This window comes from Populus alba, chromosome 19, assembly GCF_005239225.2.
Source record: "Populus alba chromosome 19, ASM523922v2, whole genome shotgun sequence".
Classification (NCBI taxonomy): Eukaryota; Viridiplantae; Streptophyta; class Magnoliopsida; order Malpighiales; family Salicaceae; genus Populus; species Populus alba.
The window spans coordinates 368547-440635 of NC_133302.1; the positions used below are offsets into that span (position 1 = coordinate 368547).

The window sequence follows — 72089 nt, forward strand, 5'->3', positions numbered from 1 at the left end:
TCAAAGTTAAATGATATGCATGCATCTTTACCTGATTTGAAATATAGGCCCCCATTTCTTCATAGTCTTCTTATTGATTGATTGGTGAGATCTTGCTAACTGATTTGAGTCATCTTTGTCGTTTAGCTTTCTAGCCCACTCGAGTTGGCCCATGTAAGTCTATTTCCAAATTTGTTTGCACAACTTAGCATTTGTGGTGCCCATCGTGACCCACTTGCTTGCTAGAGATTTTCTGATTCGTCAAATAATTTGAGAGGATTAATCATTACCCCTCGTCTCACTGCTAAAAAACATTCGGTATCACTTGCTGAAAGGATCGAGCTGTCTTTTGTAAAGCAAAATGCCCCCTTGTCTTGTTGTAAGGGATGATAGATTTTCCTTAAACACAATGTTGTCCCCTTGTACTGGTCATTGCCCCCAAGTGTGCTATGTCACTGACTTAGATGAATAATGATTTTAAGAGGTCATTCTCTCATTTGGTGAAGGAATACGAGTCTAGAATGAATCTTGAAATCTTGATCTTGCATTTTGAAAACAAAATTTATTTCGATGTGAGTCTAAAATAATTTGCTTTTGAAATCTTGCAACTCCTTGGTTATTTTCTTTCTTGGAAAAGAGATTATTTGCTCTTGTGTTTGGTAATGAGGTCTTCGGTGAAAATATATCATGAGATGACCTTTTGTTTCGAAGTGAAGGGCTTGAGAAAAAGCTCGAGGTTTTGTAAGAGAAAAACTTGTCTCTTTTTTAACATTTATTTTTATCAGCATGAATAATAATGAGTAGTTTATTCTTGATGTCATGAATCTTATGAAAAAGTATCTTTGCATTTTGAGAGCATTGTTTATTGTTCTAGATTGCTTGCTTGCTTGATTAGAAAGGACTTCTACAGGCACGTAACGTAGGCTGTGGTTTTTGGCTATGAAAGAAAAGGATTCATAAGGCTCAAAGAGTGTTTCAGGGTTCCAAAGACTGAAGATCACTATCAATAGTTTGACTCTTGACGTCATTCATAGTTCTTTTGCCGCTCTTCTTTGATTTGCCCCTTTTTTCCTTTTTCATTGCTTTGCTAGAGCATACTCACTTTTTCTTGTGATTTAGGCATGCCCCTAGCATTTGAGTTTCTTGGGCTCTTTTTCCTTTCGGCTTTCTCACGGCTTTATCCTCTTTCTTGATCATTGAAATTTCACTTGCCTGTTTTTTTTTAATGTAGGCCTGATCCTTAGCATTTGAGTTGCTTGGGCTCTTTTGCCTTTTGGCTTTCTCACGACTTTATCATCATTCTTGATCATTGAAATTTCATTTGCCCCTAGTGTAGGGTGTGATCTTAGTCGGGATTTTTTTATGAAAGAAAAATTATTCAGGCTCAAAAAGGGTTTACAAGGGATGTACTTATTTTAGAACGTGAAAGGAATAACAAAGATGGCCTTTCCTCATTTCAAGCGCAAGCAGCTATGATCAATAAACTTTGACCTCATATAGTGTGATGATTTATTCTTTGCAAAGGTGCATTTCATGAGTTATGAGCAACAAGTTCACTACATACCATTATTCATACATTTAAAAACACATGATTCAAGAGTAATGGGGTAAGGGTGTTTATTCTTTTTTTTCACAATTGTTTTTATAATTTAGTCACCTCAATGATGGAGTTGCTTGATTCACTTGTCATTCTACAAAGTAGAATGTCAAAAATATTGTTTTTGAATAAACATCAAATTATTTTTTGAAATCAAAATGCCAGATCAATTTTTTTTTTTCAAAACTCTAATAGGGAAACTGATTTTTTTGGTAAAAAGAGATGAATTGCATTTATGAGATCGCATAAGGCTTCAAAGATGTGTTTGTGAATCTTTATAAGAAAAATCTTTTAGAAAAAAAATGAATAACGCTAATCGTAAACACGATTGAATGACAAACTCATTATTTTCATTGAAACTTTAGAAAATAAGTTCAACAAGAAAGAACTTATGACAACATCTTGGGCTATGAATGATAACATATAAATGGGCTAAACATTTAGCGGTCATTGATTGGAATTTCTGGAATCTTTCAATTATTCATTCTCCTCGACAAAGGCATCTTTTCAATAGTCAATTGAAATCAAATGTAGATAATTCTTGACCTAATATCACCATAGCTTTATCTTCAAGATAGTTGATTTATAGGGGTCGATGTGAAGCAATTAGCTATAGAAATGATAAGTGTCTTGGCAACCACCTTCAGTGAAACCGTTCTTCTCAGTCGGGTAAACAATCTTACCTAACCCAATGGCTTGTTCAATCCTCTCAACTATAACAACCAGGTCAGTGAAATGTTGTGCAGAGCTTCTAACCAAGTATTCAAAGTACGGAGCTTTAAAGGTGTTGGAAAATAAAGTGATCATCTCTTTTTCCAACATGGGAGGGTTAACTTGTGCAGCTAACTCACTCCATCTCCGGGCGTATTCACTTATGGACTCCTTGTTGTCCTTCTCTATAGCTTGCAAGCTTAAACGATCAGGTCCCACGTCGATATTGAACTTATATTGCCTCATAAAGGCATCAACTAAATCCTTCCATTTTTTAACTTTAGCATTGTCAAACCGCATATACCAAGTGAGGGCAACATTACTCAAACTGTCTTGAAAGAAATGAATCAGCAGTTTCTCATCATGAACCACCTCAGCCATTTTGTTGCAGTATGCTTTGAGATGAGTTATAGGGCATTGAGTTCCCGTATATTTAACAAATTCTGGCACTCTAAATTTTTTGGAATGACCACGTTGGGCACCAAACACATCTCAGTAGCCTTTATAGGATCATATAGGTGAATTCCCTCAAATGCCCTCATCCTTTGTTCTAGGGCAATGAATTTGTTCAGCTCATCTTCTTTTACTATTTTGCCCTTTTGAGATTCATTCTCTGTAGAATCAATGGTAAACGACATTCTCATGGTGTATGCTGGATGAAAATGCATGGCTTGTTGAAAATCAGATGACAACCCATTTGCCCCCAGATTCTATAGATTGAAGGGATTTACAAGTATAGGTTCAGGCTGAGCTGTAAGTGTTGCTTTTCCGGATTTATCTCTCAAGGCCTGCTCGAGTAGACTAGTAAGCCTTACGACTTCTTCTTTAAGATTGTCCACCTCTTTTTGATGTTGGGCTTCCAACTGGGCTCTTTCTTTCGTTTTTTCATTTGTCTTTTCTCGAAAGGGTTTATTATATGTAGGTTTCAAATGGGAACCTATATTTCAACCTGTAAATATAAATCATGCAATTTATGCAAAAATGTTGATTCAATTAAAAATGTATATGGAATGCAGACACGTCCTTCACGGGATGACAACCTAATAGGAAGATCCTAATTGTTGAGTGCATCAAAGGGTTGGTCACTATCTAGTTTCAAAGGGTCTCTCGCATGCTCAGTGATCGTCCATGAAAGGTCGATATGAGGCTTACAAGTAGTGTGAAAATAGAGGCCCTGAGTAATATCAGTTTGGCATATCAACCACTTCCAAGTAAACAATCAAGCGAGAGTTGGATGGTTTCACGAGTCTTACCCAGGCTAAAGCCATTGGGGTACCGTTACTTTCCCACTTATCCTAGATTTTTAAGGTGTGTGCTATCAACGTGATGCATGACAATATAAACATGGATGCATGCTAAAGCAGTAAATTCAAGAAAAATAAACAAATAAACATAACATAAAAAACATTATAACAATTGATAAACAAAAGGCAAAGCTTAGTCCATTGGTCCCCAGGGGAGTCGCCATTCTGTCGCACCCGACATCGCGGCGGCCCTAAAAAATTTAAAAATCTTTGGAAAGAACGGATTTCTGGCATCCTGTTCTTAAATGTGGATATTCTTGTTTAAGGAGTCGCCACCTAGTATTATGGTCACTAGGAACCCTAACTGGTCAATAGAGATTCTATGGTTCGGGACTGGTTACGTAAAAGGGAAGATATTATCACCCCTTAAATGTCCTGCCTGAGGCAGGCTGCATTGCTAGTTTTGTCTTAAATTGCTAAATGTTTATTAGTTTATGTTATGAAAATTTGTTTATAATATTCCTGACTCTGGCGCCAGTGAATATTTAACTACGAATATTTCCAACTCTGGCGTTGATAAATATTACGCAGCTATAAAAAAACAAAACAAATTTAAATCAGTATTTTTTTTTTTATTCCCGACTCTGGTGCCAGTGAATAAATAAATAATACTACATTCATTTTTACGCATGCACATACTTTTTATTTTTCTAGCTAAAATAAAATAAAAATACAACGAATAAAAATAATATAAATTTAAACCGGTATTTTTATTCCTAACTCTGGCGTTAGTGAATAAACCAATAAATTTACATTATTTTTATTTATGTATACACATTTTTTTTATTTTTTTTTCTGCCTCTTTTTTATTTTTTTATTTTCGGGCTGGGCCGGGCTAGACCCAGCCCTGCATTTATTTTTGGGCTGGGCCCAGCTCAGCCATATGGGCTGGGCTGAGCCCAGCCAGCCCAGCCAGTGGCCCGGCTGGGCTAAGCAACACGCGTGCTAATCCACGCGTGTTGCTACACTGTGCAGTGAATTAAAATTCACCTGCACAGTGCAAATGCAATTTAAACAAGGCGCAAGAAGAACAGATTACTTACCTGGTCTGCTACCCGTTTTTCCTTTCTTCTTTGTTCTTATGATTCTGCAAGCGGTTCGTTCCCGTGCTCCTGGTATTTGATCGATCTCCTGTGCTCCCTCCGGTTTTCCTTTACTGTTTGTGGCTGCCGAAGTTGTGAAGGAATTTTGCCTTCCCTTTCCTCTGCTTCCAACTTGCCCCCGTCTTCCCCTGAATTTTTCGTCTGATTTCCTCCTCTTGCGATGAAGAAACTGAGTGGTATGTCTGTTTCTTGAGATGAAGCACAGAAAATTGCAGGGATAATTCTCCTTCTGTATCTGTTACTCTCCTATTTTCTCCTTCTCTGTGTATGTTTTTTTTGGTTTATGCTGTTTTTTTTCTCTGTCTTTCTCTCTGTTTTGTGTTTGATGTTTCTGTTCTTCTCTATTTTTCTGGGTTGTGTTTTGATTGCTCTATTTTTCTAGGTTGATCGCTCCTGGTCTCCTTCTGGGTTTTCTTTCCTCTGTTTATATTGGGTTTTTCTGCATGGTTTTTAGCCTTCTCTCTCCCCCCTTACTGTTGATTTTCTGCCTCTCTTTTATAGGCATCCCCATGATTGCTCTCTAGGCCGGATTCTTCTCTTCCATGCCATGATCTGGGGCGAAGAGACGTGGTCATGGCGATCAAATCTGTTGAGATCTTCAGCCTGTTGAATCGGGATGGAGAAGACGAACACGGCTGTTCCACCAGCCACGGCAGCGTTTTCGGGCAGCAAACGGACTCCACCCGGAACGGCAACGGTTTTCAAGCAACCCGTGGACAGTTTTCAGTTTGACCCGCCGAACATTGGAAATTTTTGCAATTGGACGCCCTGAGCAATTAAAACATTTCTTTAATTTTGGCCCCTTTTGGATAAATTTCAAATTAAATCCTTAAATTGGTGCACTGTTTACAAAACAAGTCCTTAATTCCTAGATTATTCAATTTGGTCCTTAATTAATTCTTTTAATTTTGCCCCTTTTGGATAAATTTCAATTAAGTCCTGAATTTATTTAATTAATTAAATCAAAGTTTAATTAAGTCCACAAACTTATTAATTCTTATAATTTCATTAATTAAAATAATCCAAATTTTAAGTAAATTTCCAAACTTATTAATTCTTTCTTCAATTTCTGACCAATTTATTCTCAAATCTGATAATTTTATCCCTAAACTTCAAGATTTGTTGTCTTAACCCAATTGTCAACTATATTTAATTTTAATTATTTGTTCAAAAATTTGGTTATGACACTCTCCAATTATTACACATCTTCGAATTTTTGGATGTGCTTGTTTTCCTCTTCTCAAGCCTTATAATAACACCAAATTGCAGGCAAAACTACCAAATGTGTGTTTCTTGGATATGCACACAATATAAACGGCTATCTATGTTATCATGTACCAACAATGAGAAAATGTTTGTGTCCTAGGCATGTTATCCTTTGATGAGCACCAGTTTCCATACTCAGATTTAGTGTCTACACCTTCCAACACACTACCATGGCAGTCCACTGTCTTCTTGTCCTGTGATTGTTGTCAATCCTGAAAATTCCATTTGTCTCCACTAGCTCAGCATCTCCTTCTCACCCGTCTCCCACTCATACCCCCTGCCCCGATCTACAGACTCTGTTAGTCCACAGTCCATTACTGCTCCACTTTCAGCTCTCCTTTACTCCTGTGGAGGCACCTGATATTAGTATGAACAATCTGATTTAGATTCTCATCGGCTTTATTCCTGATAATCTGCAAGTGGTGTTGTCCATTCCTCCACTTAATCTTTCATTTTCCGATGCAGACTCGAAGCAAGAGTGGGATTATAAAACGGAAGGCTCTCTTAGCCATTATCCACGTTCCTAAGGCACCTGACATACAGTTGGTTGAACCACCCAATTACAAGGCTGCCTTAAAATTCCTGTGTGGCTACAGGCCATGAAAGCAGAAGTTTGATGCCTTACATACTCAAGGTACTTTGGAGTTTAAGTTTTCATTGCCAGCAAACAGGAACCTTGTTGGCTGTAAGTGGATTTTTAAGATCAAGAGACAATTCTGATGGTTTCTATTGCCAGGCACAAAGCAAGGTAGTTGCTAAGGGCTTTAGTCAGGAACCTGGATTGGACTATGGGGAGACATTCAGTCCTGTAGTCAAACCTACCACAGTCCGGTTAGTTTTGGCTCTTGCTGCACATTTTAACTGGTCTCTATGACAGTTAGATGTCAAAAATGCATTTTTGCATGGTATTTTCCAAAAGGAAGTCTATATGTCTCAACCTCCCCGATTTTGAAGATCTCAATCATCCTCAACTCCGTCTATATAACTGCATAAATCCCTGTATGGCCTCAAACAGGCTCCTTGTGCTTGGAATGACAAGTTTACTCAGTTCCTTCCTTCTTTGGGTTTTTGAAACCACTTATTCTAATTCTTTGTTATTTGTCAAACATGCTGGTCATTGAGAGATTGTGGTGCTACTTCTCTACGTGGATGATATTATTATCACTGGAGTGCGCGTCTGGTGGTGATTCAACAAGTCATTGGTGCTCTTTACTTCTGAATTTGATCTCACAGATTTAGGCTCCCTCCATTAGTTCTTTGGGCATCAAATTACTCACACTACTACTACTGGTTTATTTCTGTCCCAAACCAAATACGTTGAAGACTTGTTTAGCTAAATGCTGAAATGAGTGAGGCTAAATCCTGTGATACTTCTTGTCTACCTTATCATTCGACTCCTCAAAGATGATGGGGAGCCTTATCCCAATCCTCAGCTGTACAGAAGTCTTGTAGGAGTTCTGCAATACCTCACTTTCACCAGGTTGGATATTGCTTTCTCTGTCCATCAAGTCTGCCAGTTTATGCAGCACCCTATGATGTCTCACTTTACTGTTGTTAAATGAATCCTACGATACCTAAAAGGCACTCTTAAGTTTGGTCTCTCCTATACTCGAGGCGAGTTACAGTTAAAGGCTTTTAGTGATGCTGATTGGGCTGGGATCCTAATGACAGGAAATCTACTACTGGTTGGTGGTCTTCTTAGGTAACAATCCCATTTTGTGGTCCTCTAAGAAGCAACAAATTGTTTCTCGATCTTCCACCGAAAGCTGAGTATCGTGCCTTATCCTTCACCTCAGCTGAGTTGGATTGGATAAAAAATTATTAGCCTTTCTGCACATTTCGTTACCTGGCGTGCCTGTTCTCTTTTTTGTGACAATCTGTCTGCCATTGCTTTGTCTTTCAATCCTGTTCAGCATCAAAAGACTAAGCATATCGAAGTGGATGTTTATTTTGTCCGTGAAAGAGTCTCACGTCAACAACTCTCGGTGTAGTTTGTGTCTTCCCAGGAACAGTTTGTTGATATCCTTACAAAAGAGCTGAGTGCTCCTCTGTTTCACACTCATTGTTGCAATCTCACGCTTAGTTCCTGACCACTTGATCTTGCGGGGGGATGTTAGAGTATATTAGAGTACATTGCTTCAGATTGTGACACTTGTCACAATCTTAATATAGTGGATAGTTAGTTAATTAGCACAAGTATGTTAGTCTGTTTTTGAACAGATATATAAACACAAACTATCTCGTGATATATAAAAAATGCAAAATAAGAACAATTATTCAGTATTCTCTGCTACTCCTATCTCTCTGTTTCTTCTTTCTTTCTGCAGAATTATAGATCATATTAATCAATTGACACAGCTTAACAATCAATCCGTCAGGCTAAAGTGAACTTGTCCATAAGTTATTTCGTCCACTCAAAATGATGTTGTTACTGTTACGTTTCGTCAACTTGTTCCACATCATCTTAGATAAAAACAAGCCAAGAATTAATTTTTAAAACACCCTTAATCTTTAAAAAACTATTACTCTTTTTTTTTTTATTGTAATCGAAGAAATATTATTAAGGAGATGGCAAACTGGAAAAACAAGAAAACAATTATCTTGGTTGCATGAAAATTAAAAATAACAAAGCAAAACAAAAAACGAATACAAATGAGAGTGTTCTAAACAAACAGTTCTACATGAGGGTCCATTCAAAAATTCTTTATGGACCTTTGAAAGGGTCAAACCTCCATGCATAAAGTTAGCTTTAAAGGTCTTCAGCCATAGACGAAGACGATGGAGAATTTACTCAAGGGTTGAATTCCAATAAGCAATTGATTCTCAAAGACCAATTTATTTCTAACTAGTCAAATACCCCTAAAATATTCCATGACGTATTAATTGCTAGACTTTGAAATTTTCCTTCACAATTTCATTCCATTAATTAGGTTAACATTTGACCAATACTTTTCCACATGCACCATTAAATACTAACGAATTATGACTGACCACTTGTGTTTCAACAATACAAAAAAAAACAAATTGTTTTTTTAGAAGCAATTAAATTTATATTTTCTAAGGAATCCTCTTCTACACAAGACCTACATAATACCCTGTTAGTGATTGTACTTCATTATTTCACACCATTTAGTTAATTCCTCCAAACACTCATGTTAAACTTACAAGGCAATAGAACTATTACTAATTATACCTATACTCATTATTCAGGCCTCTCCAAGCTTCTATTCCTTCTCCATTTTCTTTCTTTTCTCTTTTTCTACAATTCTATAGGGTAGAACACCTTAATTCATAGTTTTTTTATTCTGAAGAGAAACTCTGTCATGGTTTATCTCCACCTCAAAGGCTGCTTGTAAAATACTAATCTCCTCCCACAAAATACACCTCTTGGTAACCAAACTCCCTGCATAAACTCAATAGTTTCAACCTTTAAAATTTCCTCTGTTCCACATTACCAAAATCCACCAAGACAACTATTAATTAATTCACAGCCTAATCACCAATCTCCCTATCCAATTGCTTTGTAATGTCTACTGTTAGAAACCGCCAGATCTTAAGCACTTATAAATCCCAGAAACTGCCCAGCATTTAACATCTCTTGCACCTCATCATCTTTCCCATTCTTTTATGGTACAGACACGTCACTAAGATGAGTGAAACGAGCGTTTCCTTGTCTGATGCCAGACTCAAGTGAGCTTGAACCATCCTCTTCCCCTTCTACCGTATCGTTTTCTAAACTGTCAGCTGATGAAAAGACTTTAACCTTCCTCTTCCTTCTCTGTAAAAATCATAGGGTGAAATATATGCAGAGATGTTGAGCGTTGTTCTTCTGATAGTTGAGGACTGTCAAGAGGCACTAATTCATGGGATGGGCTGTGTCGTGACTCTCAACATTTGATTCTGATGGCACCTCCTAGATACTGTTTTTGTTTTAGCAGTTTCCGTAGTTGAAACTTAATTCCAAACACCCCTGAAATCTTGTAGTGGTGATCTTCCCTCCAATATTTCCGGAACAGAATTTCAACAGGAACATCAGAAACAGCTGTTTTACAGATTTCCAAATCCCTGTTGTTATGCGAACAGCTAATCACATCCACAATCAACGCCAAATGTGCACAGTTTTTAGTTGCTATCTCGTCAGCATTTTCAACATCAAAGTGTCAGCAGTACTAGTCTCTGTTTCACTCTCATCTTCCTGCTTCATCAGATCAAAAGCTGCCATACTGTACTCAATAGCTTCAGATACTAGATAATGCAGAGGATCCAATTCCTGCAATTTGATCTTATAATCTTTCCAATTTAACCACAAAGTGAAGCCGTGTTCCAATTAAAAGATCAATATGACCAAGATTGCTATACCCCAAATTGATTTTGTCAAAACCTATAGCTCTACCGTATGCTGATATAATCTTGTTGTTGCTCGAAACATTCCAAAACAGTTATTGGCAAATCAGTAGCTTCAGTCCAGGCAAATCAATCAATTGGACCATCTGTATAAATTCTATGTGATGCACCATAGAACAAAAACCCGTTAATTGAACTCCATTGATAATTAACACCTTCATTTATCACTCCTACCAAGCTATTCTTCATCCATGCAACCTCCTCCTCTGCTGGATCATGTGTTATAAAGTGTGCAGCCACTGGTTGAACAACAGGGACTTCATTAATAGTCTCATTTTGGATGACAGGGACTCCGTTGATATCCTCTGTTTGAATTTTTTTCTGCGCACAACCATAGCATAACTTCTGCAGTCTCGCTCCCTCACTGGTACTAATTCACGTTGAACATGGTTTTTTAATCGGAATCCGATGCGTTGAATCTTTATTCACATGTTGAAACCGCTTCAAATTTGCACGTAGACGATAAGACCTAAACCATACTCCATAAAGCTTTCCAGGGAGCTCCTGTTGCGAAGAATCTGTTTTCATTGTAACAAAGCAAATCTCCGTACCTGTTAAAAGCTAAACCGGTTTCTTCTGTTGTTTCTTCGTGATATGTACATAACAATCACTACTCCATATTCGTTAAAAGTTCTGCGGTGGATTTGATAATCTACCCAACAGAGGAATCGCTCAAAGTAAATCTGAGACAGTGGTGTCTGAGGCAAGGTAGATGGCAGCAAGGTAGTTGTGTGGTTGGATTTTGATTCTGTAATTAGTTTAGTAGTTTGAGCTTTCGTAACAGTACACACCTTTAGGATCAAGACTGGATCTTTTTTTGGAATCATTCAAGATCCATAAACCATGCTTTAAAACGTTGACAGAACGCCTAACTTTGAGCTTTCTAACTAAGCAGGGATGCTCTTATGCCCCTCCTCCTTCATTGACCACTTGACTCTACAATCTATTCAATTGCGGCTCTTTTGTTTTAGTCACCATATTTGCTTTACTTCTCTCACTTATCTTTGTCAGAGTGTTCGTGTAGAGTTTATGAGAGGAAAGAAAGAGATGAGTATTTTTTAGAATATTAATTTCAAAGGAATTATTCTAGCAAATCAAGCCTCTCTTTGTTTTTGTATAATTTTTATGAATTGAATTTTATTTGAAATTTAAATTAATATTTTAAAAAAATCAAATTCAAAAATTGATATTCAACCTTGATATGCAACCTTGAATTGAATTGTATTCATAAAATTTATGTAATTCAATAAATTAGATAATATTATTTCCATGAAAAAAATCTATATCTTGTTTTAGAATTAAAAAAAATATATATCCATTATATTCTTAGACACTGTTCGGCATTGCGTTCCAAACGGTGTTTTGCCTAAATTCAATTTTTTTTTTTTGCTAAAATTGAGTTCGGTTTGTACTTTTTGGATCGTTTTGATGTGCTGATGTCAAAAATAATTTTTAAAAAATGAAAAAATATCATTGGCATGTATTTCGGCACGAAAAGCTATTTAAAAAGCAACCGCTACCACACTGCCAAACACGCTCTTAATCTTCACTACTAAAAGCATCTTTGTACTTTTAAATTTATAGTTATTCTTAAAAAAAAAAAAAAAAAAACTCCGAAAATCAAAAATCAAAACCCACAAATCAAAATTCTCTCAAGAGAAACTTTTCTCATTCTTTTGAGTTTTAAATAATACCCATTGAAGGAAAAAAATCGTGGAGATTGCTGGATGCTCTTTCTGGTTTCAGTTCCTCCTCTAATGTGTCTGGGCTAAACTTGGTATTTTCAACTTCTCTTTCTTTCTACAGTTTAGTGTTCTTTCTTATGTTATGCTCTCTCTGTTTCCTAAGAAAATGACTAACGAAACTGTTTTTAGTGAAGTTTAGTGTTGAAACTGACATTTTATTGGAAGTTAATTTGAAATGAAATGAGAAAGTACATTGGAGTTAGAAAGTAGGAGACTTTTTTAACATAATTCATGAATGATGAACGTAAACCCTATTGGTTAATTCAATTTTACTCTTTTGTACTGAACATTGGCCTTTTCTTGCCTAACCAAGTATCAAATACTATACAGTTCCTATTCCTAGTTTGCATTGAGGGCCTGTAGAAGTCTGAACTGCCGATACCGGAGCCTTAGATATTTTCAATTCTATATGCCCTGTTTACTTATTTGAATTAACTGTAGTGTTTGACAGCAAGCTTTTCCTTGCTGGGATTTTGGATATCGATTTATTCTTCACTGTTGCAGTACCATCTGACTCAAGAGGTTACTTGTATTTCCTTGAACAGATCATTTTTTAGCTGCGCAATTCTTATCTCTTGTCTGAGAGGTCCGAAATCAATCTTTGGTACTAAGAACTGTTCAATCAGTTCATCAATTTATAATTTAAGGTTTTCTGAGTAAAGTTTTAAATAGGTTTTTCTTCTCTCAAAGTAAGGAAGTGGATGGTGCTATTGTCCTGTAAAATCCGAAAATCTAGTTTCCAATTGCTGAAAGAAGATTCTTATGGCCATGGTGGCGCTTTTTGCATTATTAGAGATCGAGGTTGAAACTTATTTTTCATTTGTCTCATATCATGGAGGAGTTGATTTATGTATAGAAATTGATATAAGTAGTAACCCTCCAGAAATCTAAGACATGAATTTCTATGTTATCAACTGTCTTACTTGACAAGTGCTTGTATTTTCAATCTGAATGCTCTGATTTCAGAGATGGGAACATGGAATGGCTTCATTTGGGAATGGTCCTTATAATGGAGGAGGAGACTTTGGGACTAGGGAAAGGTAAAGGAAAGGGAATTATTGCAATTTCTATAATAGATCTCTTTAAGCCAAAATTAGTTTTTTGTTAACTTTGGGCATTCACTTAGTGTACACCTCTCTAATTGTTCATTGATGTTTCTACCGTCTACTGCTACAAACAATGATGTCGTTAGCTTAATCTACTGCTACTGTCTACCAACTTTGGCTTGCATAATATTTTTCTCATTGCGTGTGTACACATTCAATTCTTTCATCTAGATTATTTAAGCATTTATTCTTACTTATTCTGATATGATCCTTATTAACTCTTCTTTCATTGCCTTGCCTTAGTAGCTCGTCTAAAACCATGATAATTCTCGAAGTATTTGAGATTTCTCCATATAATTGGCTTATTATGATCTGCTGCAAAAGTGATCAATGCCTGCTTCTGATTCAAGAGCAAGAAATCCTTAATCATCTGGAGAGAACGATGATGTCTGAAAATCAGACTTGTTACTTTCGAAAGAAGCCAACGATAGAAACTCACAGGTATCGGAGAATTTATTCTCATGGTCATTCGTTTCATCCTCTGAGGCACCAACTCTTTCATTATCATCCTCTGTTTCGCTGACACTTGCTGGATTCCATTGAACTAGGCATGAAGATAATTTCAGAACTACATCATAAAACCATTTCAAATAATATCTTACATCATTAATTTTTCAGTTTCGCAACACAAATTTTTAAGGCAAGAAACCATTCAGTTCGTAAAAACAATACGACCACCAGACTGGGAAGTTAGACGTTGCCTGCCTGTTTTGCTCACAAAGTCAGCTTATGCTATTATGATCTACTTGTAATATTTTGAATATAGTTATCAATGAATATTTATTTTTAATTATTTTTATTTTTGATGTTGATAAATATTATATAACAAAAAAAAACATATGATATTTTTAATTATAACATCAGTGAATAAACTAATAAAATAAGTTTAAATTTATATTTTTTTAAAAAATTCACAAATTAATTATATAATAAAATATCTAAAAAAATACAAGGAACTACAAATAAATTCAAAAAAATCTACAAATATTTTTGAAACTTTTTAATATCACAAAGAAGTTTGTTTGGTAAGATATATAAAAAGAAAAAGAAAAAGATAAGGTATATTATGGAAACATGGCATCAGAATATCTGTAAATATATTACTGGGAAGCCTAACTTCTTAATCAAAAGTAAAAACAAAAGGTACAGTCGACTCCCAGTCAAAGTCTTCCTTGGAAAAGAGCTCCCAGGCATTGAAAAAAGGTTCGTGGAAATTGAGGGATTGGTTATTTCTTGAAAAATGGTTTTTAAAAAAACTAGTTTTAAATTATTTTTTTTGGTGCATTTTTGTTATTAGAAAAGTTGATTAATAAGAAATATTTTTCAGTCAATAAAAAATACTTTTCAGTTACAGAAAAATTTGACTTGGTTTTCAGGAAAGTATTTTTCTTTTATTTTGAACAGAAAACACTTTCTAGAAATTGTGAAAAATTTAGAAAAGTCATTATTTGCTGATTATATCAAATTTGATCCTCAAACTTTTGATTGTTATATATATTTTGTTTTGAATATTTATTTTTCAATTTCATCCCTTAAAATTTAATTTTTATATTAAATTTGATCCTTATTTTTATAATTGTTATTTGCTTTTCCCTTATCTTTTTTTAATTAAAATTTTTTATTTATCAAATTTTGTTCTCATTCTTTTCATTGTTACTTATTTTATTTGAAATAATTTATGAAAAGTTAATTATTATTATTATTTTAATTTCATCTTTTAATTTTTTTATTTTTTAGATTTAATATCTATTATTTTGATTATTATTTATTTTATTTAAGATAATTTATGAAATTATTTTTTTTTCAATTTCATTCTCATTCAACTTTTTAATTTGTAAGATTTGTTCCTTATTACTTTAATAAACTTGAAAAAAATAAAACATTAATAAGTTATTTTCCAGTTCATTTTCCATGACATAACCAAACACTAGAAAGTGTTTTCCAACTTATTTTTCATTACACTATCAAATATTGAAAAATAATTCACTTTCCCGAAATTTATTTTTCAAAAAAAAAATTATTTTCCAGCAAACAGACAGGGCCTTCTACCATTTGATTTTAAGAGTATCAGATTAGACCCAATCATGGTTAGACTGGCAAACCAAACCTCCCCATCAACCTGGTTGATAAAATAGACCATAAACTTCATATAGTTCTCAAGAAAACTTTGCACGTTACCTTTTTATCTCTGGTAATTATTGCATTACTAATAATCTGCAAGAAGTCATATTCTGTCTCTGAAACAATATTGGCTCTACTAATCTTCAGGCGTCAGTCCAATCTACTAACAAAGAGAGAAGAAAAAATCATTTCCACTAAACTTGTAATATTTATATTTTAGTTTTTTAATTTATTATTCTTTGTAATATTTATATTATCAGTTTAATTCTCTGCCACTTGTTCAACATGGAAATCACTTGCACATCTGTATACAGTCCAGATATTCACACATAAGAAAATCGCCAAAGCCTCATGCCGACCTTTCGTTTCTTCCATGTCCATTTGTTGTGCCCTTACGTAAGATCCATGTTCCTCGGACTTATCTCTTCGAAATACCCATACTATCCCCATATTCCTCCCAAATCTCCACAGCTTTCCTGTTACAACGGCTATGTAATATCTCACAATAAAAAGGGCAAAATGTTGAACTAGATAAACCATGGAAAGCGACCCAGCCCAAGCTCTCTTTTTATTCCCAACGCATTTCGCTGTAGGGCATTTTCCAATCTGTGCCCTCCCTTGTCTTTTCACATTAGCCCCTCTCAGTTTCAAGCTCAGATTTATCTCGCCCAGAGTTTCTTTTCTTTTCTTTTTCTCTTTTCCTGCTCTTGTTTTTTTATTATTTAATCCTTTCTGTCTTTAAAATGGCAATAGAGATTTAACAAAGTCTCAGCTTCTTGAATGATCGTTAGCTAGAATATTGTTCAATTTTTTCCTCTTTCCAATTTCTGAAGAAATAAATCAAGAAAACATAAATTATTAACGATTTAAATGGAGAAATGATTGTTCAATTCAGGCGATGATAATTCTTTATAAAAATTAAAAATATTTTATTATATATATTTATAGTAATAACAAAAAACCAGCAATGCAATACAAGAGCACCTTCCTAGTCTGGGCCAGGTCAGCTGTTAGTGACAGACTATGAAAAAACAAGTTGGAACACAGCTTGCAGCTTCCCTTCGCTAAAGTTGTAAAGTTGCTCGCGAATCGCAATGACTCTAATAGCCACATGCAAGGGTATCAAAAACCTTTTTTTAACAAGATACGGAATATATAATATAAATTCAATTTGTAAACTTGAATTATAAAATTATAAAATTAAAAACAAAATTTTTTAACTAAAAATTATAAAATCACAAATAAAATATTTTAAACAATACAAATATCCAAACATATTCAACAAGTAGGATGTTGAAGGAGATTATCTTCCTCAATCCTCACTGTTATATTTTTACACTCAAACAATCGCAAATTATCATTTTACATTCAACCTGGATTCAACCTGGCTAATTCACATTTAACCTGGCTAATAGCAGAATTAGAGCAATTATTTTTTGTTATAGTTTTGTCATCTATTCACATTCAACCTAGCTAATTCAACAAAGTAAAAATTGTACAAGCTAAAGTTTCAATAAATGATGCATTTCTGTAAATAAGTGATTTAAGACCTTAGTGGCCAAAACCACTGCTTCAACCATAGCATTGCCTAAGAACAACAACAAAGATGCCAGGCAAGGCTCTTAGCATCAATTGCCCTGCTGCCACCAAATACAGTGCTAATTGCCAAAGGAATTGAAATGTTTTTTTCCTAATATTTAAACTATAGAAGTATGGCAGGTGACAACATATAATCTAATGATTTACAATTCACAAAAAAAGCAATAGAAGCATTGCAAAAGACATTCCAATCCAAGACTAACCTATCCAGTAATACATATTGAGAATTAAATGTAAAATATAAAAAACCTTAACACATTGAGAACCAACAATCTTAGTTACAAGAAATTACAACACACAAAAACAACAAGTAAGAAATTAAACAGATTCACAGAATACCTAGACAAATTACATATAATTAAGAAGCTTAGTTAAAGATAATGAAAAGTGACCTTGACAAGAGTGCAATCTTGGAATGCTTCGTTGTCTATGTAAAATTGTAGAATCTGCAACACCGAAGCAAGCAAGATCAAACAGAGCATAGGTGAACACAGAGCATTGCAGCACCACTCCCCCTCCAAAAAAATACCTAGTAGCAAACCAAGTAATAGTAGAATACCCAGGAGATAAACAAAGATTCACAGAATACCTAGATAATTTTTGTCACTAATTGTTTGCAACTTTGCATTTGCCATTTGGTGAAACCATGAAAGTGAAAGTTTTGGTTAACTCGTGAAAACGTTACGTTTTTTACGAGTCAACCCGATTTTGTTGGTTTTCGAGTTTTAACCTTGATTCTATATGTTTTTTGTATTTTAACTCAAAAAATTGAACGATTTTATGAGTTAAAATGCATTTTTAATAACCATGGCCACCTGATATTGAATTGTTTTAATGTGATAAAATTAAAAAAAATATTTAAAAAATAAAAAATATATATTATTTTAATATATTTTTTAAATAAATTTTTAAAAAAAAAAAAATTACAGTTAGCGTGTTCCATTGAACTAGGCAAGAAGATAGTGTTGTTCACGAAGTCCTGAATGGGATTATGCTATTATGATGTATTTTTAATATTCTTGAAATATTCAACTACAAATATTTTTAATTTTAATGTTGGTAGACATGTATAGCAAAAAAATATATATATAATATTTCTAACCCTGAGATAAATAAATAAACTAATAAAATGATTTTAAATCTATGCATACATATTTTTAAAAAAATTCATAAATTAATTATATGGTGAAATATCTAAAAAAAATACAAGGACCTACAAATAAATTCAAAAGGACCACAAATATTTTTTAAAACTTTTTAATATCACAAAGAAACTCATTTGGTAAGATATCAAAATAAAAATAAAAATAAAAAGATAAGGTATAAGAATGTTTTTAGGCCAAACACATTTTTTGTGTGCAAGCCACATTAAGCCTGATGCGGGGAGACAAGGTCGAAAACGATGGTGATGGCGTGCTCTGGACAAAGTTTCAGTTTTTCTTCTCTGTCTGTCTGTGTGCTCCTGGGTTTTTCTGTTCTCTCTAGTTTTCCTGCGTGTTCTTTTATTTTCTGGGAAAAGCCTCCTCCCCTGTTCGCCCCCCTGTTTGCGTCCCCTGTGCACTTCTGGGTTTTTCTCCTCTGGGTTATGTTCTTTGCCACCCCCCACGTCCGTTCCTTTAGTTCCTCCCTGTCCAGTCCTCCAGTTTATCCCCTGGTCTCCTTTTCAGTTTACCCTTCTGTTTTGTTCTTTTTCTGTGTCAGTGTTCTTCAGTTCTTCTGCTTCTTCCTTGTCCCCAGTTCCTCTTCAGCTCTGCTGCTCCCCACTTCTTCCCCTCGGTTCATGGCCTTTCTCTGGCTTAATAAAAGCCAGAGAAGACCAGGCGTTTGTGCCTCAGTAATGGTATGCACCGTGGGAACTGGCGTCCGTTTTTTTTCCTGGTGAGATGAAGAAGATGAATATTGTATATTGAAACGACGCCGTTTTCGGGATGGGAACGGCAATTTGGTGCTTTAGGTTTTGACATTCTGTAATGAAGCCCCTGGATAAAAATTAATTGGACCACTGCATGTTTGCGCCGTGTACGAACCCGTCCTTGGTTTCTGATGTTTCCAATCCAGTCCTTAATTGACTCTTCAACTTGTAATTCTTTCAAATTTACCCCTATAAAAATCAATTAAGCTCCCTACAATACCCGATATTTTCACTTTGGTCCTTCTATTTTCATTCCTTGCAATTGTGACCTAAATCAGCGCCAAACTTTGGTAATTTATCAATTAAGCCCCTGATTTCATTAATTAAACTAATTACAAGTTTAATTAAGTCTCAAACTTTTAATTATATTGAATTAACCTAGATTTTAATTTATTCATACATCATTATTGATAACATGAATTATCTTTAATAAAGACATTATTGTTCGAACAATTAAATGTTTCTTATTTAGAAATCATGTTAAGTAAAAACTAATATTATAGTACATAGAAGGAACTATGTTGAATCAATGATGTATAACTATCATGATTTATATTAGTTATCTTACTTAATTATAATTAATATGGTGTGATTGATGTTAGGTTTTAGCATTGTTCTATGAGTTTTATATTAACATTTTTAATAAACCATGAATAAAGATAATAATATTTTTCTAATCATTATGGAAACATACCATCATAAAATTTGTAAATATATTACCGGAAGATAATATTACAATGTTTTAGATTATTTTGATGCATTTATATTAAAAATAATTTTTTAAAAAATAATATTATTTTGATATATTTTTAACTCAAAAATACTTTAAAAACAATTATAACTACATTTCAAAATATTTAAAAAAATTATTTTAATACATTTTTAACTAAAAAAATACTTTAAAAAACTCAAACAACTAAAACATTAGAAAACGTGCGTTATAAAAGTAAAGACAGAAGGTTCAGTTGACGCCCGGTCAAAGTCTTCCTTGGAAAAAAAGCTCCCTGGTTTGAAAAAAGGTCCGTGGAAATCTATATCATTTGATTTTGTGAGTATCGGGTCATACCCGATCACTCGCTGAGAGATAATTGCGTATTAATTACCGTGTGGAAAATCGTGCCATTTGACTCTGATGTTGATAAAATACAAGAAAACTTTTAGATGCTCAAGCAAGAGCTATAAAGAAATTTCCTTTCTCCTTTTCCTTTACGCGTTACCTTTTTATCTTTGGTAATTATTGCATTACAAATAATTTGCAAGAACTCATATTCTGTCTCTGTAACAATATTGGGTCTACTAATCTTCAGGCGTCAGTTCTTTACTCTTGATCAGCTAACCTTTCCGATTGCTGCAATTTGATCTTTAAAGTCACCAAGTTGGTGGAATCCGACCAACTCATAAACACCATATAGAGGTAAACAGTGAGATTTTTGCTACAGATTGCATGCATGTAGTTTTCTTTGTTTTCATCTTCTCAGCAATATTAGTTTTTGCATGACAGCAATATTGACACTAAGAAGATTGCCAGAGAAAATAATTGTTACAGGGGATTGTATGCTGTCATGTTTTTGCTAGCAACTCTTCTTTCCTTCTTTGAAACTATATGTAAATTTAGGGGCTGACTTGGAAATTAATAAAAAAAAATGATAACCGTGTTTGGGTAGTTGAAAGAAAGTGAAATTAATAAAAAATAAACTTTACATATGTGGGTATTTTTATTCTTCCAAATTGTTTTTGGTGTAATTTTCTATAATCATGAGAGGCATTTATGTTCATATGGGCCTAGCAATAATGTCAGATTCACGTTACATGTCAAACCTAAGATAATTGGCCCTGACGTGTTTGCTAGATCCAAGTCGCTTGGATTTGGCTTGTTTTCTAGACCCAACTATCTTGGGTCTGGTATGGTTATCAAACCCAGGGTATTTGGGTCTGGGTTGGTTTTATTGAAAAAATAATAATATTATTTTAATAAAAAAAATAACATGAACACCTGATAATCTAATGATCCAAGATTTGACAAGTATGATAAAAGATTGTCACCCCAATAAAGCTAAGAATAAGTTCTCTAACAGGGTTAGTAAAAACTTAGCTATTTTTTAAATTGTGTCAAACCCAAGTGGCTTGGTCCATAGTTTTATTGAAATCATTCAGATGCTCATTCATGGAAGTACCTTTCATGTGCTGAAAATGGAAGATTCTTTTCTTTAAGTAGAGACAATTCTCTATACTCTTCTTCATAAACTTGTCCTCCAGTGCTTGCCATAATTTCTTTTGCAGAGTTTTGTTTTGAAATGGTGTACTTCTGATCCTTTATAAGACAAAGTCAAATAGAATTGCAGGCCAAACGATTTATCCTCTCCCAGCTTTTCTCATCCAAATCCTCCGGTTTATCTTCTAGAGTGAAATCCAAATTTATTTGGACAAGCATATCCATAACTTCACATTTTCACATGCCAAAATTACCTTTCCTGTCAAACTTCTCCACCTCAAATTTGGTACTCAATACTGGGATGTATTGTGAAGATATACTAGCATTCCCTGCTGATCTTTCTTTTGGAATATCAGCTATTAGGACATCTTTGAAGCCACTTTTATGCTCAAAAGAGCCAAAACAGTCACTTCGGTGTGCTGTTTCACAAAACTGTTTCACTTTTATGCTTTCAATAATATCATCCACATCAACTACCTCAATTGTTTTTGTTTCTGGTTTAGACCTACCTGAATCTGCTGCATCCTTGTCCCTGTACATCACCTTCTCATTGAATATGATATTTTTACTTTTGATAATTTTTTTTATTTTTCTCATCCCAAACCGATATCCAAACTCATCAGTTCCATATCCAATAAAGTTACATTTTCTAGACTTTGGACCAAGCTTGCTTCTAGCTTCAGAATCTATGTGTACATAAGAAACACAACCAAATACTTTGTAGTGTGAAAGTTTTACATCCTTTCCTGTCCAAACCTCTTCTGGAATTCTAAAATTTATAGGAGCAGAAGGTCATTGATTGATCAAGTAGACTGCAGTATTAACAAGTACTCCGGACCAAAATGATGGAGGTAGCCCAGCATGTAACCTCATGCTTCTTGCATTCCACCATTGATGACGTGGCCGATGGAGATTTGGTAGATGATATGGTGGTAGATGGCGTGTCCTCACATGTGGCGGGTGACGCGTCAGGTGACATGACAATGATGTGGTCACTGATTGGGATAAAGATGCTTTTGCATATTTAGTGTAAGGAGAAAGACAAAGGGTTGGTTTGTTGGAGTTCCTGGTCTGATTCAGTCCTATCTAATGTACCCATGAGTGTTCTCATGTAATTTATTGTCTATTGAATCTGTCTAGTAATCACTAAATGAAAGAACACTAAATTTTGGAATATCCTAGCAAATATCTTTTGACTTACTGATAATCCACTGATAAATAATGGAAGTGTTGAACAATGGTCAGAAATGAAGAATTCCACTGACAATATCATCAATCCGTTTGTTTCTGTGAAAGTTCTATCTCAGCACATTCATATGTATTGCATCTGGTGATCGCCTTGCATGCATTTCTTGCTAGTAATTACAAGAAAGCAGATTCCTTCAATTCATTGCTGCATTGCTAATTTATTGTGCCATAATTTCTGCAGCTTCCATGACAGAGCCAGAATCTTCATCTAGACCAAAAGGGGCCTATGATGTATTTCTGAGTTTTAGAGGAGAAGATAATCGCAAGAATTTTACAGATCATCTATATACTGCCTTAGTCCAAGCAGGAATCCTCACCTTTCAAGATCATGATGAAATTCCGAGAGGTGAAGAAATCTCCAAACATCTCCTTAAGGCAATTCAAGAATCAAAGATATATATAGTAGTGTTCTCAAAAGGATATGCTTCTTCTAGATGGTGTCTTAATGAACTTGTAGAGATTATTGAGTGCAAAAGCAGGAAAACTGGTCAGATTGTTCTTCCTGTATTCTATGACATTGATCCTTCAGATGTGAGAAAACAGACTGGCAGTTTTGCAAAAGCATTTGATAGCCATAAAGAACGTTTTAAAGAAAAGGTAAAGGAATGGAAAAAAGCTCTTGAGGAGGCAGGAAATCTAAGTGGATGGAATCTCAATGATATGGAAAATGGGTATGACATTTCTCTCTAAGATTCACTTGCACGCATTTATGGAGTAATTATACATTAGATTTTACCATGTGAAACAACAAATTAAATATTTTTTTAGCATACTTAATTGTCTCTCTATTAATGAGTTGCTTTTGTCAATGAACAGCCACGAATCAAAATTTATCCAAGTGATTGTCAAGGACGTGTTGAATAAATTGGATCCCAAGAACCTAAATGTTGCTACTCACCTAGTAGGTATTGATCGCCTTGTCCATACTATTAGTGACTTCCTAAGTGCTGCGACAGATGATGTTCGCATTGTGGGCATACATGGGATGCCAGGAATAGGAAAGACAACTATAGCAAAAGTTGTATTTAATCAACTCTGCTATGGATTTGAGGGAAGCTGTTTTCTTTCGACTATCAATGACACATCAGAACAATCAAATGGTCTTGTTCTCTTACAAGAACATATTCTTCATGATATTTTAAAACAAAATGCTGGAACTATCAATAATGTTGATAGAGGAATGGTTCTCATCAAGGAACGGCTTTGTCACAAAAGAGTTCTTGTTGTTTTTGATGATGTGGTTCGTTTGAAGCAACTAAATGCTTTGATGGGAGAGCGAAGCTGGTTTGGTCCCGGGAGTAGTGTAATAATTACAACTAAAGATGAACGCTTGCTTCTCAAAGCGGATCGAACATATCAGGTCGAAGAATTGAAACAGTATGAGTCCTTTCAGCTTTTCAGTTGGCATGCCTTTGGGGATAGCAAGCCACCAAAAGATTATGTTGAGCTTTTGAATGATATAGTTGATTACTGTGGAGGGCTTCCTTTAGCCCTTGAGGTTTTAGGTTCTTGTTTGTCCGGGAAAAACAAATCTAGATGGAAATGTGTAATTGACAAATTGAGAAAAATTTCAAATCGTGAAATTCAGAAAAAACTTAGAATAAGTTTTGACACACTTGATGACCATAAACTAAAGAATACATTTCTTGATATTGCATGCTTTTTTATTGGTAGAAATAAAGACTACGTCGCAAATGTACTAGAAGCCTGTTGTGGTTACAATCCAGAAGATGATTTGGGAATTCTCAGTGAAAGGTCTTTGATTAAAGTTAATGCTTCTGGAAAGATAGGCATGCATGATCTATTGAGAGACATGGGAAGGGAGATCATTCATGAAGAGTCACCAGACCACCCTGGAAAACGAAGCCGAATTTGGCAACGTGAGGATGCATGGAATGTACTCAGCAAGCAGATGGTAATTACTAAATGCATACACAAAAGCACAATCATGCACGTGTATCTTTCTTTTCAAAAGTTTTGCTTATAATTATTTAGAAGTTCTACTGAATTTTGTTGCTTTTTTAGGGAACGGAAGTGGTCTAATGCTGGATGCGAGAGCATCAGAAGATAAATCACTGAGCACGGGATCATTTACAAATATGAGATGCTTGAAGTTACTCCAAATCAATGGAGTGCATCTCACTGGGCCCTTCAACCTTCTTTCTGAAGAGTTGATATGGATTTGTTGGCTTGAATGTGCTTTAAAATCTTTTCCATCCGATTTATTGTTGGACAACCTAGTTGTTCTTGATATGCAGTATAGTAATATCAAAGAATTTTGGAAGGAAAAAAAGGTGCGAAACATACTACAGTCCTCCAAAATTTGTTGTTTATATTTTCAAGTCAGAACTTTTGATGATTTGTTTCTGTTGTTCTCCTCGTTGCTCTGACAGATTCTCAACAAGCTGAGAATCCTTAATCTCAGTTATTCAAAGCATCTTGTTAAAACACCAAACTTGCATAGTTCAAGTCTAGAGAAATTCATGCTTGAAGGTTGCTCAAGTTTGGTTGAGGTGCATCAATCTATTGGACATTTGAAGAGACTCGTTTTCTTGAATCTGAAGGGATGTTGGAAGCTAAATATTCTTCCTGAGAGCATTTGTGAGGTAAAATCTCTTGAAAGTTTGAATATTTCGGGGTGTTCATATCTTGAGAAGTTGCCGGAGCACTTGTGTGATATTGAATCCTTTACTGAGCTGTTAGCGGATGGAATTGAGAATGAGCAAATTTTATCTTCAATTGAACATTTAAAGTATGTAAGGAAGTTGTCATTGTGCGGATACAATTTCAATCTGGACGCACCATCATCTCCATCCTGGCCTTCACCAATTTCATCATGGATGTCAGCAAGTGTTTTAGATTGGAAAGCTTTGCTGCCAACTTCTTTCACTGGTTGGAGATTATTGAGAAAACTAAGACTTGCTTATTATGGTTTGTCTGAAGGCTCACTTAATTGTGTTGATTTTGGTGGTTTGTCCTCTCTCGAAGAATTGAATCTGTCAGGAAACAAATTCTTCAGTCTACCTTATGGCATCAGCGTCCTTCCTAAGCTTGGGGTTTTGAGAGTTCATAATTGCAGCAATCTTGTATCAATCTCAGAGCTTTCCTCAAATTTAAAATTCTTGGATGCACTCGGTTGCACATCAATGGAAAGAGTAAGGCTGCCAATCCAGTCTAAAGATGTAAAACCTACAGGTGAAAAATCATAAATTGACTAGTTTTAGGTAAAACAAAATAATTTGTAACTCTTGATTGGGTGATCAGAAAATTCTGAAAATTTGCGTGGAGCGTTCTAATATCATGCCTTATATTGGGTTAAAATTTCAGAATTTTTAGAGAAATTTCTAAAAATTCTGAAATTTGACGAAAATTCATAAATTGACTAGTTTTAGGTAAAACAAAATAATTCGTAACTCTTGATTGGGTGATCAGAAAATTCTGAAAATTTTCGTGGAGTGTTCTAATATCATGCCTTAGCTTGGGTTAAAATTTCAGAATATTTAGAGAAATTCGGAAATTTGACGAAAAATCACAATTCGACTAGTTTTACGTTATTGGACGTAATTTTTAATCCGACCATCGGATTGAGCTGAAATTTTTTGAGGAACCTTAAAATATACTGAATAAAACCTGGTTAAAAGTTTAAGATGAATGGAGCTCGGTAGTGCTAAAAAAAAAATAAGGACCGTCAAATAGAGGCAAAAATGCTCATTAGGGGTAGAATAGTTATTTGCCATTGAAAAGAAAATATATAAGCCCTCCTTCTCTTCTGTTAACTGCCGAATGGGCAGAAACAAAAAGATGAAAAGAAAAACAGAGCATAACGTGAGAGATAGAGAGAAAAGTAAGGAAAAACAATAAGGAAATTGAGAGAGTAACTTTATAAACTTGCAAGTTAAACCTATAAAACACTAAATCAAGTGAAGGAAGGAGGATTTGAGAAGGGGAATTCAGCTAACCTTGGAAGAGAAGAGAAATTGGAAGAAAAACAATAGGTAAGCATGAGAAGTTTGGATTTAATGTTGATTTAGATGTTTTTCCTAAGCTTATTTGATTAAATTAGGAAGTAATTTCATGGAACTTTACCTTAGTTTCCCTTAAATCCTAGATTATTGAACTTAGGGTTCTTATGTGAATTTGGGGGAATTAGGAGGGGAAGGGAAAATGATGAAATTGAAGAGGAATATAATGAAAACAAGTTGAAATAACAAGTAAATGAAGAGAGATTTGGGGGAGAAAAAAAAGAAACATCACATTCGGCCAATGAATAAAAAATAAAAATAAAAATGGGAGAATGAGTTTTGATGTTAATGTTTAGAAAAAAAAAAACCATGTTTAATCATGATAAATGAAAATGTAAGAAAGACTAAATGAAGAGATAGCATTTAAGTTGAGAAAATAATAATAATAATAATATGTAAATTCAAATTAAAAGAGAAATAAACTAGTTAAAAGAAAATATGAAGACAAGATGCCTAGATTGTGTTTGAATATAGTATTTAAATAAAATAAATAATATGATGTGAGGGTATAAAGAATAGAAGAATAATTTGATGGAGGAATTATGAACATAGAGAAAACAAAGAAGTAACTTGAGTTAAATATGAGGTTGTATGTAAAATAATGATGTTATATTTGAGAATGAATTTTTATTAGAACAAATTACAAATAAAAATATTATGTGCTTTATGTTTCGGCACATAAGAAAAAAAAAATTTGATGGACTAATGATATAATGACACTTGATTGATTCAGGAGCTGTGTCTGGAGCTGGTTATCAGACAGGAGGAGCTGGGTCATCCCGAACAGAAGGTAGGTGAATTCGTCACCTCTTTTTGTAATTTTTAGTTTTCCTAATTATCTATGTTGCTTATTTAATTGATATTAAATGAATGGAGCAAATGAATAATTTGAGTTATGATTATGTGAAATTACTGGTTTTATTGGTTAACAATGAGGTTAACCGGATATGGGGTAATTCGTATGGAATTACCGGATTTTTTGACTAATACAAGAGATTAGCCGGATGCTAGGTAATTCGAATGGAATTACCAGATTGATTGGCTAACAAAAGAGATTAGCCAGATACTGGGTGATTCATATGGAATTACCGGATTGATTTTGCTAACCGAAATGGGTTAGTCGGATTTTTGGGTAATAAAGAGAATTACCGGGTTTATTGGTTAACAAAGAGGTTAACTGGATAAGGAGTAATTTATATGGAATTACCGGATTGATTGGCTAACAAAAGAGGTTAGCTGGATGATAGGTAATTCGAATGGAATTACTGGGTCTATTGGTAACCGAGGAAGGAAAAAAAAATGAATTTTGGGTATCTATATGGAAGTGTTAGATGTATTTGGTAATTAAGAGGAATTAGTTGGATTTTTAAGTCCTAAAAAGATTATGTAAATTATAGGAGTAAGTTAGATTGAAGTAGAAGTACTAAATTTCAAAGGTTAAGAGTAATTATTTAATGTTAGATTAATATAATGAGAAAGTTAATTAATATGGTTGTTGTTGAAACAGGTATGCCACGAGGTGATGCAGATCGTTAGATGTAGGAATTCTCCTGTATATGAATTACCATTTTGGAATGTAATATTCATGTCGTTACTTTCAATGTAAATCCTTTTATGATGTAAAAATCAAGTAGAAGGTGTAATAGGTAGTGGATGTATTATATATATGTATAGTTATTAGTATGATCAAATCATTTTCAAAATGATAAGATAAGATTTATTATAAACATAATATGACTCTTAATCTTAATGTTGTATTTATGTAGTTAGTTAGCATTTATTATGTTTGTGATGAATTTGTTTATCCTTTGGGTTGCTTTGGGAGTACATTTATGTTGATTATTAATTGATAAGTATAAGTATTGCGTTATTGTTTGATGATTGGAATGTGATCTAGGATGATTGGATCAAGATGGAAGTCATAATGATATATATTAGAAGTGTTGTCGATAACTTGGTACCAACAAAAACAGAGGAAACTCTGCCGAAATTTTCAAAAAAAAAAAATCCCATAAATTTAGACATATTACCCAATACTTGACATTGGTAAATAAATGTTTGGAGATTTCATGACATTATGATTTGAGACTGTTACATTTTGGTATCAGAGCATGGTTAAAGTTCAGGAGACCATTATTAATGCAAAAGAATATTGTTTCAGGATGGTGCGTACACGGTAAGAAGCCAGAGCTGACTCGTCACCCGTGAGGGACGAGCGTCTAGTTGAGACAGGAGATAGAGGACTAGAGAGAGATCCTCTGGTAGATACAACATCTTTTGTGCCAGCCGGGTCGGTGGAATCCGGACAAGGAGAGTCATCTAGACTCCGAGATGAGCAGGGGATATTTGAGGGGGATGGGCAGGGGACTCAGCCCCCACCAACAGTAGCACCTGCAGTAGCACCAGCGGCACCCCCTGGTGTAGCACCTCCACCATATCTAGATCCAGCTTATATTGTACAGTTGGTTCGTGCAGTGATGACAGAGATGGCGGGACCATTGAGTACTACCCCTAGGGATAATGTGGTCACCTTAGTTCGATGGGTAAAGAGTCTAAGAGAATTAGGTTGTGAGGCATTTATGGGAGAGGAGGATGCTGAGATAGTCGGGCGATGGTTACGAAAGATAGAGAGGTTTATGGATCAAATAGCAGTACCAGTAGAGCTCCGAGTGGATTGTGCTACTCAGTTATTATCGGACAGAGCCCAGACATGGTGGGATATTGTTAAAGAGAGATGGGCTACTGAGACTCTTAGATGGAGGGATTTCAGGACAGAGTTTGAGAACCAGTATTATTCCCGACAGCATCGGAAGATCAAAGAACAGGAGTTCTTGGCTCTTACTCAGGGAGACATGATAGTATTGGAATATGAGAGGCGGTTTCAGAACCTCTCTATGTTTGCTTCTGTTTATTTACCGACTGAGCAACATCGGATAGAGAGACTCCGAGATGGACTCCGACAGGAGCTGAGGATGGGATTGGCTGCCTTGCAGTTTCTGACAGTGAGAGATTTTATAGTGGCCGCTCAGTCTCTAGAGGCCGTGGCAGCCGCAGGGCGGCGAGAAGGTGATGGACAGGGTACTATGGGAGCAGAAAAGTGTAAGGAGCCTGCATCATTTACAGGGAGACCTCCTCTTTCAAAAAAGGGAAAAGGAGGACATTTTGGTCAGTTCAGAAAGAAGGGAGGAAATCTGGGATCAGGGGGTACATCGAGTAGACCTATGCAGAGCTCACAGGGAGGGTGGTCACGCCCACAGACTAGTTTACCAGGAGGAGTTGCAGAGGGCTCCAGGATGACTGCTTATCCCCTATGTGTGAGATGCGAGCGTAAACATCCTGGAGATTGTTCGGTCACATCTGGCAGATGTTATATATGCAGACAAGAACATAGATGGAGGGATTGCCCCTATCTAGATGCTGCATGTTATCATTGTGGAGAGCCAGGTCATCGTAGGAGGGAGTGTCCTTAGAGGACTATAGGGCAGACACAGAGACAGGGTTTTTCAGTACAGAGCCAGCAGCAGTCTGTGACCGTGGACAGGCCGGGTAGACCTGCCCAGTCTGGGACTAGTGTTGTTCGAGGTCGACCTCGAGTACCAGGAGGGGGAGCTCAAGGGAGAGTTTTTCGTATGACTCAGGAAGATGTGCGAGCTGCCACTGATGTTGTTGCAGGTACTTTACTATTAGAATCTCAACATGTATATACATTGATTGATCCTGGTGCTACCCACTCCTTTATAGCTAGAAAATGGGAAGATAAATTGAAAGTGCAACCTATGAGAGTGGAAAAAGGGGTAGTAATTGGTACACCTTTAGGGGAAACCGTACTTATAGAGAATGTTTACAGGGGTTGTCGGGTAAAAATAGAAGATGTAGAAATGAGGGTAGATTTATTACCACTAGACCTATACGATTTTGAGATGATTTTAGGAATGGATTGGCTAGTAACATACAGAGCCCAAATTGATTGTTTTACTAAAACGGTAACTCTCCAAGATGAGGGTGGTAGAAGGGTAGAGTTTAGAGGAGAGAGGAACATCATACCAAATAGTATAATTTCGGTCATGACAGCTAGGAAACTATTAAGAAAGGGATGTACAGCTTATCTTGCCTATGTAGTAGATTTGGAAAAGGAAGAAATGGAGTTAGATAAAATACCTATAGTAAGAGAGTTTCCAGATGTATTTCCAAAGGAATTACCCGGGTTACCACCTGAGAGAGAAGTAGAAGTTTCGATAGAAACACTGCCTGGAACTACACCAGTAGCTCAGGCACCGTATCGAATGGCTCCTGCGGAATTGGTGGAATTGAAAATACAATTGCAAGAATTGCTGGATAAAGGGTTTATCCGCCCTAGTGTTTCACCTTGGGGGGCTCCTGTGCTGTTTGTTAAAAAGAAAGATGGAACTTTACGGCTCTGTATAGATTATAGACAGCTTAATAAAGTGACTATAAAAAATAAGTACCCCCTTCCACGAATTGATGATTTGTTTGATCAGTTAAAAGGGGCGTGTGTATTTTCAAAAATAGACTTGAGGTCAGGGTATCATCAGGTGACGATAAAGGAGAAAGATATGAAGAAAACAGCTTTTAGAACTCGCTACGGGCATTATGAGTTTGTGGTGATGCCTTTTGGATTAACTAATGCTCCAGCGATATTTATGGATTTGATGAATCGGGTTTTTCGATCCTGTCTGGATAAGTTTGTTGTAGTGTTTATTGATGATATACTAATATATTCTTCATCACAAATGGAACATGCAAATCACTTGAGAGAAGTGTTAGAGACCTTAAGGAGAAATAAGTTGTATGCGAAGCTGAGTAAGTGTGAATTTTGGCTGAACGAAGTAGTATTTTTGGGTCATGTGATATCGGAGAAGGGTATCAGTGTGGATCCGAAGAAGATAGAAGCAGTATTGAGATGGGAAAGACCTACAAATGTGACTGAAATTCGTAGTTTCTTGGGCTTAGCTGGATATTATAGAAGATTTATAGAAGGATTTTCCACGATAGCCTCTCCAATGACTCGGCTAACTCGGAAGGAAGTTAAGTTTGAATGGTCAAAGGAGTGTGAAACAAGTTTTCAAGAGTTAAAATCTAGGCTAACTTCAGCCCCAGTATTGGCTTTACCAAAAGAACAAGAGGGATTTGTCGTGTATAGTGATGCTTCCAGTAAGGGTTTGGGATGTGTACTTATGCAGCATGGAAGGGTAATCGCCTATGCATCCAGACAATTAAAACCACATGAAGTGAACTATCCAGTACATGATTTGGAGCTGGCAGCTGTGGTGTTTGCTTTGAGGATATGGAGGCATTATCTGTACAGAGTACAGGTAAAGATTTTTATAGATCACAAAAGTTTAAAATACTTAATGTCACAAAAAGAATTGAATATGCGTCAGAGGAGATGGATGGAGCTAATCAAAGATTATGATTGTATTATTGACTATCACCCGGGAAAAGCAAATGTGGTGGCAGATGCTCTGAGTCGGAAGAACAAAGCTTTTATTGGTGGCTTACTAGTGCGAGGTGATAGAGAACTCTTGGAACTTGGTGGGCTAAATGTGCACTTGAATGTGACTTCAAAAGGAATGTTACTGGCAACGTTAGTGCTACAATCTGATATGAGAGAAAAGATTCAAAAAGTTCAAGGTGAAGATCCCGAAGTAAAGAAAGAAATGAGTAATGTAAAAGTCGGCCAAGACTCTTCATTTCGAATGTCGAATGATGGGCTCGTAGTGATGGGAAAAAGAATATATTTACCTGATGATAAGGTTTTATAAGGTGAAGTTTTAAAAGAAGCTCATGAGTCTAAATTGGCGATCCATCCAGGGAGCACGAAAATGTATAGAAATTTGAAGGAGAGTTACTGGTGGCCAAACATGAAGAAGGAGATAGCAGAATATGTGGCCAAGTGTGCCATATGTCAACAGGTGAAAGTAGAGCATCAACGACCGGTTGGAGAATTACAGCCTCTTCCGATTCCAGAATGGAAATGGGAGAATATCACTATGGATTTTGTGTCTGGGCTACCCAGAAGTAGGAAAGGACACGATGCTATATGGGTGATTGTGGATAGACTGACAAAGTCTTCTTTGTTTTTGCCTATGAAGATGGGGGATTCAGTTGAAAAACTAGCTCAATTATATATCAAGGAGGTGGTGAGATTACATGGTGTACCAGTTTCTATAGTTTCTGATAGGGATCCTCGGTTTACATCAAGGTTATGGCCGTGTATACAACGAGCTTTGGGTACCAGATTGAATCTAAGCACAGCTTTTCATCCACAAACTGATGGGCAATCTGAAAGGACAATACAAATTTTAGAAGATTTGTTGCGGCCTTGTATTCTAGAGTTTGGAGGTCAATGGGAGGATCACTTGCCATTAGTAGAATTTACTTATAACAATAGTTATCAATCTACTATTGGAATGGCACCATATGAAGCATTGTATGGAAGGAGATGTCGAACTGCAGTATGTTGGGATGAAGTTGGGGAAAGAAAATTATTAGGACCTGAACTGGTGCAGATCACGGTTGATAAGGTGAAGGTGATAAAGGAAAGGATGAAAGAAGCTCAAGACCGGCAAAAGAGCTATGCAGATAATCGACGGAGACCTCTAGAGTTCCAAATTGGAGATGCAATATTTTTAAAGGTTGCTCCATGGAAGCATGTGATTCAGTTTGGAATGAAAGGAAAATTAGCACCCAGGTATATCGGGCCTTATAAAATTATAGAAAGAATTGGGACGGTTGCCTATCGTGTACTGCTGCCACCACATTTAGATAGGATACATAATGTGTTCCATGTCTCGATACTGCGAAAAGCAAATTTGGATCCTACACGAATTTTGCCACAAATTCTGATGGAAGTGCAGGAAGATTTAACTATGGAGGTACAGCCTGTGCAAATTATGGACCGAAGTATAAAGGAATTACGAAATAAAAGGGTGCCGTTAGTAAAAGTATTGTAGAGAAACTCTCAAATAGAAGAAGAAACCTGGGAGAGAGAGTCAGAAATGATGAAGAAATATCCTGGATTATTTTCTTATAGAGGTATGAATTTAAATTTCGAGGACGAAATTTTTTTTTTTAGAAGGGGAGAATGTAAAACCTCCAGGTGAAGAATCATAAATTGACTAGTTTTAGGTAAAACAAAATAATTTGTAACTCTTGATTGGGTGATCAGAAAATTCTGCAAATTTGCGTGGAGCGTTCTAATATCATGCCTTATATTGGGTTAAAATTTCAGAATTTTTAGAGAAATTCTGAAATTTGACGAAAATTCATAAATTGACTAGTTTTAGGTAAAACAAAATAATTCGTAACTCTTGATTGGGTGATCAGAAAATTCTGCAAATTTGCGTGGAGCGTTCTAATATCATGCCTTATATTGGGTTAAAATTTCAGAATTTTTAGAGAAATTCTGAAATTTGACAAAAATTCATAAATTGACTAGTTTTAGGTAAAACAAAATAATTCGTAACTCTTGATTGGGTGATCAGAAAATTCTGAAAATTTTCGTGGAGTGTTCTAATATCATGCCTTAGCTTGGGTTAAAATTTCAGAATATTTAGAGAAATTCGGAAATTTGACGAAAAATCACAATTCGACTAGTTTTACGTTATTGGACGTAATTTTTAATCCAACCATCGGATTGAGCTGAAATTTTTTGAGGAACCTTAAAATATACTGAATAAAACCTGGTTAAAATTTTAAGATGAATGGAGCTCGGTAGTGCTAAAAAAAAAATAAGGACCGTCAAATAGAGGCAAAAATGCTCATTAGGGGTAGAATAGTTATTTGCCATTGAAAAGAAAATATATAAGCCCTCCTTCTCTTCTGTTAACTGCCGAATGGGCAGAAACAAAAAGATGAAAAGAAAAACAGAGCATAACGTGAGAGATAGAGAGAAAAGTAAGGAAAAACAATAAGGAAATTTGAGAGAGTAACTTTATAAACTTGCAAGTTAAACCTATAAAACACTAAATCAAGTGAAGGAAGGAGGATTTGAGAAGGGGAATTCAGCTAACCTTGGAAGAGAAGAGAAATTGGAAGAAAAACAATAGGTAAGCATGAGAAGTTTGGATTTAATGTTGATTTAGATGTTTTTCCTAAAGCTTATTTGATTAAATTAGGAAAGTAATTTCATGGAACTTTACCTTAGTTTCCCTTAAATCCTAGATTATTGAACTTAGGGTTCTTATGTGAATTTGGGGGAATTAGGAGGGGAAGGGAAAATGATGAAATTGAAGAGGAATATAATGAAAACAAGTTGAAATAACAAGTAAATGAAGAGAGATTTGGGGGAGAAAAAAAAGAAACATCACATTCGGCCAATGAATAAAAAATAAAAATAAAAATGGGAGAATGAGTTTTGATGTTAATGTTTAGAAAAAAAAAAACCATGTTTAATCATGATAAATGAAAATGTAAGAAAGACTAAATGAAGAGATAGCATTTAAGTTGAGAAAATAATAATAATAATAATATGTAAATTCAAATTAAAAGAGAAATAAACTAGTTAAAAGAAAATATGAAGACAAGATGCCTAGATTGTGTTTGAATATAGTATTTAAATAAAATAAATAATATGATGTGAGGGTATAAAGAATAGAAGAATAATTTGATGGAGGAATTATGAACATAGAGAAAACAAAGAAGTAACTTGAGTTAAATATGAGGTTGTATGTAAAATAATGATGTTATATTTGAGAATGAATTTTTATTAGAACAAATTACAAATAAAAATATTATGTGCTTTATGTTTCGGCACATAAGAAAAAAAAAAATTGATGGACTAATGATATAATGACACTTGATTGATTCAGGAGCTGTGTCTGGAGCTGGTTATCAGACAGGAGGAGCTGGGTCATCCCGAACAGAAGGTAGGTGAATTCGTCACCTCTTTTTGTAATTTTTAGTTTTCCTAATTATCTATGTTGCTTATTTAATTGATATTAAATGAATGGAGCAAATGAATAATTTGAGTTATGATTATGTGAAATTACTGGTTTTATTGGTTAACAATGAGGTTAACCGGATATGGGGTAATTCGTATGGAATTACCGGATTTTTTGACTAATACAAGAGATTAGCCGGATGCTAGGTAATTCGAATGGAATTACCAGATTGATTGGCTAACAAAAGAGATTAGCCGGATACTGGGTGATTCATATGGAATTACCGGATTGATTTTGCTAACCGAAATGGGTTAGTCGGATTTTTGGGTAATAAAGAGAATTACCGGGTTTATTGGTTAACAAAGAGGTTAACTGGATAAGGAGTAATTTATATGGAATTACCGGATTGATTGGCTAACAAAAGAGGTTAGCTGGATGATAAGTAATTCGAATGGAATTACTGGGTCTATTGGTAACCGAGGAAGGAAAAAAAATGAATTTTGGGTATCTATATGGAAGTGTTAGATGTATTTGGTAATTAAGAGGAATTAGTTGGATTTTTAAGTCCTAAAAAGATTATGTAAATTATAGGAGTAAGTTAGATTGAAGTAGAAGTACTAAATTTCAAAGGTTAAGAGTAATTATTTAATGTTAGATTAATATAATGAGAAAGTTAATTAATATGGTTGTTGTTGAAACAGGTATGCCACGAGGTGATGCAGATCGTTAGATGTAGGAATTCTCCTGTATATGAATTACCATTTTGGAATGTAATATTCATGTCGTTACTTTTCAATGTAAATCCTTTTGTGATGTAAAAATCAAGTAGAAGGTGTAATAGGTAGTGGATGTATTATATATATGTATAGTTATTAGTATGATCAAATCATTTTCAAAAATGATAAGATAAGATTTATTATAAACATAATATGACTCTTAATCTTAATGTTGTATTTATGTAGTTAGTTAGCATTTATTATGTTTGTGATGAATTTGTTTATCCTTTGGGTTGCTTTGGGAGTACATTTATGTTGATTATTAATTGATAAGTATAAGTATTGTGTTATTGTTTGATGATTGGAAATGTGATCTAGGATGATTGGATCAAGATGGAAGTCATAATGATATATATTAGAAGTGTTGTCGATAACTTGGTACCAACAAAAACAGAGGAAACTCTGCCGAAATTTTCAAAAAAAAAAAATCCCATAAATTTAGACATATTACCCAATACTTGACATTGGTAAATAAATGTTTGGAGATTTCATGACATTATGATTTGAGACTGTTACAAAAGAAAATGAAAATTTGTCTTTGTATAGGTGTTCAAATTTAATGGAGATTCAAGGCATGGAAGGTCTAAGTAATCATGGTTGGATTCTTTCCTCCGATACCGCCTCCGATTTATCAAATAATAATAAGAAGAACGTTGTTGAGGTACTATTCTGTCTCTCGTGCACATAAATACTCTCTCTCTCTCTCTCTCTCTCTATATATATATATATATATATATATATATATATGCTAGTGTTTGAAATTTCAGCACTTTTTTAAATGAATTTATATATGCAGGCATCGTGCAATGGTAGTTATGGATATCATATTCACCACTACGATGTCAAATTGGCTATGAGTATCTATTATTTTAAGTTTCCAAATGGGTTCATCTACCATGGACAAGGATGTTCATTGTCATTTCATGTACCTCCAGTTTTTCAAGGGTTGATTTTTTTGGGCTGATAGTGTCAAGGGTTCTTGACATCGACAACTTTGATGGTAAATCAGATATGAATAAGATTTGATATTTCAGATAAGAATAGTTAAATGATACTAATCAGTTGTGTTAATATCGGTACGTGAATGTAAGTGATTAGTCTATCTCAATATTAAAAGACTAATGATACTATTGAGATTTATTAGTGTCGACGATTACTTTCTAGAAAATAAAAAGGAAAATATTAATTAGTTATTCCAAAGGAATGAGATAAGCTAAGGATATCAAGAGAGAAATGTCTTAGTATAAAGAGAGAATTGATTTATAAGGAGATGGCGTTCGAAAATCGTTGAGTTGTGTTTAGATTTCCAAGATGAAATTATTCTCAACAAATGGGAAATGATATTAGATGGATATTGGTAGTAGATTGAAAATGCATGTTGTAAAAGAGGTTTATACCTAATTTTATGTCTCAAAAGAAATTCTATGAAGATTATTACCTATCATTGTTATTGTTTGTTACTACCTTTTTATATTTATGTGTACACGTTAATTTCTACTTTCAGGTCCATCAAGGTCGCATCCGGAATGATATTGGTTTAGTTACCTTTTGCTTTTGACCATGTAATTATTTGTAAATTAAGAGTCTTATATCCGAAAACTTGAAATGTAATATTAATTTGTAAATTTGAATGTATGACTTTAATTTAATGTTTGTAACTTTAAGTACCTATTTAACCATGCATGTTTAGAGTTGGAAATCGAATCTTTAACTTTAATTACATTATATGATGTTATTGAATAACATGTGCTGTGTTGATGATGTTGAGTTGGGTTGAGATCCAAGATGATTGGATCAGGATGTGAATTAAAATTGGGTGTAATATGGTTTTTGTCAATAACTTGGGACCTCCTATTATAGGGGAGATTCTGCCAAAATTTTGGTAGAAATTTGGTGGAACTGATATATATATATATATATATATATATATATATATATATATATATAAATTTACCTGAAAATTTCCAATGTATCACGAAAAAGGATGTAGGAAATCAGGGTTGTTACAGCACTGATATAGGTCGTATCATTCTGTCTTTATATGTTTGATGACATGATTATTACTGGTGATGACATTGATGGTATTTCAATTTTGAAGACAAAGTTGGCTAGACGGTTTGAAATGAAGGATTTGGGTCATATTCGATATTTCCTGGGTATTGAGGTATCATATTCACCTAGAGGTTATCTTCTTTCTCAGTCGAAATATGTTGTAGATATTCTTGAGCGGGCTAGACTTACTAATAACAAGACTGTTGATACTCCTATTGAGGTTAATGCAAGGTACTCTTTTTTTGATGGTTTACCTTTGATAGATCCTACTTTATACCGCACTATTGTTAGGAGTTTGGTATATCTCACCATTACTCGTCCAAATATTGCATATGTTGTTCATGTTGTTAGTCAGTTTGTTACTTCTCCTACTACTGTTCACTGGGCAGCTGTTCTTTGTATTTTGCAATATCTTCGGGGTACAGTTTTTCAGAGTCTTTTACTCTCATCCACCTCTTCCTTGGAGTTGCGTGCTTACTCTGATGCTGATCATGGTAGTGATCTCACAGATCGCAAGTCTGTTACCGGGTTTTGTATCTTTTTAGGTGATTCTCTTATTTCTTGGAAGAGTAAGAAACAATCTATTGTTTCTCAATCATCCACCGAAGCAAAATATCGTGCCATGGCATCTACCACCAAAGAGATTGTTTGGTTACGTTGGTTACTTGCTGATATGGGAGTTTTCTTTTCTCATCCTACTCCTATGTATTGTGACAACCAGAGTTCTATTCAGATTGCTCACAACTCGGTTTTTCATGAGCGAACTAAGCACATTGAGATCGATTGTCATCTTACTCGTCATCATCTCAAGCATGGCACCATTACTTTGCCTTTTGTTCCTTCTTCCTTACAGATTGCAGATTTCTTTAACCAATGCGCATTCCATCTCTCGTTTTTTTTCTGGTTGGCAAACTCTCGATGCTTGTAGCTGCCGCATCGTGAGTTTGAGGGGAGATGTTAAATAATATTTATGTAGTCTTATTTATTAAGGGTTGAATAGTACTTTCAATTCAACCTATATATATTTTATTTGTATTTAGGTTGAGACTATGCATTCATAATATACAGATTATTCAGAATTGTAGCCTCCTTTTTGTGTTTGATCTCAATAAGTTTAACAGCTCTCATGAAAGGCAATCAATTAATGAGGTCGATGAGCCTTGAGGAGATTTATCCCAACCAAACAGATCTATTGTGTTTGGGCCACGCAAGATATGATGATCAACTCTGCTCTCCAGCAGTAAAAAATGATGCCATTATGAATGATGTGCAGAACATGGATAGAATGAGGAAAGAACCAGTAGAGAAGGAGGAGGAGGACATGGATAACAATAGTGGAAGATCAGTGCAGCGTGCAGGAGCTAGCTCTTCTGTAGTGCTTAAACACAAGACAAGTGAGACTAGAGGCTCCTTTACTTACTGGCTCTACAAAGCTAGTGGGTCGAGCATTTGAAGAGAATTGGAATGTGATACGGTCTTGGTTGATGGACGATGAAGTCTCCATCATTGGCATTTACGGGATGGGGGGAGCCGGTAAAACCACAATGCTGAAACATGTCTATAACGAGCTTCTACGAATTGCAGATATTTCTCATCAATGTTTACTGGGTGACCGTGTCTCGAGATTTCAACATTCATACATTGTAGAAGAAGATTGCAAAACAAATAAATTTATCTCTTTCCAATTAAGAGGAGGAGCTTCACATAGCTGCGGAATTGTCACTGGAACTAGAGAAGAAACAAGAATGGATTCTGATTTTAGATGATTTGTGGAACTCATTTTGCGCTACATAAAGTGGAAATTCCTGTCTCATTAAAAGGATGCAAGCTGATTATAACAACTCAATCAGAAGAGGTTTTGTCGACAGATGAATAGCAGAAATAATGTTAGAGTGAATCCTCTTTCTAATGAAGAAGCTTGGGCTTTGTTCATGGAGATACTTGGACATGACACACGACTTTCTCCAGAAGTGGAACAAATTGCAAAAAATATCACAAGGGAATGTGATGGTTTGCCACTGGGAATTAAAACAATTGCTGGAACCATGAAGGGGGTAGATGACATCCACGAATGGAGCGATGCTTTAGAGGACCTCAGACAATCAAGAGTTACGCAAGATAAAGTGGAAGAGGAGGGTATTTCAGATATTGAGATTTAGTTACACCCATCTAAGTGATATAGCTCTGCAACATTGTTTCTTGTATTGTGGATTATTTCCTGAAGACTTTGTGATCTCTAGAGAGAATCTGATAGATTATTTGATTGATGGGGGAGTGGTTAAAAGGGCAAAAGAGTAGGGAGGCAAAAATTAACAAAGGCACACAATGCTTAATAGACTTGAAAATGTCTGCCTATTGGAAAGATTGCATAATGGTAATTATGTCCGAATACATGACTTGATTAGAGACATGGCCATCCAAATACTGGAAGAGAAACTCTCAAGCCATTGTTGAAGCCGGTGCACAATTAGAAGAATTGCCGAATGCAGAGGAGTGGACTAAAAAACTTGCAAACCGTTTCACTAATGCACAACCAAATTGAAGAGATTTGTTCGAGCCACTCACCGAGGTGTCCAAATCCTGCAACCTTATTGCTATGTAATAATTATAGGTTGTGACTCATTGCGAGTTCATTTTTCAAGCAAATGCATGGGGCTCAAGGTCCTCGATCTGTCTAGAACATCTATTGAATGTTTACCTGATTCTGTCTCTGATTTGGTGGGTCTCACTTCATTGTTGCTCAACCATTGTACGAGGTTAAGCCATTATACCAACATTGAAAAAGCTCAGGGCACTAAAGAGGTTAGATCTCTCAGGTACTCCACTTAAAAAAGATTCCTCATGGCATGAAATGTCTATCCAACCTGAGGTATCTAAGAATGAATAGATGTGGTGAAAACAAGTTTCCTAGTGGCATATTACCTAAACTCTCTCATCGGCAAGTCTTTATACTAGAGGAAACGAATCATGATAATGGTCCAAATGGTGTGGAAACCATAATGCTCTGTTAACGGTTGAAGGAAAGGAAGTAGGATGCTTGAGGAAGTTGGAAAGTTTGGAATGCCATTTTGAAGATTACTCGAAGTACGTGGAGTACTCAAATCTCGGGATGAGACCCAATCACTAAGGAAATACAAAATTATCGTAGGACAGTTTCAGGGAAAACGAATTTTGGGAATTAAAAACACGGTGGTCCCGGAAGCAAAAAGGTTGTTTTGGGTATTTGAATATCAATAGATATGGAGATTTTCCTGTCTATCTCCTCAAATGACATTCAACAGTAATTTATATATCTATCGATATGAGAAGTTTAGGCTATGTTTTGCCATTAAAGTATGCAACTGAACTGGAAGTTTATCCTTATTAGTAGTTGCAATAGCATGGAGAGCTTGGTTTCATCTTCTTGGGTTTTGCTCTGCTCCACTACCATCTCCATCTTATAAGGTATATTTTTCTGGTCTTAAGAAGTTCTATTGTTATGGCTGTAAAAAGTATGAAGAAGTTGTTCCTCTTGTCTTGCTGCCAAACCTCGTAAATCTAGAAGAGGATTAGAGTTGAAGAATGTGAGAAAATGGAGGAGATAATAGGTGGACAAGATCAGATGAAGAAGGGGTTATGGGTGAAGAAAAGCAGCACCAACACTGGACTCAAACTGCCAAAGTTAAGAGTACTGACATTGCATGAATTACCGGAACCCTTAAAAGCATTTGGTAGTGCAAAACTAATTTGCGATTCTCTCGAAGTAATTCGAGTAAGCGATTGCAATAGCATGGAGAGCTTGGTTTCCATCTTCTTGGTTTTGCTCTGCTGCACTACCATCTCCATCTTATAATGGTATGTTTGCTAGTCTTAAAGAGTTTTATTGTTGTAAATGTATGAAGTTGTGTTCCTCTTGTCTTGCTTCCAAACCTAATAAACTAGAAGTGATTGAAGTTGAAATGGTGAATAACAGGTGGAACAAGATCAGATGAAGAAGAGGTCATGGTGAAAAAAAGCAACACCAACACTTGGTTTGAACCTCCCAAAGTTTAAGACATCTGGAATTGATAGGATTACTAGAACTCAGAAGCATTTGCAATGCAAAACTGATTTACGATTCTCTCGAAATAATTGAGATATATCAAATTGTGAGAAGCTGAGGAGGTTGCCAATTTGTTTTTCGTTGCTTGAAAAAGGCCAGCCATCTCCTCCCCCTTCTCTTAGAAGAATCTGTGTATATCTAGAAGAATAGTGGAGTTAGTAGTGGAGTGGGAGCATCCTAACGCTAAGGGATTGTTCTTCCTTTGTAAGGTTTTGGGTATGATATGAGACTGCCTTAAATATAATATAATATCGAATTAAGTTATGGTGTGCTTACTGGTTTTATACACTGCCCTTTGTTAGTAGGAGACGAAATTGCCCTTTCGTTGGCCTGTGACGATTATTTTCAATGCTAGCTGTCAAAGAAGACAAAGAAGACAGAGAAGATAAAGGTATGGTCTTATACACTGAATTGATATTTCATAAATAAAATAAAGTTTTAAGGGATTTTTTTTTTTTGTATTTTAACCCTATTTTAATTTATATTCCGTTTTTTTTTTTTTTTTTTAAACTTGTTGCTATGTCTGTTTCACTTCTGCTTTGGTTCAAATGAAATATACCCTTCTTTATTTATGTTGTGCGTTATTATTTAGCACAAATAATTTTTTTCATTTTATTTTGTCGATTTCCACTATTTTTTAAGACCATTTAATTCCCATTATTCCCTTTATTCATTTCAAAATTTCCTGGAGAGAAAAGGTTGTGATTTGATGATGTCCCATCTACATCCGCATACCGGTCAAGGAATTCACAATCCCATTATTCGACCCAAATTCCTGCCTCAACTAGTATGGTTTGTCTGCCAAAAGCAATCCACTGTAACCTCCCTGGATTTCTTTCTGTGAAACAAGCTGTTTATAGAGTGACTTGAGAGTCAAAATCTTGCCTTGTTATGTTTTAATTCCTTCAATCTCGATGCACACTCGAAGAAAAAAGTCACATCATCGATGCAATCTGAATCAATTGTAGATTTTCTCCACGCAATGTTTACAAGCCTCTTTGTTTTTCTCCACTGTTTCTGGTTTTTTATTACAAGATCAATCGCCTTCGACATTATCAGGGACAAAATTATCATGGATATGACATCTTGACTAAAAAACTAGTCTCATTATCCTTAAAAATATTTCCTCTTTAAAAGTGTATCTGAGCCATGCTGACTTAAAACTTTTGCCTTTGAGATAAGTTTTCAAAAAGAGCCTGTAGATTCATTTGCCCCCAAAAACTTTGCCAATCATTCAGTTTTGCCAACTCGAAAACCAAAATGCTTATTTATTTATTTTAATTCTTTACAACAAGGCCCGATAATGGAGAAATCTAAGAGGGCATAAAGTATGGATTTCACAAAAACAATCCTTTCAAACTATTGAGCTTCAGTTTGGAAAGTTTCTTCGCGAAGTGATTAAAAACTCTTTCCTATATAAATGAATCTTTAAACTGCTCAATTGTAGAATGATGTCAGTTGAACCATAAAGGAGGTGAAGGAAGCAGATGAATTGGTTACACTTCATCTCTTCCCACTTCTGACTGTTGGTTGTCAATGTCATTGATCCCACTCCAGCCCTTTCAATTGAATCCAAATTACAATCACTTGATCCCACATTGTTTCACATTTAATGCTTCGCTCACCCAAATTCACATACAATTCCAATTCTCGTTACAACTAACATTTTCCATTGCCCATCTCACTAACTTACGAATCTTGTCCAGCTTTATGGGCAATAGAGTCTTTACCAATGTAGCTTCAAACAATTGCATACCTTGCTCTTTTTTTTATAAATAGCTTGATTGTATGACTCCTACTAAACAAAAATTCCTTGTGGGAAAGCCCAAAAAAATCAACCCTTGAAAAACTGGATGGATATGAACATGATACATGAACATCCATCTCAAGGTAGGTCAACCCCTCTTGCAATTTATGATGATAGATTCCATAACCATTGGCATCTATAGCCGTTGAATATGATATCCATAAGCACATTCCAATGCCTGCATATATATATCTATTGATCACAAGAGTGCTGAATTTTTAGACCACTATAATATATATATATATATATGCCACTGTTCTTTATTTGTGTGCAGGAAGAGACAGAAATATTACCTCAAACAAAACTCTTCTTATAATTTTTGATAAATCGGAGGGCGGTGTCAGAGGAAATATTCAGCATGATTACTGAGACCTTTCTATGCCCATGCCCTGAATCTCTGTTAATTTGGAGCTCCTATATAGAAACAGATTTTCATTGTTTTTGGACTGGACTGAAGTCTTACCTTTTCCATGAGTGCAACCAATTGCATCCAGAATTTTAAATTGAGGGAAGTCTGTCATTGATACCAGATTGCTGCAGTTCGACACTCTCAAAAGCCCCAGCTTGAAGGGACGCTGCGATGCCAGAGGCAGACTTAAGAAATTGTTCCTGATAGATTCAAATTTACTTCGAGAGAGGACAAACAAGCAAAATCAACAGCAATGTATTGCGCGTTCAGACAACATAATAGCAAGTCTTACGTTTCTCAATTAATCTCCAACCAGTGAAACAAGTTGGCAGCAAGGCCTCTCCAATGCTAAAACACTTGATGAATATTGGTGATTATACCAAGAGTTGTAGTAATGGCGTGTCCGCAGTGAAATTTGTATCCCGCACTCAGTGACACTTCCTTATATACTTTAAATGTTCAAATTGAAAGCGAAAAAAGTGCTCATTGTTAATTCATCTGCTATCAGCTCGGTAAAGGATTTCTTATCACCTCCGCATGTGTTCGGCAAACTTCTCAAGACTGTGAACACTACTTTGTCTGAAATATTCAAAAAATCTCAAGAGACTATTGCCTCACAAATGCTTTGCGGAAGAATCTTTGCGCTCACAACATTCCACTTTAGATTCTAATGAAAAGTGAGGCTCTTTAAATGGTTCGCAAACCAGATTTGATGCAACTCAAAAAATCCGCGAGCAACCTTCCAACAAAAGTTTTTCCTAGACTTATCACTGTCAAGTTTGGTGTTTTAATCAAAGGTGCTTTGATAACTGAGATTAAGGATTTTTAATTTATTGAGAATGCTGTAAGAGACAGGCAAGGAAAAAATAATTAAAATATGTAATCATCAAAAGTTGTAACTTAAAAAATATGCATTAAAATCAGGACAAATTTTGAGAATTGTAGTATTGCTGATCTTACCTTTTTCTTCTTTCCATAATTCTTTAATGTTTACTATACTGCATATGCAAGAATTCAACTAAGGTTGTCCCACAATTAAAATCGACGGAAATATGGATTTCAAAAGACATTCATAGCCAACAAAATCTCAATATCAACTCTTCAGTTAAAGCAGTTTGAAAGCCAGTATAGACATGCTGCCATTTTGATTTGGCTAGTAACTTCAATGCATCTCAATCTTTAGTAAAATGTCCTGTCTTAATAAATTCTTTTCTGATGCTTCTCTGTACATCCATAGCGCTAACCCTCGTACCACTTCCGTTCCCTAAAAAATCCAACAAAATTCAATAGAGTTTAACAAAAGTAATTATATCAAGAAGTTTATAAAAAGAAAGATAAACGAGCATTTGTGTATGCATTTAGTTATTACCTTTGCTTGCTGACCTACAATTCCCATGCATCCTCACATTGCTATACTCGGCTGCGTTTTCGCTGGTTGTTAGGTGACCTCTTTTTGTGAGATGATCTCCCTTCCAATGTCTATCGTAAGGATAGATTATGCATGCTTTATATATTTCCAGAAGCATTAACATTTAATCAGGACCTTTCACTGGAGAGTTGCCTTAAAATCATCCTCTGGATTGTAACCACATCGAGCTTCAAGTACATTTGCTATCATATTTCTTTATTTTCTACCTGATAAAAAAAGCTTTGCAAGATCAAAGAATGTATTTTGTAGTTTATGGTCATCCAGTTTGTCAAAAACTTATTCGAAGTTTTTCCTGAATATCATGGTTTGGAATTTTTCTCAATTTGTCGATTATACATTTCCATCTAGATTTGTTTTTCCCGGACAAACAAGAACCTAAAACCTCAAGGGCTAAAGGAAGCCCTCCACAATAATCAACGACATCATTCGACACCTCAACATAATCTTTTGCTGGCTTGGTGTCCTGAAGGCATGCCAACTGAAAAGTTGTAATGGGACGCAATCTCGTTTCAATTCTTCGACCTGACATTTTCGATCCACTTTTAAGAAGCAAGCGTTCATCTTCAGATGTAATTATTACTCTACTTCCGGGACCTAAACAACTTCCATCTCCCACCAAAGCATTTAGTTGGTATTGATAAGTTCACATCATCAACAACAACAAGAACTCTTTTTGTGACAAAGTCGTTCTTTGATCAGAACCATTCCTCTATCAACATTATTGATATTTGCAGGATTTTGCTTCAAGATATCATGAAGAAGTTGTTCTTGTAAAGAACAAGACCATTTCGATTGTTCTGATGTTTCATTGATATTCGCAAAGAAAACAGCTTTCCCTCGAATCCATAGCAGAGTTTATTAAATACAACTTTTGGCTATAGTCGTCTTTCCTATTCCCGGCATCCCATGTATGCCCACAAGGCGTACATCATCTGTCGCGGTAGCGCTTATGAAGTCACTAATAGTATGTACAATGGGGATCAATACCTACTAGGTGAGTAGAAACATTTTATGTTACTTGGGATCCATATTTATTCAAGCACATCCTTGATTAATGTCTTGGATAAAATTTTGATTCGTGCCTGCTCATAAACAAAAGCAAGTCTTTAATAGAGAGACAATTAACCATGCTAAAAAATATTATTATTTCACATTGGTAAAAATCTATTGTATAATTACTCCATAAATGTGTGCCACGAATCTTAGAGGGAAAAAGGCGTACCACATTTTCCATATCACTGAGATTCCATCCCGGCGAGAAGATTTAACCCGCTCCTCAAGAGCTTTTCTCCACTCCTTCACCTTCTCTTTAAAACACTTCATGCTTATCAAATGCTTTTACAAAACTGCCGTCTGCTTTCTCACATGTCTGAAGGATCAATGTCATAAAATACAGGGAAGAACAATCTGACCAGTTTTCCTGTTTGCACTCAAGAATCTCTAACAAGTTCAATTAAGAACACCATCTAGAAGAAGCAATCCTTTAGAGGAGACCACTATAGATATCTTTGATTCTTGAATTGCCTTGAGGAGATGTTTGGAGATTTCTTCACCCCTAGGAATTTCATTATGCATCTCGAAAAGTGTAGATTCCTGCTTGGACTAAGGCAGTATATAGATGATCTGTAAAATTCTGCGATTTATCTTCTCCTCTAAAACTCAGAAATACATCGTAGGCCCCATTTGGTCTAGAGGAAAAAAACGAGAAGACTCTAGCTCTGTGTCATGGCAGCTGCAGAAATTTACAGACACAATAAATTAGCAATGGAGCAAGGAATGCATGTAAAGCGATTCATCAGAGACAATACATGTAAATCTGATGGGAATTTGTTAGAGAAGCTGAATTTTGATATGTTATATAATTTAAGTGAACATGATAAAGAGGATATCCCCGTGAAGTGATTAATCTTTAAGAAACAAATAACATATTGACAGCAAATCATGAACTTGGAAAATGATAAAGTGGTGGGGTTAATTTGATGTGTCCTAAAGAACTTCTCTCTTAGAAAAATAATATATTATATTGTTTCCACCATGCTTCCTATACTCCCTCTCCCCTAGTATTTATTCTAACAGAAAGAAGTTAACTGATTTTGATTGCTAATAAGCATAGCCTAATAGCAGAATGGAACTTTCACGATCCGATTTTAACATAACTGCTCTCAGCACGAGATATTTCTACGTTACCTGTGGAGACAAAAACTGACAGGCTTACTGAGGTCTGCTTTTCTTCTCTTTCGCGAGGTGAATCGTTTTTCCTTCATCTTTGGAAATTGCTTGCGTTTTACTTTCTGCATTCTAAAAATAGAATGATATTGTGCTTGAAGATCTACAAGGAACTCAATAAACTGGTCAATGATGATATTATCTATCTGAACGTAAAAACTTCCAAATTAAATTGTATATAAGTAATACGCTGAAATTAAAACGAAGCAAAGAGAGTTAGTTTATACTCTACATAACCCAAGGGCTGGTTGGATTCCGCCAGCTATGAAAATGCAGCAACTGGAGATCAGAGAGGTTAGCTGTATGAATATCGCTGTCCTGCAACAATCGATATTGCTGAAAAGATGAAACCAAAAAGGACTGCATGCATGCAATCAGTAGCAACAATCGCAGAGATTACCTCTATATGGTGTTTATGAGTTGGTCGGATTCCATCCAACTTGGTGACTTTAAAGATCAAATTGCAGCAATCAGAAAGGTTAGCTGAAGAGCGAAGTAATGAGGACTGATGAAGGATGGTACAATGACTATTGTTCCAGAGAAAGAATATGCTTTCTTGCAATTTATTAGCAACGCAATAATTGTTAAAAATAAAAGGTAACATATACAGGAAAAGGAGCAAGGAGATTTTCGTTAGCCACAAATTGCTGATCAAAATCAAGCAAATTTATAGCTCTTGCTTGAGCATCAAACAGTTTTTCCGAGAGCTAAAGCAGTCAAAAAGCAGGTGTATCGTGAAGTGCATGGCCTATTTTATCAGCCGTGTTGTTGGTGAGGTTTTGACCGCATCGGAGTCAAATGGCATGATTTTCCACGCGGCAAACTAATAACACCATGATCGTGCAATCGGCTGCCTCCATCTCTCCTCCGTCTAATCTGATACTCTCAAAATCAAATGGTCTAAATTTCCACAATCCTTTTTTCAAAGCCTCGGTTATTTTTTTTTCCAAACAAGACTTTGACTAGTACGTCAACTGAACTTTCTTTCTTTACTTTGATTAAATGTTACACTGAATTTCTTTCTTTGGTTCAAAAGTTAGACTTCCCAGCAATATAAACCTTACCGATATTCTCATACCATGTTTCCATAATGTAGTTTTATATGTAGCAAAAGATTTCTATTTCTATTGTTTTCTAAAAGACTTTTTGACACCGAAAGTACAAGCAATAGTTCTACATGAGGGTCCATTCAAAAATTCTTTATGGGCCTTTGAAAGGGTCAAAACCTTTAAAGGTCTTCAGCCATAGATGAAGACGATGGAGAATTAATTCAAGGGTTGAATTCCAATATAGCAATTGATTCTCAAAGACCACTTTATTTCTAACTAGTACTCAAATACCCGTAAAATATTCCATAACGTATTAATTGCTAGACTTTGAAAATTTTCCTTTCACAATTTCATTCCATTAGGTTAACATTTGACCAATTCTTTTCTACATGCACCATTAAATACCAAACGAATTATGACTGACCACTTGTGTTTCAACAATACAAAAAAAAAACAAATTGTTTTTTTAGGAGCAATTAAATTTATATTTTCTAAGAAAATCCTCTTCTACACAATACCCTACATAATACCCTGTTAGTGATTGTACTTCATTATTTCACATCATTTGGATCATTCTCCAAACACTCATGTTAAACTTACAAGGCAATAGAACTATTACTAATTGTACCTATGCTCATTATTCAGACTCTCCACCTTCTATTAATTAATTCGCAGCCTAATCACCAATCTCCCTATCCAATTGCTTTGTAATGTATACTGTTAGAACCGCCTGATCTTAAGCACTTATAAATCCCAGAAACTGCCCAGCATTTAACATCTCTTGCACCTCATCATCTTTCCCGTTCTTTTATGGTACAGACACGTCACTAAGATGAGTGTAACGAGCGTTTCCTTGTCTGATGCCAGAGTCAAGTGAGCTTGAACCATCCCCTTCCCCTTCTGCCGTATAGTTTTCTAAACTGTCAGTTGATGAAAAGACTTTAACCTTCCTCTTCCTTCTCTGTAAAATCATAGGGTGAAATATATGCTGGGTATTTGGGTTTATGGCTGCTCTACTGGGTGTAGAAGAACCCAGAGATGTTGAGTGTTGTTCTTCTGATAGTTGAGGACTGTCAAGAGGCACTAATTCATGGGATGGGATGTGTTGTGCCTCTCAACATTTGATTCTGATGGCACCTCCTAGATACTGTTTTTGTTTAGTAGTTTCCGTAGTTGAAACTTAATTCCAAACACCCCTGAAATCTTGTTGTGGTGATCTTCTCTCCAATATTTCCGGAACAGAATTTCAACAGGAACATCAGAAACAGCTGTTTTACAGATTTCCAAATCCCTGTTGTTATGCGAACAGCTAATCACATCCACAATCAACGCCAAATGTGCACAGCTTTTAGTTGCTATCTCGTCAGCATTTTCAACATCAAAGTGTCAACAGTACTAGTCTCTGTTTCACTCTCATCTTCCTGCTTCATCAGATCAAAAGCGGTCATGTTGTCCTCAATAGCTTCAGATACTAGATAATGCAGAGGATCCAATTCCTGCAATTTGATCTTATAATATTTCCCATTTAACCACAAAGTAGTGTTTTCTTTAATAAATCTGTGAAGCCGTTTTCCAATTAAAAGATTAATATGACCAAAATTGCTATACCCCAAATTGATTTTGTCAAAACCTATAGCTCTACCATATACTGATATAATCTTGTTGATGCTCGTAACATTCCAACCAGTTATTGGCAAATCAGTAGCTTCAATCCAGGCAAATCGATCAATTGGACCATCTGTATCAATGCAAGGCCTCAACTCATCAAAAATAACCATGCCAAGGCGTTATATCCAATTCAAAAGCTTCCATCGTGGAGTCAGAAGTATTGAACGAGATCAAAGCTTGTGATGCACCCATAGAACAAAAACCCGTTAATTGAACTCCATTAGAATGCAAGTCTTTCCTTATATCCTGATAATTAACACCTTCATTTATCACTCCTACCAAGCTATTCTTCATCCATGCAACCTCCTCCTCTGCTGGATCATGTGTTATAAAGTGTGCAGCCACTGGTTGAACAACAGGGACTTCATTAATAGTCTCGTTTTGGATGACAGGGACTCCGTTGATATCCTCTGTTTGATTAGTAGGGTGTGCATTGCTTCGGAGTTCACGAGTGCTTGCTGAATTTTTTTCTGCGCGCAACCATAGCATAACTTCTGCAGTCTCGCTCCTTTACTAGTACTAATACACGTTGAACATGTTTTTCTAATCGGAATCCGATGCGTTGAATCTTTATTCACCTGTTGAAACCGCTTCAAATTTGCACGTAGACGATAAGACCTAAACCATACTCCATTAAGCTTTCCAAGGAGCTCTTGTAGTGAAGAATCTGTTTTCATTGTAACAAGGCCAAACCTCCGTTTCTGTTAAAAGCTAAACCGGTTTCTTCTGTTGTTTCTTCGTGATATGTACATTACAATCACTACATATTTGTTAAAAGTTCTGCGGTGGCTTCGATAATCTACCCAACAGGGGAATCGCTCAAAGTAAATCTGAGACAGTGGTGTCTGAGGCAAGGTAGATGGCAGCAAGGTAGTTGTGTGGTTGGATTTTGATTCTGTAATTAGTTTAGTAGTTTGAGCTTTCGTGACAGTACACACCTTTAGGATCAAGACTGGATCTTTTTTTGGAATCATTCAAGATCCATAAACCATGCTTTAAAACCTTGACAGAACGCCAAACTTGAGCTTTCTAACTAAGCAGGGATGCTCTTATGCCCCTCCTCCTTCATTGACCACTTGACTCTACAATCTATTCAATTGCGGCTCTTTTGTTTTAGTCACCATATTTGCTTTACTTCTCTTACTTATCTTTGTCAGAGTGTTCGTGTAGAGTTTCTGAGAGGAAAGAAAGAGATGAGTATTTTTAGAATATTAATTTCAAAGGAATTATTCTAGCAAATCAAGCCTCTCTTTGTTTTTGTGTAATTTTTATGAATTGAATTTTATTTGAAATTTAAATTAATATTTTAAAAAAATCAAATTCAAAAATTGATATTCAACCTTGATATGCAACCTTGAATTGAATTGAATTCATAAAATTTATCTAATTCAATAAATTAGATAATATTATTTCCATGAAAAAAAATATATATCTTGTTTTAGAATTAAAAAAAAATATCCATTACATTCTTAATCTTCACTACTAAAAGCCTCCTTGTACTTTTAAATTTATAGTTATTCTTAAAAAAAAAAAAAGAATTTACCCTAAGTTTTTAATCTTTCATTATAAATAATTTTTCAATTAAATAAAAATATATAATATTTCAAAAAAATATTATATGTGAGGTCTAATGAGTCACTTTGGATATTTCAAAAGTTCTTTTATAAATATTTATTTTTCTTTATTTTTTATTTTAAATTAATTGTTTTATAATGGTTTTTAGATTATTTAAAATGTGATGCTAAAAATAAAACTGAGTTCTTACATAGATTGCATGCAGCCCACTTTAAAATATGCTTACTAGTGTGGTATTGATTATTTTTCAAATAATTTTTTATATTAAAATACATGATAATAATAATTTTTTATTTTTTAAAAGTTATTTTTTATGTTAGTATATCAAAATGATTTAAAATATATAAATTATATTAAATTTAAAAAAAAATTAATTAATTTTGTGAGAATGTGGCAGTACGCTGCATTGAACTTGGTCGAGACATCTCCTTCCTGTGTACGCTTTGTCCTTCTCTTCTGTCTCTTTAAAACTCCGAAAATCAAAAATCAAAACCCACAAATCAAAATTCTCTCAAAGAGAAACTTTTCTCATTCTTTGAGTTTTAAATAATACCCATTGAAGGAAAAAATCGTGGAGATTGCTGGATGCTCTTCTGGTTTCAGTTCCTCCTCTAATGATGTCTGGGCTAAACTTGGTATTTTCAACTTCTCTTTCTTTCTACAGTTTGTGTTCTTTCTTATGTTATGCTCTCTCTGTTTCCTAAGAAAATGACTAACGAAACTGTTTTTAGTGAAGTTTAGTGTTGAAACTGACATTTTATTGGAAGTTAAATTGAAATGAAATGAGCCCAGATGAGGAAATTTAGCAAAGAAAGAAACTTTCCTGGGTTTGGGTTCTTAATTTTCGTTGTTTCATTTTTTGAATGCAATCTGTTAATGTATGTGTGCATCCATGTTTGTGGAGAGATTGTTACTGTGAGAAAGTACTTTTGTTGAATGTGAGTGAATCTAATTATAGTGAGAGTACATTGGAGTTAGAAAGTAGGAGACTTTTTTAACATAAATCATGAATGATGAACGTAAACCCTATTGGTTAATTCAATTTTACTCTTTTGTGCCTCCAATTTGTGTGACAATTCTGTTTGGTGCTGTTCGTGCTGAGAATCATATGCCCTGTTTACTTATTTGATCATTTGCAAAGTGACCGTGTAATGGAATTAACTGTAGTGTTTGACAGCAAGCTTTTCCTTGCTGGGATTTTGGATATCGATTTATTCTTCACTGTTGCAGAACCATCTGACTCGAGAGGTTACTTGTATTTCCTTGAACAGATCATTTTTTAGCTGCGCAATTCTTATCTCTTGTCTGAGAGGTCCGAAATCAATCTTTGGTACTAAGAGCTGTTCAAGGAAATAAACCAAATTTGTCCGCACACATCAAATAAGCCAAATGTGCACAGCTTTTAGTTGCAATCTCGTCAGCATTTTCAACATCAAAGTGTCTGTTTCACTCTCATCTTCCTGCTTCATCAGATCAAAAGCTGCCGTACTGTACTCAATAGCTTCAGATACTAGATAATGCAGAGGATCCAATTCCTGCAATTTGATCTTATAATCTTTCCCATTTAACCACAAAGTAGTGTGCTCTTTAATAAATCTGTTAAGCCGTGTTCCAATTAAAAGATCAATATGACCAAGATTGCTATACCACAAATTGATTTTGTCAAAACCTATAGCTCTACCGTATGCTGATATAATCTTGTTGTTGCTCGAAACATTCCAAACAGTTATTGGCAAATCAGTAGCTTCAGTCCAGGCAAATCAATCAATTGGACCATCTGTATAAATTCTATGTGATGCACCCATAGAACAAAAACCCGTTAATTGAACTCCATTGATAATTAACACCTTCATTTATCACTCCTAACAAGGTATTCTTCATCCATGCAACCTCCTCCTCTGCTGGATCATGTGTTATAAAGTGTGCAGCCACTGGTTGAACAACAGGGACTTCATTAATAGTCTCGTTTTGGATGACAGGGACTTCATTAATAGTCTCGTTTTGGATGACAGGGACTCCGTTGATATCCTCTGTTTGAATTTTTTTCTGCGCACAACCATAGCATAACTTCTGCAGTCTCGCTCCCTCACTGGTACTAATTCACGTTGAACATGTTTTTTTAATCGGAATCCGATGCGTTGAATCTTTATTCACATGTTGAAACCGCTTCAAATTTGCACGTAGACGATAAGACCTAAACCATACTCCATAAAGCTTTCCAAGGAGCTCCTGTTGCGAAGAATCTGTTTTCATTGTAACAAGGCCAGACCTCCGTGTTTGTTAAAAGCTAAACCGGTTTCTTCTGTTGTTTCTTCGTGATATGTACATAACAATCACTACATATTTGTTAAAAGTTCTGCGGTGGCTTCGATAATCTACCCAACAGGGGAATCGCTCAAAGCAAATCTGAGACAGTGGTGTCTGAGGCAAGGTAGATGGCAGCAAGGTAGTTGTGTGGTTGGATTTTGATTCTGTAATTAGTTTAGTAGTTTGAGCTTTAGGATCAAGACTGGATCTGTTTTTTGGATCCATAAACCATACTTTAAAACCTTGACAGAACGCCTTACACTTATGCCCATCCTCCTTCATTGACCGCTTGACTCTACAATCTATTCAATTGCGTCTCTTTTGTTTTAGTCACCATATTTGCTATGCTTCTCTCTCTTTTCTCTCTTTTCTTTGTCAGAGTGGTTGTGTAGAGTTCCTGAGAGGAAAGAAAGAGATGAGTATTTTTAGAATATTAATTTCAAAGGAATTATTCTAGCAAATCAAGCCTTTTTCATCTAATTTGTTTTTGTATAATTTTTATGAATTAAATTCTATTTAAAATTTAAATTAATATTTTTTAAAAAATTCAAATTCAAAAATTGATATTCAACTTTATGAATTGAATTCATAAAATTTATTTAATTCAATAAATTAGATAGTATTATTTTCATGTAAAAAAAATATATATCTTGTTTTAGAATTTAAAAAATATATATATCCATTATATTCTCAATCTTCACCGCCGAAAGCCTCTTTGGTACTTTTTTAACTTACAGTTATTCAAAAAAAAAAAGAATTTACCCTAAGTTTTTAATCTTTCATAAATTATTGTTTTTTTTATATAAATAAATTTTTCAATAAATAGATAAAAAAATATAATATTTTTTTTAAAAAATCAAATGTGAGTTCTCATTCAGGCATTTTAAAAGTTATTTTTAAAAAAAAATATTTTTTTATTTTTATTTTAAATTAATTTTTTTATAATGTTTTTTTATTATTTAATATGGTGTTAAAAATAAATTTAAAAAATAAAAATATATATATTTTATTTTAATATAGTTTTAATAAAAATATTATTCTACGGTAATTCCAACCGAGCTCTTACAGAGACGCATGCAGCCCCCCTTAGCATTCCTCAACACTGCACTGTATTGAATTTTGGGAAAGTATTTTTCGATGTTTGGTAGTGTTATGAAAATGAACTGGAAAACACTTTCCAGTGTTTGGTTGTGTTATGGAAAATGAACTGGAAAATAATTTATTAATGAATTAATTTTTTTTTTCAAGTTTATCTAATATATATATAATATTTAATATAAAATATTTAATCACTTACAATAAAAAAAATTGAAATCTAAAAAGTATTTATAATGATGAATTTTTTTATTATATCCTATATTCATACATAGCTTATTAAAATAATGAGGAACAAATCTTACAAATTAAAAAGTTGAATGAGAATGAAATTGAAAAAAAATATATAATTTCATAAATTATCTCAAATAAAATAAATAATAATCAAAATAATAGAGATTAAATCTAAAAAAAATTTAAAAAAATCAAAGATGAAGAAATCAAAATAATAATAATCAACATTTCATAAATTATTTCAAATAAAATAAGTAACAATCAAAAGAATGGGGACCAAATTTGATAGATAAAATTTTTTAATAAAAATATGATAAGGAAAAAGCAAATAGCAATTATAAAAATAAGGACCAAAGTTAATATAAAAATAAAATTTTAAGAGATGAAATTGAAAAATAAATATTCAAAACAAAATATATATACCAATCAAAAGTTTGAGGATTAAATTTAATATAATCAGCAAATAATGACATTTCTAAATTTTTCACAACTTCTGGAAAGTGTTTTCCCCCCAAATTTTTCAGGAAAACACTTTCCTGAAAACTAAGCCAAATTTTCCTTTTACTGGATAGTGTTTTTCATTTACCAACTTTCCTACTGGCAAACAAACACAAGAAAGTTTGGAAAGTGATTTCCCGGAAACCACTTTCCGAAAAACAAATACAGCTAAAGGGAAAACACTTTCCTGAAAACCAAGTCAAAATTTTCTTTGACTGAAATTGACTGAAAAGTATTTTCCGTTGACCGGAAAGTGTTTTCCGTTGACCAACTTTTCTAATAACAAATAAACACAGGAAAGTTTGGAAAATGGTTTTCCAGAAACTACTTTCCGGAAAACAAACATGGTCTTGGTAGAGACATCTCCTTCCTATGTACGCTTTGTCCTTCTCTTTTGTCTCTTTAAAACTCCGAAAATCAAAAATCAAAACCCACAAATCAAAATTCTCTCAAAGAGAAACTTTTCTCATTCTTTTGAGTTTTAAATAATACCCAATGAAGGAAAAAATCGTGGAGATTGCTGGATGCTCTTCTGGTTTCAGTTCCTACTCTAATGATGTCTGGGCTAAACTTGGTAATTTCAATTTGTGTGACAATTCTGTTTACTTATTTGATAATTTGCAAAGTGACTGTAAATCGAATTAACTGCAGTGTTTGACAGCAAGCTTTTCCTTGCTGGGATTTTGGATATCGATTTATTCTTCACTATTGCAGTACCATCTGACTCAAGAGGTTACTTGTATTTCCTTGAACAGATCATTTTTTAGCTGCGCAATTCTTATCTCTTGTCTGAGAGGTCCGAAATCAATCTTTGGTACTAAGAGCTGTTCAATCAGTTCATCAATTTATAATTTAAGGTTTTCTGAGTAAAGTTTTAAATAGGTTTTTCTTCTCTCAAAGTAAGGAAGTGGATGGTGCTATTGTCCTGTAAAATCCGAAAATCTAGTTTCCGATTGCTGAAAGAAGATTCTTATGGGCATGGTAGCGCTTTTTGCATTATTAGAGATCGAGGTTGAAACTTATTTTTCATTTGTCTGATATCATGGAAGTTTCTGAACAGATATCCATGTATAAAACGAAGCAGTAGAAATTAGAAGTTGCTGATGAACCCTTTCATGAAAAGAGAGTATATCTTCATGGAATCGATAACATTGGCTTATTATGTTTAGCTTGATCGTTTAAAGCTTGAGTACGATCTGCTGCAAAAGTGATCAATGCCTGCTTCTGATTCAAGAGCAAGAAATCCTTAATCATCTGGAGAGAACGATGATGTCTGAAAATCAGACTTGTTACTTTCGAAAGAAGCCAACGATAGAAACTCACAGGTATCGGAGAATTTTATTCTCATGGTCATTCGTTTCATCCTCCGAGGCATCAACTCTTTCATTATCATCCTCAGTTTCGCTAACACTTGCCATGGATTCCATTGAACTAGGCAAGAAGATAATTTCAGAACTACATCATAAAACCATTTCAAATAATATTTTTACATCAGAAATTGAACAGCCATAAGGAATTGCCTGATTATTATATAATATTATGTTTGATTTATTTCCCTTTCTTTATGTATCAGTATCACTCATTATAAATACGAGTCATTTGTAAGCAAGCCACTGTCGCCGAACCATAACAATTTCTTGTCTTTCATTAATTTTTAAGGCAAGGAACCATTCAGTTCATAAAAACAATGCGTCCACCAGACTAGGAAGTTAGATGCTGCCTATTACAGCCTTAGAGTTTGCTTGTTTTTAATGTTGAGTTCATAAAAACTCTCTTTTTTTTTTTCTAGTTATTTTGGGTAGGTTTCATGTACAAATCTACACTCTAAATGCATGTTTAAGATTATGGTAATTGTTGTATTTTAAAGTATTTTTCATTTAATTATTGCATTACTAATAATTTGCAAGAAGTCATATTCTGTCTCTGAAACAATATTGGCTCTACTAATCTTCAGGCGTCAGTCCAAGCTACTAACAAAGAGAGAGAGAAAAAATCATTTCCACTAAACTTGTAATATTTATATTTTAGTTTTTTAATTTATTATTTTTTATAATATTGATTTTATCAGATTTTAAAGGGTTGATTCCAGTGATATAATACAAATATTACAAATTATCCTCTCTTTATTTATTTTTTTAACACCCATGTGAAAATCAGTCAAGACCAAAAGTCAATTATGGGCCACCTAAAGTGTAATTCTCTGCCACTTGTTCAACATGAAAATCACTTGCACATCTGTATACAACATTTGTTTCTTCCATGTCCATTTGTTGTGCCCTTACGTAAGATCCATGTTCCTCAGACTCATCTCTTCGAAATACCCATACTATCCCCATATTCCTCCCAAATCTCCACAACTTTCCTCTTACAACGGCTATGTAATATCTCACAACAAAAAGGGCAAAATGTTGAACTAGATAAACCATGGAAAGCGACCCAACCCAAGCTCTCTTTTTATTCCCAACGCATTTCGCTGTCGGACATTTTCCAATCTGTGTCCTCCCTTGTCTTTTCACATTAGCCCCTCTCAGTTTCAAGCTCAGATTTCTCTCCCCCAGAGTTTCTTCTCTTTTCTTTTTCTCTTTTCCTGCTCTTGTTTTTTATTATTTAATCCTTTCTGTCTTTAAAATGGCAATAGAGATTTAACAAAGTCTCAGCTTCTTGAATGATCATTAGCTAGAATATTGTTCAATTTTTTCCTCTTTCCAATTTCTGAAGAAATAAATCAAGAAAACATAAATTATTAACGATTTAAATGGAGAAATGATTGTTCAATTCAGGCGATGATAATTCTTTATAAAAATTAAAAATATTTTTATTATATATATTTATAGTAATAACAAAAAACTAGCAATGCAATACAAGAGCACCTTCCTAGTCTGGGCCAGGTCAGCTGTTAGTGACAGACTATGAAAAAACAAGTTGGAACACAGCTTGCAGCTTCCCTTCGCTAAGTTGTAAAGTTGCTCGCGAATCGCAATGACTCTAATAGCCACATGCAAGGGTATCAAAAACCTTTTTTTAACAAGATACGGAATATATAATATAAATTCAATTTGTAAACTTGAATTATAAAATTATAAAATTAAAAGTGAAATTTTTTAACTAAAAATTATAAAACCAGAAATAAAATATTTTAAACAATACAAATATCCAAACATATTCAACAAAATTATCTTCCTCAATCCTCACTGTTATATTTTTACACTCAAACAATCGCAAATTATCATTTTACATTCAACCTGTCTAATTCACATTTAACCTGGCTAATAGCAGAATTAGAGCAATTATTTTTTATTATAGTTTTGTCATCTATTCACATTCAACCTAGCTAATTCAACAAGGTAAAAATTGTACAAGCTAAAGTCTCAATAAATAATGCATTTCTGTAAATAAGTGATTTAAGACCTTAGTGGCCAAAACCACTGCTTCAACCATAGCATTGCCTAAGAACAACAACAAAGACGCCAGGCAAGGCTCTTAACATCAATTGCCCTGCTGCCACCAAATACAGTGCCAATTGCCAAAGGAATTGAAATGTTTTTTTTCCTAATATTTAAACTATAGAAGTATGGCAGGTGACAACATGTAATCTAATGATTTACAATTCACAAAAAAAGCAAAAGAAGCATTGCAAAAGACATTCCAATTCAAGACTAACCTATCCAGTAATACATATTGAAAATTAAATGTAAAATATAAAAAACCTTAATACATTGAGAACCAACAATCTTAGTTACAAGAAATTACAACACACAAAAACAACAAGTAAGAAATTAAACAGATTCACAGAATACCTAGACAAATTACATATAATTAAGAAGCTTAGTTAAAGATAGTGACTGTACAAAGTTTGATAAGATTGACTCACTTTTTTTGTTTTATAGATCACAGAAAGGTGTATTTGGACAGAATGTATGAGCTGTTCTTGCTGACTTTCTGTTTTCTACGAGTGGGTTAACATTAATGTAAAATGTTTTTTTTTTTTTTTAATTTCTCTGTTGTGTCCTCAAATTTTTGATGCAGTGATTGTCATGGCAAATTTCTGTCCATAAACAAAATGCAAAACAATTCATTAGACAATTAAACAAAAAGCAACGAGCTGGTACTCCCTAAAATTAATCTCTCTCATTGTCCACTTAAAAAGATTCCTCATGGCATGAAATGTCTATCCAATTTGAGGTATCTAAGAATGAATGGATACGGTAAAAAGAAGTTTCGCGGTGGGATATTACCTAAACTCTCTCGCCTACAAGTCTTGATACTAGAGGAACGGATTCTATTGTTGAAAGGAAATTACCGGGTGGAAAGTTATGCTCCAATAACAGTTGAAGGAAAGGAAGTAGGATGCTTGAGGAAGTTGGAAAGTTTGGAATGTCATTTTGAAGATCACTCTAACTACGTGGAGTATCTCAAATCTCGGGATGAGACCCAATCACTAAGCACATACAAAATTGTTATAGGACAGCTCAGCGAACACGAACATTGGGAATTAGTGTGCAATGGTCTCGGAAGTAAAATGGTTGTTATGGGTAATTTGAATATCAATAGAGATGGAGATTTTCAGGTCATCTCCTCAAAAGACATTCAACAACCAATTTGTAAATGTATCGATGCGAGAAGTTTAGGTGATGTTTTGTCATTAAAGTATGCAACTGAACTGGAGTATATCAACATTTTAAATTGCAATAGCATGGAGAGCATGGTTTCATCTTCTTGGTTATGCTCTGCCCCACTACCACAGCCATCTCCATCTTATAATGGTATATTTTCTAGTCTTAAATGGTTTTATTTTTCTGGTTGTAAAGGTATGAAGAAGTTGTTCCCTCCTGTCTTGCTACCAAGCCTTGTAAACCTGGAAAGGATTGAAGTTGAACAATGTGAGAAAATGGAGGAGATAATAGGTGGAGCAAGATCGGATGAAGAAGGGTTTATGGGTGAAGAAAGCAGCATCAGAAACACCGAATTTGAACTTCCAAAGTTGAGACACCTGTGCTTGAAAAATTTACCAGAACTAAAATGCATTTGTAGTGCAAAACTGATTTGCGATTCTCTCCGAATAATTGAAGTAAGGAATTGCAGTATTACAGAAATCTTGGTTCCATCTTCTTGGATTCGCCTTGTAAACCTAGAAAAGATTATTGTCACACCCGATTTCGTGGCGGCCTTAAAAAAATTAATTATTGAATTATGGAAAAAGAACAGATTTCTGGCATCTTGTTCTTTTAGGGGAAAAGGTCTTGTTTAAGGAGTTGTCACCTAGTATTATGGTCACTAGGAACCCTAACTGGTCAACAAAGATTCTATGGTTCGGGACTGGTTACGTAAAAGGGAAGATATTATCACCTCTTAAACGTTCTGCCTGAGGCAGACTGCATTGCTGGTTTTGTTTTATATTGCTAAATGTTTATTTTTTTTTTATGTAAAGAAAATTTGCTTATAATAATCCTGACTCTGGCGCTAGTGAATATTTAACTACGAATATTTCCAACTCTGGCGTTGATAAATATTACGTAGCTATAAAAAAATAAATTTAAATCAATATATATTTTTTTTATTCCCGACTCTGGCGCCAGTGAATAAATAAATAATAATAAATTTATTTTTTAAAATGCACATGTCGCACTCGACATCGCGGCGACCCTAAAAATTAATTCTCGAATTAATTTAAAAAGAACAGATTTCTGGCATCCTATTCTTTTAGGGAAAAAGGTCTTGTTTAAGGAGTCACCACTTAGTATTATGGTCACTAGGAACCCTAACTGGTCAACAAAGATTCTATGGTTTGAGACTGGTTACGTAAAAAAGAAGATATTATCGCCTCTTAAACGTCCTGCCTGAGGCAGACTGCATTGCTAGTTTCGTCGTAAATTGCTAAATTTTTATTTTTTTTATGTTATGAAAATTTTCTTACAATATTCCTGACTCTGGCGCCAGTGAATATGAACTACGAATATTTTCCAACTCTGGCGTTGATAAATATTACGTAGCTAAAAAATAAATTTAAATCAAATGTTTTTTTTTATTCCCGACTCTGGCGCCAGTGAATAAATAAATAATAATACATTTATTTTTACGCATGCACATATTTTTTTTTATTTTTCTAGCTAAATAAAATAAAATACAACGAATAAAAATAATATAAATTTAAACTGGTATTTTTTATTCCTAACTCTGGCGTTAGTGAAATAAACCAATAAATTTACATTATTTTTATTTATGCATACACATTTTTTTATTTTTTTATTTTTTTTCTGTTTTATTTTTTATTTTATTTTTTGGGCTGGGCTGGGCTAAATCCAGCCCAACATGTATATTGGTGGCTGGGCTAAGCCCAGCTAGCCCGGCCAGGTCACTGGCCCAAGCTAGTGACTCGGCTGGGCAGAAATTAAAGAAAGCACGCGTGAAGTGATTTCACGCGTGCATGAAACAGTGCGAACCTTCGCACAGTGTTCTTGCAACACTAATTCACAGAAGGCAAAAACAGATTGAAGAAGGGGCGTAACCTGTTTTTTCTGAAGATGACGAAGATGCTTGCGGCATGGTGGTCGCCTCTCGCCTGCCTATGACTTTTACTTCTGCTTCCTTTATCTCCCAGCTATCCCACTGTCTTTTTTTTTTTTTACAGTTCTTTGAGATGAACGAACTAAGAAGATAATGGGTATGCCGGTTTTCTTTGAGTTTTTCACTGATTTCGGGTTACTCTTTTTTTGCAGGGACGAAGACAATTTCAAGGATAATTCTCATCATGTGTGCTACCCTCTTGTTCTCTCTTTCTCTCTATATTTTTTTTTTATTTATGCTCTGTTTTTGGGTTGTTTTTCTTCTTCTTTTCTGGGTTTTTTGCTTGCGTTTTTCTGGTTTTTTCTGGGTTTCTTCCTGCCCTGTTTCTGGGTTTTTTTCCTCCCTCACTGTTGATTTTTGCCTCTCTTTTATAGGCATCCCCACGATTGCCTCTCTAGGCCAGATTCTTCTCTTCCATGCCATGATCTGGGGCGAGAGACGTGGTCCATGGCGATCAAATCTGTTGTAGATCTTCAGCCTGTTGAATCGGGATGGAGAAGACGAACACGACTGTTCCACCAGCCACGGCAGCGTTTTGGCAGCAACGGACTCCACTAGGAACGACAATGTTTTCAAGCAACCAGTGGACAGTTTCAGTTTTGACCCCCGAACATTTGGAAATTTTGCAATTGGACCCCTGAGCAATTAAACATTTCTTTTAAATTTTTGCCCCTTTTGGATAAATTTCAATTAAATCCTTAAATTGGTGCACTGTTTACAAAAACAGTCCTTAATTCCTGGATTATTCAATTTGGTCCTTAATTAATTCTTTCAATTTTTCCCTTTTGGATAAATTTCAATTAAGTCCCTGAATTTATTTAATTAATTAAATCAAAGTTTAATTAAGTCCCCAAACTTATTAATTCTTCTAATTTCATTAATTAAACTAATCCAAAATTTAAATAAATTTCCCAACTTATTAATTCTTCAATTTCTAACCAAATTATTCTCAAAATTTGATAATTTTCATCCATGAACTTTGAATTTGTGTTGTTTAACCTCATTTTCAAATATATTTTTATTTTATTATTTGTTCAAAAATTGGGTTATGATAGTTGCCCCTCTTTGTAATATTTACTATGCAAAGATATTAGAAAATTTCATTTTCTTTTAGCTTTGTGTAGTAAATTTATAAAGAAAAGTAGATACAGAAAGAACTCTTTTTTTTTTAGTCTTGAAAACAGTAGATTGACGCATAATCTTTATAGAGAGATGTAGAAATCAAGAAACAAGTCATTTAGGAGACAACCCATTTTTTTTTGTTTTGTTTTGTTTTGTTTTGTTTTTTTTTTTTGGTCGAGGGCTCGATGGCGCGCTCGAAAATAAATAAGACGAGGGCTCGAAGGCGCGCTCGAATGTAAGACGAGGGCTCGAAGGCGCTCCTCGAATGGATAAGACGAGGGCTCGAAGGCGGCGCTCGAATGTAAGACGAGGGCTCGAATGGATAAGATGAGGGCTCAATGTAAGACGACGGGCTCGAAAGGCGCTCTTGAATGGATAAGACGAGGGCTTGAAGGCGCGCTCGAATGTAAGACGAGGGCTCGAAGGCGCACTCGAATGGATAAGACGAGGCTCGAAGGCGCGCTTGAATGTAAGACAAGGGCTCGAAGGCGTGCTCGAATGGAGGTAGGATAGAAAATGCACTACCTTTGATGGTCGAGGGCTCGAAGGCGCGCTCGAAAATAAATAAAGATGAGGGCTCGAAGGTGCGCTCGAATGGAGGTAGGATTAGAAAATGCACTAGCTTTGATGGTCGAGGGGGAAGGCGCACTCGAAAAATAAATAAGACGAGGGCTCGAAGGCGCGCTCGACATAGAGATAAGACGACGGGCTCGAAGGCGCGCTCGAATGTAAGACGAGGGCTCGAAGGCACGCTTGAATGGAGGTAGGATAGAAAATGCACTACCTTTGATGGTCGAGGGCTCGAAGGCGCGCTTGAAAATAAATAAAACGAGGGCTCGAAGGCGCGCTCGAATGTAAGACGAGGGCTCGAAGGCGCACTCGAATGGAGGTAGGATAGAAAATGCACTACCTTGGATGTCGAGGGGCTCAAAGGCGCGCTCAGAAAATAAATAAGACGAGGGCTCAAAGGCGCGCATGGAATGTAAGACGAGGGCTTGAAGGCGCGCTCGAATGGAGGTAGGATAGAAAATGCACCTACCTTTGATGCTCGAGGGCTTGAAGGCAAACGCTCGAAAAGAACTCAGAACGAGGGCTTGAAGGCGCGCTCGAATGGAGATAAGAAGAGGGCTCGAAGGCGCGCTCGAATGGAGGTAGGATAGGAAATGCACTACCTTTGATGGTCGAGGGCTCGAAGGCGTGCTCTGAAAAAAGAAATAAGACGAGGGCTCCCAGAAGGCGCCTCGAATGTAAGACGAGGGCTCAAAGGCACGCTCGAATGGAGGTAGGGATAGAAAATGCACTACCTTTGATGGTCGAGGGCTCGAAGGCTGCGCTCGAAAAGATACTCAGACGAGGGCTCGAAAGGCGCGCTCGAATGCCTGAGATAAGACCAAGGGTTCGACCAGGCGCGCTCGAATGAAGGTAGAGATAGGAAATGCATTACTATGATGGTTGAGGCTGAAAAAGCTGGTGAAAAAATACATGAGATTTTCTGGTGGCCTAATTCTCATGGGCGCCTGCCCAGGTTGAAAAATTCTCCCAAAAATGAAAAAAATTTCAACAGCAATTTTGATCTTTTGGCCATCAAGTTGGCCTTCCACTTGATGGATTTCATTGGAATTTTCTCATATGAAATTTGCAAAACTCATTGTCAATGTCTCAAAGTTAAATGAATACATGCATCTTTACCTGATTTGAAATATAGACCCTCCATTTTCTTCATAGTCTTCTTGTTGATTGAATTGATGAGATCTTGCTATCTGATTTGAGTCATCTTTGTGCATTTGACTTTCCAAGCCCACTCGAGTTGGCCCATGTAAGTCTACTTCCAAATTTGTTTGCATAACTCAGCATTTGTGCGTGCCCATCGTGACCCACTTGCTTGCTAAAGATTTTCTAATTCGTCAAATAATTATGAGAGGATTATTCATTACCCCTCGTCTGACTGCTAAAAACATTCGGTATCACTTACTGAAAGGGATCCGAGCTGTCTTTTGTTAAACCAAAATGCCCCCTTGTCTGGTTGAAGGAAATTACCATCTCCTTTTACTAGAATCTTTCCTTCTAAACACAATGTTGCCCCAGCTTGTATTGGTTATTGCCCTAAGTGTGCTTCTGTCAGCGACTTAGATAAATAAAGGTTTTAAGAGGCCATTCTCTCATTCTCTCCTTTTCAGTTTGGTGGAGGAATAGGGTCTAGAATGAATCTTGAAATCTTGATCTTGCATTTTGAAAACAAAAATTATTTCGATGTGACGTCAAATAACAAATTTGCTTTTTGAATCTGCCGCAAACTCCTTGGTTATTTCTTTCTTGAACCAGAGATTATTTGCTCTCTTGTGTTTTGGTAATGAGGTCTCTCGGTTTAATGAGATAACCTTTTGTTTGAAGTGAAGGGCTCGAGAAAAAGCTCGAGTTTTGTAAGAAAAAAACTCTGTTGTTCTCTTTTTGAACAGTTTATTTTTATCAGCATGAATAATAATGAGTAGTTATTCTTGAGTATGAATCTTATGAAAAAAGTATTCTTTGCATTTTGAGAGCATCTGTTTATTGTTTATGATTCTAGATGCTTTGCTGCTTGCTTGATTAGAAAGACTTCTACAGGCACGTAACGAGGCTTGCGTTTTCGGCTATGAAAGAAAAGGATTCACAAGGCATCAAAGAGTGTTTCAAGGGTGTTCAAAGACCTTGAAGATCACGACGATCAATCGTTACTTTGACGTCATTCAATATTTTCCTTTTGTCGCTCTTCTTTGATATTGCCCCTTTTTTTTTTTTTCTTTTCCATTGCTTCGCTAGAGCATACTCACTTATATCTTGGTTATCACCTTTTCTTGTGTTTGGGCATGCCCATAGTATTTGAGTTTCTTGGGCTCTTTACATTTTGCTTTTCTCACGGCTTTATCCTCTTTCTTGATCATTGAAATTTCACTTGCCCCCTTTTTTGTGATCGTGGGCAGATGCCCTAGTGTGCATTTGATGTTCTTGGGCTCTTTTGCCTTTTGGCTTTCTCATGGCTTTATCATACCTCTTGATCATTGAAATTTCACTTGTCCCCAGTTTAGGGTGTGATCTTATCTGGGATTTTTTATGAAAGAAAAATTATTCAGGCTCAAAAGGGTTTGCAAAGGGATGTACTTATTTTATTGAAGAACGTGATAATGAATAACAAAGATGGCCTTTCCTCATTTCAAGCGCAGCATCTATGATCAATAAACTTTTGACCTCTCGTATAGTGATGGTTTATTCTTTGCAAAGATGCATTTCATGAGTTATGAAGCAACAAGAAAGGCCAAGACACAAAAAAAGCCAAAAAAATTGTATCACTACATACCATTATTCATACATGTTAAAAACACATGATTCAAGAGTAATGGGGTAAAAGTAAGGGTGTTATATTCTCTTTTTTTTTCACAATTGTTTTTATAATTTAGTCACCTCAATTATGGAGTTGCTTGATTCCACTTTGTCAATTCTACAAGTAGAATGTCAAAATATCGTTTTTTGATATAAACATCAAATTATTTTTTAAATCAAAAATGCCGATCAATTTTTTTTCAAAACTCTAAATAGGAAAGCTGATTTCTTGGTAAAAGAGATGAGAATTGCGTCTAATGAGATCGCCACAAGGCTTCCAAAGATGTGTTTGTGAATCTTTATAAGAAAACTCTCTTAGAAAAAAAAAAAAAAGAATAATGCTAATCATAAACATGATTGAATGACAAACTCATTATTTTCATTGAAACTTTAGAAAATTAAGTTCAACAAGAAAAAGACACTTATTGACAAACATCTTGGGCTATGAGTACTGGGCAAGAATAACATATAAGGGGCTAAACATTTTAGCGATCATTGATTGGAATTTCTGGAATATTTCAATCATTCCATTTCTCCTCAACAAGGGCATAAGTTTCAGGCTTTTCAACAGTCAATTGAAATCCAATGTAGTCATTCTCGACCTAATAATCCACCATAGCTTTATCTTCAGATAGTTGATTTCTAGGGAGTCAGATGTGAGGCAATTAGCTATAGAAATGATAAGTGCCTTGGCAACCATCTTCAGTGAAAACCATTCTTCTCACTTGCGGTTTAGCGAATCTTACCTAACCCTCGAATGGCTTGTTCAATCCTCTAGCTATAACAATAACAAACAAGCTAGGTCAGTAAAAATATTGTGCAGAGCTTCTAACTAAGTATTTCCAAAGTATGGAGCTTTTAAAGGTGTTTGGAAAATAAACTGATCATTTGCTTTTTTCCAACATTTGGGAGGAGTTAACTTGTGGGCAGCTACCCACTCCATCTGTCGGGCATATTCTCTTATGGACTCTTTGTTATATCCTTCTCCGAGTAGCTTGCAAGCTTATCGATCAGGGCCCCCATCTATATTAAAACTTATATTGCCTCATGAAGGCATCAACTAATTCCTCCATTTTTTAACCTTGGTATTGTCCAAACCGCATTATATGACCAAGTGAGGGCAACCATTACTCAGACTGTCTTGAAAGAAATGAATCAGAGTTTCTCATCATGAACCACTCAGCCATTTTGTCTGCAGTATGCTTTGAGATGAGTTATAGGGCATCAGAGTCCCGTATATTTAACAAATTCTGGGGTGAGTCACTCTAAAATTTTTCCCAATCTCGGACATGACAACGTTGGGCACCCAAAACACATCTCAGCAGCCTTTATAGGATCATATAGGTGAATTCCCTCAAATGCCCTCATCCTTTGTTTAGGGCAATGAATTTGTTTCAACTCATCTTCTTTTACCATTTTGCCTTTTGAGATTCATTCTCTGTAGAATCCATGGTAAACGACATTCTTGTGGGGTATGCTGGATGAAAAAACTGCATGGCTTGTTTGAAAATCAGATGACAACCCATTTTGCCCCCAGATTGTGTAGATTGAAGGGATTTACAAGCATAGGTTCAAGCTGAGCTGTAAATGTTGGCTTTTCCGGTAAATTTATCTTCTCAGACTGCTCGAGTAGATTAGTAAGCCTTGCGACTTCTTCTTAAGATTGTCCACTCTTTTTTAATGTTGGGGCACTTCCAACTGGAGCTCTTTCTTCGTTTTCCCATTTGTCTTTTCTCGAAAGGGTTTATTATATGTAGGTTTCAAATGGGAAACCTATATTTCAACCTGTAAATGTAAATCATGCAATTTATGCAAAACATGTTGATTCAATTAAAAATGCGTATGGAATGCAGACCGTCCTTCAATATTTAACTAAACGAATATTTCCAACTCCTGCGTTGATAAATTTACGTAGCTATAAAAAATATAAATTAAATCAATATAATATTTTTTTTATTCCCGACTTTGGCGCCAGTGAATAAATAAATAATAATAAATTTATTTTTTAATGCCATATTTCTTATTTTTTTTCTAGCTAAAAAATGAACAATACGAATAAAAAAATATAAATTTAAAACAGGTATTCTATCCGACTCTGGTAAGTGAATAAACAATAAACATTTACATTATTTTTATTCATACTGCACATTTTTATTTTTTTATACAATAAACTACACAAAAAAAATATATAAATTTGAAACGGTATTTTTTATTCCTGATCTGCGTCAGTGAATAAAACCATAAATTTACATTATTTTTATTCATCTACACAATTCTTTATCTTTTATTTTTTCTACCTTTTTTTTTTTCTGTTTTTATTTTTTTTTTTATTTTCTATTTTTTTGGGGCTGACTAACTTGGTTGGGTCTGGTTAGACAGCGACTGGTGGGTGGCGCCTGCGAACGATGCTTGCAATGAATACAATTCATTGCTGCAGTGCTAAGTGATTATAATTCACTGCTACTGGATCAGTGAAATTAAAATAGCAAGGGAGCGGGCGCTTACCTTAGTGTAGGAGACGAAAGGGAAGAAGACGATGTGATGGCGAAGGCGCGCTGGATGCAATAATTATTCCCTTTTTGTTTTCTTCTTTCTGATCGTTCTTTGTTTTCTGTTCCCTGATGCTGTTTCTCTCCGTCTTTGTTCTCTGCGAGTCTATGTCTTTGTTCTTCTCTGTCTTGGGTTTTTTTATTTGTTCAGTCACTCCTCTCTCTGTTCCCTTTTAGCACTCTGTTCGGCTCTGTTTTTGGGTTGTGTTTCAGCTCTCGTCTGGGTTTTGTATCGTTTTGTGTTGTGAATTGCTCTCGATCCCTCCCTTGGTGTTTCTTTGTCCTGCCTTTTATAAGGCCAGACATGGTCACGATTTGGATCGGAGTGCACTGGGATTTTCCTGTTGAATCAGCTGCCTCCGTGCGAAACGGAAGGGATGAAGAACACAGCTTTCCCAAACATTTCGTTTGTGTGTTTGAAGCACCTTTTCACTTTGGTCCTTGCTTTCTTTGGAAATTTTGATAGTTTGGACCTCAATAAAATCCCTTTTAATTTTACCCTTGTATTAATTTCAATTAAGTCCTTGAATTAATTAATCAAATCAAAGTTTATTAAGTCGCACAAACTTATTAATTCTTCTAATTTTGCCCCTTTTTGATTAATTTCAATTAAGTCCCTGGAATTTATTTAACTATTAAATCAAAGTTTAATTAAGTCCACAAAACTTATTAATTCTTCTAATTTCATTAATTAAACTAATCCAAATTTTAAATAATTTTCCAAAACTTATTAATTCTTCAATTTCTGACCAAATTATTCTCAAATCTGATAATTTTATCCCTAAACTTCAAAATTTATTGTCTTACCCCATTTAATTTTTAATTATTTGTTCAAAAATGAGTTATGACAATTATTGTTAAAGGATGTGAGAAAATGGAGGAGATAATTGGTGGAGCAAGATCGGATGAAGAAGGGGATATGGGTGAAGAAAGCAGCATCAGAAACACCGAATTCAACTCACAAAGTTGAGACACCTGGGCTTGAAAACTTTACCAGAACTAAAATGCATTTGTAGTGCAAAATTGATTTGCGATCTCTCCGAATAATTGAAGTAAGGAATTGCGTATCACAGAAATCTTGGTTCCATCTTCTTGGATTCGCTTGTAAACTAGAAGAGATTATAGTTCAAGGATGTGAGAAAATGGAGGAGATAATAGGTGGAGGCAAGATCGGATGAAGAAGGGGATATGAGTGAAGAAAGCAGCATCGGAAACACTGAATTCAAACTCCCAAAGTTGAGAGAACTGCACTTGAAAAATTTACCAGAACTAAAAAGTATTTGTAGTGCAAAACTGATATGTGATTCTCTCCAAATAAGTGATATAACAAAATGTGAGAAGCTGAAGAGGATGCCATTTTGTCTTCCATTATGTAACAAATGATAAAAGTTGCAGAAGGAATAATGAGAGAGCGAGAGATGGTTTGATTGTTCTTGCTAATGAAGAACGCTGCTAAAATGTTTGTTGTATATTATTCTATATTTCTGTTACAAAAGAATGCAGACTTATATATGTATATATATACACCTCAGGGCTGCTATCAATGAGAAGGATGACCTACTGCCCTTACGTTACATTAACATAGTAACAGACTAATGAAACAGAAAAGTAAAAGAAGAAAAATAAGAAAGTTAAATAAACAACTAATAAGTTTGATGGAAGAAAACTAGGAAGACGATCATCATTTTTCTTCTAGCAGCTTCTTATCATTGTCATTCTTCAAATCCCCCACAGATGAAGAATAGTAATTTTAGGATTCCCATCTTTCATATATGAGAGGAGAGTAATGTTGCAGGAGAGCTTTTGTAAATACGTCAGCCAATTGGAACTTTGTAGAAATATGTGCAGTCTTCAGAATTCCTTCTTGAATCTTGTCATGGATTAGATGACAGTCTATCTCGATATGTTTTGGTCCTTTCGTGGAATACTGGGTTCGAAGCAATGTGATAATGCAAGCTTTGTTATCAGCAATGCAATGCAACAGCATGAGGATGCGAAACTTGTAGGTATGTGAGGAATAACGTAGCCATGGCTCGGTATTCAGCCTCTGCTGAGGATC

At 35.0% G+C, this 72089-nt stretch overlaps 2 long non-coding RNA genes and 1 pseudogene across 2 annotated transcripts; all 3 read left to right on the plus strand.

The window, feature by feature from the left end:
- Positions 1-19952: 19952 nt before the first annotated feature.
- Positions 19953-37671, plus strand: LOC118031752 (TMV resistance protein N-like; annotated as a pseudogene).
- LOC118031755 (uncharacterized) lies at positions 26095-28136 on the plus strand. Its single transcript, XR_004684571.2, has 3 exons — positions 26095-26302; positions 27063-27119; positions 27837-28136. It is a non-coding gene; the product is annotated as an uncharacterized lncRNA (long non-coding RNA).
- LOC118031754 (uncharacterized) lies at positions 34188-36044 on the plus strand. Its single transcript, XR_004684570.2, has 3 exons — positions 34188-34398; positions 35161-35217; positions 35934-36044. It is a non-coding gene; the product is annotated as an uncharacterized lncRNA (long non-coding RNA).
- Positions 37672-72089: the final 34418 nt, after the last annotated feature.